Source organism: Cervus canadensis, chromosome 12 (assembly GCF_019320065.1).
Source record: "Cervus canadensis isolate Bull #8, Minnesota chromosome 12, ASM1932006v1, whole genome shotgun sequence".
In the NCBI taxonomy this organism is placed as follows: Eukaryota; Metazoa; Chordata; class Mammalia; order Artiodactyla; family Cervidae; genus Cervus; species Cervus canadensis.
Genome location: NC_057397.1, coordinates 76,213,171 through 76,278,294, shown reverse-complemented (window position 1 = coordinate 76,278,294; position 65,124 = coordinate 76,213,171). Strand labels below are relative to the sequence as shown.

Genomic DNA, 65,124 nt, shown 5'->3' with positions numbered 1-65,124 from the left:
GACAAACACACTGTAGATGATGGGGTACTACACATACTAATTACTGTTAGCTTGAAAATAATTTAAAAATTACAAAGACTTTTTTCAGTACATGCTTATTATAGAAAAGAGAGAGAATACAGATTCATGACAGGAAGGAAATAAGGTTCCTTCATAATTCCATCAAGTAGATAACCATGACTATGATTTTATTTTTTCTGTATACAAATGCATAAATATTGTACACCTTACTTCTAAAAGTCAGATAATACTATCTTGAATTCTGCTTCTTTTAATTATATCATGAATATCTTTAAGTCTTCTGTAACATTGCATTATTGGGTACAAAACAGTCCACTTTTTATCTATCATAAAATATTTGACAAAATCCCCTCAGTACTGGAAACTGGCTGACATGTTCAAGATAAATGTGATGTATATCCTTTAAGCAAAATTTTTAAACATCATATATATTTCTTTTGTATAAGTTCCTCAAAGTGTAATTGCTAGGTTGAAGGCTATGAACATTTTTAGTAGTTTGGCTGTATGTAGTCAAATCAACTCCAGAAACACTGTTCTTGAACCAGTTCATACTCCTACCAGCAATACACAGACTTCATTGCTCCAACTCTAGTGAAAATAGATAAAAAAAGCGCAACTATATCTGATTACTAGTGAGGTTGAAGTATTTAAATTTTACTGTATATTTGAATTTTTCTTAACCTTTACTTTAAATGCTAAATATTAAAATTAGCCAAAATAAGACAAAACTGTGGTATGGTGCTCTTATTGTGTCCCCTCTAAATGAAGAAGAAAAACACGGTTCTCTCTGAATACAAATTACTTTTGGAATGAAAAACAAATTAACTGGATGAGACACCTGGGCCCATTAAGCGTATTTCTATGATGCTTGTCACAGTAGTACACCTGGGGTCATGCATTTCTGGTGTTCGTTTTAGTACTGCTAACATACGGGGCCCTGATAGGTTTTAGATCAATGCAGAATAGGCAACGGATGTGAAGAACAGTTAATCCTATGAATCTGACTTGAGTTCTACAAGGCAGACCGCTCCTCTGAATTTTGGATGACTGTGTCCAAATGCCTGCTAGAGAGCTTCACTTGGATGACCTGTCGTATTCCAAATCCAGCGCGTCCCAGGCTGAGTCTGCCCCTAAACCTCCCTCTTCCTGCATTATTCTCTTCCTCAGTTGGCAGCACAGTGACCCACAGAAAGTATCAATTCCGAAGACTTAAATTTTCCTTTCAAATACCTCTATTTTCTCTACTATTTTCCTAACTTAGGTTATTCAATAAATATTGTGAGCATCTGCCATTTCTTTCTAAGCTTGGTAGTTGTGGGGCAGGCAGGGATTAGAGGAAAATAGGCAAAGCTTTGCCTTTTGGGGCAGCCTCTGGGGAGGCGGGCAAGTGGAACAGATAATAACAAAATAAGAAAACTGAAATCGAAGTGACTGTTTTGAGGACTATTTTAGGTTGCCTGAAGAGGTAACATTTAACCTAAGACTTGGAGGAGAAGAGCCAGTTAGGACCTGGGGTATGTCTGAGATTCAGACGAAGCGCTAGAGGTGTGGCTTATCAAGAGCGAGAAGCAGAAACTCTCAATCTAGTGAAACCATACCAAGTAAAAGTTTGAACCGCTGACAGAAAATTGGTAAATGAATATACAGTATGTGCCCTACATTGAAACGTTTACTGTGTGTATCACAGTATGTGTCTCCGATCTATTACATCAGGGAAGCAGACTTTTGCATTTTGTAGCTGTATCTAAGGCATGGGAAGAGGGAGGGGGAATTAGGGCTAATAATACTTGTGTCTTGAGTAGACTGGATGTCGGGAGCCGCCCGGATGCGCCCAGTCCATGACAAAGTCATGGGATGAGAGAGGAACCTGCAAGGCAGCTCTTCCTCACACGGGGCTGCCCCTGGTCCAATATGTCCCCTCGGGAGCCGCCGGGGGGAGAGAGAGGAATCTGCAAGGCAGCTCTTCCCCTCGAGGTTGTCCCGGGGCCCGGTATGTCCCTTTCTTCTTTCTGTCTTAACTGTTGTTGGGCTTTCTATTAATTTTTGGAAATATAATATATAGTAATAAGTCCTCCCTGGAAAAGTCCAAGGCTTTTTGGAAATGCTCATGATTGCTCTGGCTCAGGACACGACCATAAACATCAAGTCAAAAAAAAAAAAACCATAGGTATAGTTTGGCTGCTTGCTTAAAAGATTATAATGTTCTAGAATAGAAAAGAGTAGAGGCATTTAGGTTTAGAAGTAGATATACTGCTTCAGTTTACTTGCTTCTTGGTTGAGAGGGTTTTCATTATCGCTATTTCCTTGCTGCTATTTGTTCATTGTTTTCCTTTCTTTAAACAACATGGAAGATTATGGGTATTTTTGTAGAGTTAGGAAATGGGGTACATAGGATTTCAATAGAAGATTTATATTAACCAGCTTCACTGCCATTATCTTACTATTAATAGACGTGTTTTGCTGCTTTAGAGGTGTTTTTGCTGTTTAATAGTTAATCATTGTAAATTGAGATTTTGTGGTTTCAGGTAAAGAAAAATATCAAGGTTTTTCTCATGGTACTATTCTCAGAAATGTCAAACATGTTACCGTGACCCTTCCCATGTTTTATTGTCCAAAGAATTTACACTATACCTGAGATTTGTAGAACACTGTTTTTGTTAGAATGAAAATGTTAGGCCATTGAGGCAAGAAGACTATGTACGGGACATTTAAGAAAAAACCCTGTAATCGGAAACGTTCTAGATGAATGCAGAGGGGAAAAACATGGGAAAGAAAAATACTGACAGGAGCACGAAACCAATATCTAATGTAGCATGTGGTGACTTAAGGGGGAGGTAACGTTCATTCTATAAAAACTGAGCTTCCTAGAAATAAAAAAAGCTACCTCTTCTACGCAACCTTGTGTGTGTGTCTGTCTTCTTCCTTGCTGACGCCACTCATCCCTCGGGAATTCCTGGTCCTGTTGGGGCTGGACCCCGACAGCTGGAGCTGACTTTCTGCTTGCTGCGCCCTTGCGTTCTGCTTTAAAACAGCTAAAGCACTGGACTCCTGCTGCTTGTCACGATCTGCCCCTTTCCTGTCCTCTCATTTCCATAGCTCATCACGAATCTCTCTATTACCAGTCTACCTCATGCTGCTACAGATCATAGAAACATCCATTCACTCTGAACTCCTGGGAGGGATCACATACTTCTCAACGATTTTTATAACCCAGAGCAGATACACAGTAGATACTCAAGTGTTGTTGAATGAACAGATGAAAGAATAGGCTGGTGGTGGTTTTTTCTTTTTTAGTCTCTCTCCTTTTACCTTTTGAATGAAGAAAAATCTTTGTAGACATTTAATGATGTCACATTCATTCCATACTGTTAGGGACTGAATGTTCATGTTCTCCCCAGATTGATACATTGAAGTCCCACCTCCCGAGTGTTGGCTGTGTTTGTAAATGGAGCCTCTGGCTTCTGAAGTGGCTCAGTAGCAAAGAATCCACCTGCAATGCAGTAGCCGTGGGCTCGATCCCTGGATTTGGAAGATCCCCTGGAGCAGAGAGCGGCAATGCACGCCAGTATTCTCGCCTGGGAAATCCCATGGACAGAGGAGCCTGGTGGGTTATAGTCCAGGGGTTTGCAGAGTCAGACACGACCGAGCACACACATGCATGCATACTCACAGGGGAGTAATTAAGGTTAAACGAGGTCACAAGGGTAGGGCCCTGACCCAACAGGACTACTGTACTTCTGAGACACACCCTAAGAAAGGGCCACCTGAGGCCACAATGAGAAAGCCGCTGACTGCAACCCCAGGGACAATCTTCATCAGACACCAACCCTGCTAGCCCCTAGATCTTGGTGCCCAGCCTCCACTGTACATTCATTGTTTCAGCCATCCAGTCTGTGGTGCTGTTTTAGTTACCTGACCAGACTAATATCTATACATCGAATAATAGATCTTTTCATTCATATTTGTCAAAAGAAGCGTCAAATGTAAAGTGACCTTTGATATGTCTAATAGATTTCTTATCTTCCCTCTAGCTTTCAAAACTTTTTTCTCCTTTTTTCCTTTGGTGATATACAGTATCATCACAGGAAGGCCTCTTATTTTCTCCTGAAGCTTACAACCTACAATCCAAATTTAAGATAATTTTTATTTTGGCGTAATTAACAAAAAGTTACAACTCAGGGTGGATTGATAAGTAGCTGGAGTCTCTGTGATTCTCTTCCTCTTCCCCCACGCTTCTCACACACCTTGTTTGCAACGTGGTTTTTGTGATACCTCTGGATAGCACCTGAGGTCAAAACAGGAGGAAGCTGGAGAGGCGAGGTCGGTAACACATTTACCTTCTTACAAGAAAAGCGAGGCATCTCCCAGAAGCTACCAGCAAATGCCCATGTGTGTCACTGACTGTATGTGTCACAGGCTCAAACAGCTGCAAGGGGTGGTGAGACAAGTTTCTCCAATTCTTATTTTGGAGGTGGCGAAGAAGAGAAATGGAAATACCTGTTGGGTTAGTCATTACATGTTTGTTATATAGGGAACTGGAAAACTAGACTGGCGGATCAGGTCATTCTTGACTTCTCCGCTCATGAGCTTAATCACCCCAAGATGGGTTTTGTATTTCATACTGCAGCAAAGGATTTCAGGTACTAACATTAGTAACTCTGAGTACAATTAGCTGATTTGCAAACATTACACTAGGACATGTGAAGTCTATACCTAATCTTCCCTGTATCTAAAATGCTACCTTTCATCTACTGAGTATACATTGGCTGTATTTTTAATTATTTGTTTTATCTGGAGATAACAGAACACTGTTCTATTGGGTTGGCCAAAAATTTCGTTCAGGTTTTTCTGTAACATCTTATGGAAAAGATCACTTTTGTCACTTTCTGATATTTATCACTTTTCTGTCAGTGATAAATATCAAAACGGTAAGTAGCATCTGCTCTGAGGCAACGGTTAAAATCATAACTTGAGTTTACTAATATTGTGCTCTGGCCAAGAAGCTACCAATAGCTATCAATAGATAGCATTTCTAAATTTGCCCTCGTGTTTACTGATTTTGCTTAACGGCACCTTTTAAAGTAATCTGTGTAGTTACTGGCATCACTTAAGGGTGCAGTAATTGTTTCAGTGCAGGCTATGGCAAGTTCTTATCTAACGTAGTCTAAAATATTCAGATCTGAGACTTTACTGGAACAAAAATACATCTGCTCTAATTGAGTAAGTTAAATAGTGAAGAAAACTGGAGTTAAGAGAAAATGAGAGGAAAACAACATATTTACTACACAAAAGCGTAACTCATAAGGTTCTATACAGTAGCTATAGGTGAACCACAATTTGGCTTAGAGCTGCCCAGAAAACAAGACAAGACAGTAATACAATCTTTAAGATAAAAACAAATCACTTGTTCAGGAGAAGCACAGGTTTACTGGAACTGAGACCTAGGAGAATTTTCTCCCATGAGTTCTCATAAAGGGTACACAATGTGACAGAGAAGACATCAGTTTTAAACACACATGTATTGAAATTACAAGTTTTGATGACCATTTTTGCCAGTACAAGCCAACAGCATAGAAACAAACAGCAACGGAACAAAGCTACTTCTATGAAGAATCAAAATGTGGACCAAATACGTAGCTCTTTGAAAATCTCCCAGAAAATTTAGATTCCTTTCTTTACTAGTTGGGAATACAAACTTGTTTTAATATCACTGGAAGTAATAAAAACCCATTTCAAAACCAGACTAATTGTTCTTAGACCTGAGGCCACTGTTCCCTTCTAATCTCACAGGCATGTGCAGTAAACTACATGATTTATCTCAGGACCATGTTTTCTTCCTTTAAATAAACATTTGTGGATCAACCATGGTTTTCTAAATACATGTGCTTTAAATGGCTAATCTAAGTTTAGTAGATAGAACACATTCTAAATGCTGAATTTTATGGTTGTATTTCTTATACATAGACTTAATTTTCAAAAGGTTAAAAAACTATTCACAGAATGTTTTCTCTTTCAGTTATGTTCAAATTTTTTACTAATATTGGTTACATTTGAAGTGCACTGCACCTATTCAGAGACTTAAAATGATCAGTAATATAAACTTAAAAAGAAAATCATAGACTCAGTCCCCATCTGTGAAATGCAGCAGATGCAGCTAACCAGAAAATGTCCATTTGTGTCACTGACTATATATGTCACAGGCTCAAACCTGGCTGCAAGGGGAGCTGAGAAAACAAGCTTCCCCAATTCTTACTTTGGAGGTGGCGAAGAAGAGGACTGCAAATACCAGTTGGGTTAGTCACTACAGTCCATTACAATTCAGTTTACAATAATTGTAAGGGACAACAAGAACACAGAAACTGGAGGGGAAAATGGCATTCATGATCTGACAAGACAGCTACTATTTACTGAAAAAATAATTTATTAAATGAATATAATACTGGGAAAAAATGCATCATAAAAGTAAAAAAAATTAAATTCTAAATATATATAAATAATAGTGATTTCTCTAATTAACAAGAGTTTTTCTTCACCCATTTAAGTTTTAAATACAATCTTCTGAAAGGCCAGATTTTGAAAGTGTATGGTTCACTTTAAAACAGACATATATGTAGCACTATAATACCTGGAATTTATTATCATGTTTTATTAGACTAAAAATGATATTAATTTAAATGATTGTTCTCTTTAAGCCTTTTTAAACATTTTGAAATGAACAGTAGATCATTTTATTATACTCTTTGTTTCCCAGGATAGCAAACATATTTCTAATAAAATTTGTTGAAAATATTCTGAGATAAAGCATACCTGTCCATTTTGATGAAAACTTTAAAAAAGTTTTGGTACTTTGGTAAAAAGCAGTCTCCTTTTTAGGTCAAAGACTAACAACAGCCATTGTATCTGTTTATCTATGTCAGATGAATTTTAAACAATCACATCTTAATATGCTGTATATCAAGACACTGATAAATTTTAGAGGAGGGAAAAAATGGAGATTGTTATTCTAATTCCCCAGTAAGTTTCCTTCAGTTTTTAGAAAGCATATGCAGTTCAATAAACCAACTGGAATTTCAAAATGCTAGAATGATTACCATGCTTATTAACAACAATATGCAAAACAGTAGAAACAAAAAATAAAATGAGTAACTTCATACTATAAAATGAAACAAGGCACTTTCAACAACTATATGCAAAGCTGAAATAAACATCTTTTTCATAAAGCAGACTCACAGGACTCTAGGAGACTTTGTAAAAGGTGAAATAGTGAAGGCACTATACAATTCTTTTTCCTAACTCCAGTTACTAAAGAAATTCACCAATTAAACTTGGCACAAAGGAGTTTAATTATCATAAAGTGCATCACTTAGCTAAATATATTAAGAAAATCAGCATCAATACATTATAGCAACATATTTACATATACAGAAATAAAAACGCAAAGCCAGGAGTTGATATAGGAACTCTGCAGGATATATGGCTTTTTCTCTTTTATTTTTCTGTATAACTGCCTATTTGCTTAGAATCTGTGTTTTCAAAAGAGTATGCCCTGATTAGCTAAAAGAGGTAGTGTTCTGAAAAAGGCAAACCCATTAATTCTATAGGTAGAGGTTTAAGATAAAGATTACATGGAAAATAAATAAGTGCAACATATAATACACTGGTACACTTATTATAGTATTTGGATATTAATGAATTTGCTTTTCAAATCAAAGCTATTTTATCACTTTAGCTATGTTATTACAGCTCTTTCAGAGTTTTGCTTTGGTATTAGAAAGTTTTCTTCTTCTTGTAAATAGTAACATTCCAAATAAGCAACTTTCATTTAGAGATGATAAACATGTCAATATTTAAAACTCATCTTTACCACTCATTTAAATAAACCATTAATAAAAATATATCAGGTCAGAGACACAAGGAAGTATATATTCAACAGATAGCAACATGCAATTTATGTCCACTTAACTAATACAACTGGTGATTTAAACACATACACACAAAGCGTGCTCACCCATGTTAGTCTGGATCAATATATTGGCAAAGTACCAAAATAATTTATGTACAGTATTTAAGGATGTGGGCCTTGATGACAGAAGTCTTAACTAGATTTTTTTTAGTGTATTAAATACAAAGTTTGTCTAAAAGACAATTTAAAGCAACAGTGAATATATTTCCTACACCAATAACTTAAATTTTCCTTTATGTAAACTTTATACACGTGCAATCTGGCAGTTTAATGTCGATGCTTCAGTCTCTTTTTCTTCTTTTTAAATATTTGTCACTCTATTCTAAATTCACAGGAACGTAAAAATGGAAGGAACCGCTGGAGTTGCATTAGTCTTCTGCATTATATGCCACTTCTGCTACTTCTATGTCTGATATGGAATTTTTAGGTTCACTAAAACTTGAGTATTGCTTATTATCAGCTCTGCAAAAAAAGAGAAACACAATGAAGAGACAAGATGCACACTACTTCACCTATTACCTTATAATTTTTTTTTAGCTCATGTAAAGAATATTTAATGGAAAAATACTCAATAAAAAAGAATATCTAAATATTCAATCAGAAATTTATTAAAGTTATCATTGCCAGGTAACACCTTTGGGGATGATTTTTAACTCTTTTAGCTTTCTGAACTACTGTTTTTCAATAAAAATCTAGTTTGTAATGACCTTTACCAACATAAAATTTGTTCTCATAATTATAGCTTAATGACCATCTCTGAAGTATTAATGATGACCTTGGACTTATATGCAATAAAAATTCTGTGTGTGTTCAAATATACTATCTATCCATCACTCCTATTATGTAGACAGGGTAGATGCTGTTACAGTGTCCCACTTTTTGCATGGAGAAGACTGACGCTGAGAGAGATTAAAGTGATTTGTCAAGGTTACAAAATTAGTGAATTAACTGAGTCACACCCCTGTTAACTCAGACATATCTTCAAAATGAGTAATAAAATGTACAGCCTGGATGCCAAAGACTCACTTTTAGGGACAGTCTAGAATATGTAGAGTTTCCCTGTGTTTGCTCATCAGATTCATGATACAATGATACTGAATTCATAAAAACATACTCCATAGAGCATGACTATTTCCCGCCAATTACTCAGATGATTAGGCCACAGTAAACCAAACATTACATACCTAGATTCTTCATCCAGGACACCTTGATCAACCTCAAGCGCAGAGGGCTCCACCTTTAGGATCTGTCTAGCTTCTGTTCCTGATGTGAGCAGGGATTCTTCAGGTTTCAAAGATAGTGTCCTAGCAGTAAAGTACAGTAATAAGTTGTTTTCTATGAATAAAATAGGTATGTATTTATTGTTGTCGATGCATGTAGCTTTAGCAGCTTTTAGCTGCTCTAAGTGGAGTCATATACTTAATAAATTGCTGACTCTAAGTGTCAACAGTGATATCAGTACTTATGATTAATTTAAAATGATTTTAACATCAATTTGATATATGCTGACAAGAAGGCAAACTAGAAGTATCAATATGTGAAAAGTTGGTATAAATGACTAGAAACAAACATATCATTTAAATAGGTTAAAATAAATAATGTTTGCCTTGGTGAACAGCTACAGCTTTATTTTCCTGGTATTTCCTACCCTTCAAATCTTCAGTCTTCTAAATAATCAGACAACAATTCTCCCCATCTATGAGGATGTACACCATGAGTCTAAGACTTCTGGAGTCAGAAATTTCCTAAGTTATATTAATGGACAGAAGGTATTTAGTACAGAGTACTGAGCTAAACTTGGACTGAAAGCACAGCCCACAGCACATACCTGACTCTGTTTTCTAGAGCGTCTATAAGAAGCTGCTTCTCACTGAGCAGCTTCTTCAGTGATTCCAACTCTTTTTGTTTTTCAAGTAGTTCTTTTTGAAAACGGTAGTTTGTCTCTTCTAAAGTTTCACAGAAAGCCTTAAAAACAAACAGCAAATAAAAACCACATGCAGAAAGAGAATAACATTAACTACTTATGCAGTACACTCTCTAGAGTGTAACTGAAGAGTTCACGAACACAGATAATCAAAACAATATGGATACAACCCAGGTGATTTGTTCTCCACTCTCATCTTTTTAGGTCTCTGCTACCTTAGATCTCACTTACTGAGGAAATCTTAAATAAATACAAGTCCCTTTTCCTGAAAATTATTAAATAGTAAGTCAGAGTGCCAGAAATTCATACGTGATATGTCTCCAGTGTACAACTGGGAAAAAATTACTAATAACCACTGTTTTAGTTTCTATTCTCCTCCGTCTGCTTTTGCCCAGTCTGAGATGATTATACTGAAAAAACAAAACAGAAACCAACTGTGGTTATTGACTCCATTTGTGTTAGCTCATAAGACATATCTGATAATCAGAATTTCCTTCATAGTACCCTCAATATTATTTCCCCTTGCTTCTCCTTTAACTATATTCATGCAAGGACATTTTACCCTTTATACCAGGAAGTTAAACTACTGAAATAAAATAAAAAAAGATTTCCACAGAAAAACTTTTTATCATTCAAATTTATCCCCTCCCTCCCATCCCTATCCATGGCTAAGTTCACTAATAGTTTTACTCTTTTTTCTATATTAACTATACCCAGGCAAATGCTAATAATGACTTCTAACTGTCAAATCCAAAATGCTGCTTTTCTCAACTACACAGCATGTCACTACACTTAAAAAGTAAGTAAAAAAAAAAAAAAAAAAAATTATTGGCATCTGTGAAACCCTGCAGTTCCCCTAACTTTACAGTGAGATTTTTACTTGTTCTTTACACATGGGCATTCACAGTTTTGTCCTTGATTATATATTCTCTTGCTCTATATGATGTCCTTGGGCATTACTGTTACCACTTCAACTATAACCTATGCTATTTGCTATCAACTTCCATTTTTTTTTTTCCGCTAATCTCCAGCCCAGACCTTTCCTGAGTACATAGTTGTCATTCATATGCCTATTGGTCCTCTTCAATTGGATGGAGCAACAGTAGGTTAGAATGCACTCCCAAGGGAACATCTGCTCTATCTCCTAATCCGTAATCACCAAATCCACCAGGCAGGCCTCTTAGATCACCGCATTTTGCTGCTTTCTGTGACCCAGGCAGCCAAGTCTTTTCCACTTCCCTCTTCTCCTCCTCCCTAACATCTCGTATGTGTCTGTCATTTACTCATTTCTACTGTGCAGTACTGGCAGCGTAAGGATAACTAATGAGATCAATGAAAGAAGAGGGTCCAGAAGTGAACCCCCGTTCTTACATTCACTTGACTTTTGATAAAGGTGCCAATATAACTCAACACAGGGCACTGACAATTAAATATTTATAGAAACTCAAGATCATTACTTCAAACCTTATACAAAATTAGCTCAGGATGGATGTAAGAGTTAAAACTATAAAGCTTCTAGAAAAAAAATTAGGAGAAAATACTTGTGGTCATATGTTAGGCAGAGTTCTTGTGATACAATACCAAAAGCATAAGCCAAAATAGAAAAGTGATAAAATGAATTTAATAATTAAAAACATTAGGACTTCAAAATATACCATTAAGAAGATAAAAAGAGACATACAGACTATGAGAAAATATACGCAAAACACGTATTTGATAAAGGACTTGTATTTAAAGAATTCTCACTACTCAGTAAGACAAACAATCCAACTAAAAAAATAAGCAAAAAGCTTTGATTCATCAAGGAAAACATACAAATGGCATAAAAAGCACATGAAAAAGCGATTAACATGAAAATCATTATGGAAATAAAATTAAAAGTTTAATGAAATACCATGACATATCTACAAGAAAGGCTATAATCCAAAAGACAGATAAATATCTAATGCCTGTGAGAATCTGGAGAAACTGGAACTCTAATACACGACAAGTGGGAACATAAAATGATATAGTCACTTGAGAAAATTCTGCTTTTTAAAAAAAGCTAACATAAATGTTTGGTTATATGGCAAACATAATTTGCCATATAACCAGATATTGTACTCTCAGGAACCAACCTAAGAGAAAAGAAAACATATGTCCACATATGTTTTGAAATTGTTCAATTTTGAAATTGTTCAAAGCTGCATTATTCATAACAGTACAAAGCTGGAAATAATCCAAATATCTCTCAGCTGGTGACTGGATAAACAAAAGGTGGTATATGTATACAATGGAAAACCATTCAGTAACAAAAAGTAACGAAACACTGAGACTGTTACATGGATGGGCTTCCCAGGTGGTACTAGTGGTAAAGAACTTGCCTGCCAATGCAGGAGATGCAAGAGACCTGGGTTCAATCCCTGGGTTGGGAAGATCCCTGGAGTAGAAAATGGCTACCTGCTCCAGTATTTCTGCCTGAAAAATCCCATGGACAGAGGAGCCTGGTGGGCTACACAGTCCATGGGGTCGCAAAGAGTCGGACATGACTGAGAGACTGAGCACATCATTAGCACACATAACATGGGTGATGCTCAAAAAGATTATGGTAGATTTAATGATCTGTTTTTTAATAGGCTATGCATACTGTACATATGTATTTATGTACTATGTATTTATATATGTATTTATGTACTTATATAGACACATATACATTTTACACGCACATGAGTTGGTGATGGACAGGGAAGCCTGGCGTGCTGCAGTCCAGGGGGTTGCAGAGTCAGACACGACTGAGCGACTGAACTGAACTGACACATATTTATATACACACGTGTGTGCTAAGTTGCTTCAGTAGTGTCCAATTCTTTGTAACCCTGTGGACTGTGGCTGCCAGGCTCCTCTGTCCATGGGATTCTCCAAGCAAGAATACTGGAATGGGTTGCTATGCCCTCCTCCAGAGGATCTTCCCCATTTAGGGATCAAACCTGTGTCTCTTGCATTGCAAGCAGATTCTTTACCAGTGAGCCACTGGGGAAGTACTGTATACACACGATACAATTCTACCTATATGAAATAGCCAGAAAAGAAATTCGCAGAGACTGAGAGCAGAACAGGAGTCATCTGAGGCTGGCACTGGGGAATGACTGCAAAATGGCTTGTAGAATTTTTTTTGAGGTCGTGGAAATTTCTAAAATTGGAGTATGTTAATGAAGGCACAGCTCTACAAATTTACTAAAAGTTATTAAATTGTACATTTAAATGAAATAGCAAATAACAAATTTTATGGATGAAAATTTTACTTCAATAAAGTTGTTTTTAAAAAAAAGCTATGGCATTCTTCTAACACAAAGAACTGACTCAGTTTAACTGAAAACATTAACAATTAAATCTGTTCCACTTAAAAGTCATTAAACATTTGGGGAAAAACTTGCATAAAATCCTAGCTAACCTATTATTACCAAATCTGTGAATCTAGCCAATTTCTTCAAGAAACAGGCCACTTTAGACGTCAATTAGCGTAATCTGAGTAGCATCAAGCTTGAGCTGAACTGGTAACAAGACAGTAACTTCGACTTCTGAGATTAGTTTTTTAAATTTGATTTTAAAAAATTTAGTTTCCTTACTCTGATACTTGGATGGAAGAAAATTCAACATACACATATTACTTTTGAATGTAAAATAAATTTCCAAGTAATTTTTTTTTTGCTTTCAGAAATGGTAAAAACACAGAGAATAAACGTAGGATTTAATTTTAGAGCTTCACTGACTATATGATATGTACGAAATTTTACTTTTTTCACTGAATTAGGTCCATGTATTTCAATGAAAGAAAGCTTTGACTCAAACATTAAAAGCTTTCTGTGCAAAACTACCAGTCTGAAATTATAATTTTGCTGTTTGCTATTCCATTCAAGAAACAATGTAGTTACTGTATGGTATTATTTGTTCCTCTTTTCATGTGATATATAATACAGCACTTACCCTGCTTTCTTCTAAGCTATCAAATGGACCTGGTGGATCATCCAGACAAAGAAAGTCTCTCACTGCAAGGCTTTCAAAGGAAAAAAAAAAAAAATAGCTGGGGTACAAATAAGTTTACAAAAGACAGCAGAGAACAAAAGTTATTCCGAAGCTATGGTGTTTTAAGCAAGTTGGTTCTTCTGATAAGCAAGAAAATGAGTAAGATGGCTTATGTGTTTTCACACAAGTAACAAAATACAAATATAAAATGGATAGAAGAGACAAAGATTTTAGGTTATTTCTAAGATCCTATGAATAGAGATTCTGAATTTGTTACATAGTCTATATGACACAAAACATAAATCTGAATAATGGTACAAGAGATCAACTTAAATGGTGAACAGGCATAGTATTACTTTCACTATCTTGTTATGAAGAAATACAATTTTTAATTTATATATCATTGTTTCCTCTTCAGGAGATGATTCTAAAGTAATTACAAATTAAAAGATTTTTCTTACAATTATGTTTATTATAATAATTTACTTAAATATTTTCTCTAGAGAGTTCAAGAGAAAGAATTCTGACCATTCCATTTATGAATTACCAAAAATTTCAAAATAATGAAATAATATGATATTATTAAAAAACTGAACTTCCTTGTTATACAACATTCCTGTTTCTAAAAAGTAATTTGGGACTGAGACAGCTAGCTCTGTGTGTGTGTTAAAGCTGTGAATCCTTAAAGTATGACTGGGCTTTCCCAGTGGCTCAGCAATAAAGAACTCGTCTGCAATACAGGAGACAGTAAGAAAGATCCCCTGGAGAAGGAAATGACAATCCATTCCAATATTCTTGCCTAGGAAATCCCCTGGACAGAGGAGCCTGGGGCCACAGTCCATGGGGTTGCAAACAGTTGGACACGACTTAGCGATTAAACAACAGGACACGACTTAGCGATTAAACAACAAGAGTTCTACTCAAATGAAGTCCAAAGGATTCTCCAATTCTTTTTTCCACTATAATTCTAAGGTTATATTCTATATCCCACTTTGTTCAATCTATGGCATAAGAATGAAATTTAAGACTGGCATCACAATTGTAATTTACAAAACACTTTTTTAAGGGGTTCAATACATTTCTTCTGTTTCAATAGGACTCAGTTGATGGAGCAAGAAAGTTAATACTCTCAAGCTTTTTTTCTTATCCAAGAAAAGGGGCAGACAAGAATGTCAGAGTAGTGTTTGAGAAAACAATTGCTTTATCAAAAATTCTGATCCTTTTTTCTTGTCTAGAAAGTCAAGCTCTTACCCCTTCCTGATATTCACTGACTAGAGAACTTTACTTAGATTTGATAAACACTTGATTGCCTATATGTGCCATGGCCTGCTTAGCGATTTCTTATATATTATCAATGTATGATTTATAAACAAATCAACTAAATTCAAATAAAGCATAAGTACCAAAGAGTCTATACTATTAAATGACCTATGGATTAAATAAAAGTCAATTCTTTTAAAAAAGTTTTATTTACTTGTTCACTGATAAGTTCAATATAACCCCTAATCTCTCTTCTGTATTCAACGCTTAATACTTTTCATTTGACCATGATAATAAAGGTAAGAAAAATATCAGGACAGGAGACAAAACTATCTAAGAGAAAATCCAATAATCTGGAATTGAAAGAAAAGACTACTTTTCTGCTCTCTTTGGTATGTAGAGTTAACTTTTTAGAGTGGTTGGGAAATCCCTATTTTAAAATTGTGATCAATTATTGACTTAACATGCCCAACGTAAGGAAACCGGAGATGGTATTCTTCAGCATTGCTTTTATCAGAGCAAACCTGCTCTGCAACTTAGACTCTTCCTTTGAGTCTCCTGAAAAAGCTTCCTTCAAAAGAGTTTCACTGTAATTTTCAAACTTCTTAAAAAACTATTACACTCAGTGAATCTTCACCTTGTATTTCATAATATATCTTTTTTCTTTCATGGGTATGTATTTGTTTACATGCCAGTTTTCTAACAGACCAGTCAGTAGTCAAGTATGGATGTGAGAGTTGGACTATAAAGAGAGCTGAGCACAGAAGAATTGATGCTTTTGAACTGTGGTGCTGGAGAAGACTCTTGAGAGTCCCTTGGACTGCAAGGAGATCCAACCAGTCCATCCTATAGGAGATCAGTCCTGGGTGTTCATTGGAAGGACTGATGTTGATGCTGAAATTCCAATACTTTGGCCACCTGATGTGAAGAGCTGACTCATTTGAAAAGACCCTGATGCTGGGAAAGATTGAAGGCAGGAGAAGAAGGGGACGACAGAGGATGAGATGGTTGGATGGCATCACCGACTCGATGGACATGAGTTTGAGTAAACTCCAGGAGTTGGTGATGGACAGGGAGGCCTGGCGTGCTGCAGTCCATGGGGTTGCAGAGTCAGACACGACTGAGCAACTGAACTGAACAACTGTGCTCTTTATCTCAAAATTTATGTTAAAAAAAAAGCTAAAACTAATGCCTACAGTTCATTAAAAAGTCAATAAAGAGCTAAGTAAAAAATGTACTAAAATTCTAGATACTAATTCTGTCAAAACCAAATTAAGCACGAAAAGTCACTGCATGAAAAAATTAATGAGGGATTTCAGATAGAAATGTTTTATTAATTACTACTTCTCTTCAGTATTCTCAACTAGTAAAATGAAAATAACAAAATTTGACATTAACTATAGCCTTGAGGATAGGGACTCTCAAGGCTGGTGGCAGCGAGGGTCGAGGTGCAGGAACTGGGCTGGTGGGTGTGAAGCTGAAGGGCTCCGCTTCCGTAACTGTGGCGGATGTGTGGGCCTGGTTTTGGGGCCTGGTTTACACCTTGATTATGTCTCACTTGGTTACTTTTAGCTCATTTGTGTCCCGACCTTCAGTTTTATTCCTTCTAACATGAAATGCTTCCAGAACAAATGCTTTATGTCAAACCACCTGAGCCTCCTCTCACAAGAGGGAACAAAGCTGAGGTCTTGGTGTTCGCATAAAGTGCCTGTGTACATTCAAACTTTAACTGCCTTCCTTATTTGACACTTCAGAAATAGTACATCCTCATGTTTATCGTGTTGTTTCATGCTTGCCGCTATTATCCTTGCCCACCCTCCCCCCCTTCACTTAGCCAACTCATACTTAATCTTCGTGTCTCAGTTCATCTAATGTCTCCTCAAACAATCTTCTCCACCTAAGTCCCTTCCTCCACACTCTACTAGGTTCAGTGCTCTTATGTGCATTACCACACCACCCTGAGGAGATGCCTGTCACAGGACTTTTACACGGTCTTATCAGTATTACCTGTTTAACCAAGCAGTCTTCTGTTTCACCAAAAAGTAGACAAGTTCCAGAACTGTACAGAATCTGAACCAATTAGCACAGCACAGAGTAAGTATTCAAAAATAATGAATTTATTTGTAAGAGCTATGCAATTAGAAGAAAAAAAGCAATGAAACTGTTAAGAGCATTAGAACAAACTTCTATCCACTGTTGTAGATAAATAATACAACAGAACTCTCAAATTTGAGGTGGATTTTAGTTTTCAACAGATATTCTTACTTTCATGAGAAAGTAAGCTTAGACAGCAAAATGTAAGACCAAGTCTTAAGAGTTAAAAGAAGGTTAGAATCTGGTGGCTTCTGATGGTATGACTTCAAGATTTATGAAGAAGCACAACAAAAAGAATAAGAAACTTAGAGCTAAAAATGAATATTTTTAGAGAATATTTAGTCTAATTACTTCATTTTCTAATTGGAGACATTGATTAAAATCAGTTAAGTAATTGCTTAAAATTATTTCACTACGAAACTCAGAAAACTGAATTTTGCATAAGATCTTTGAGACCCAATTAGGTAAGAGTTTACATGTATCTGAATACAACATATTTAGCTTTACTGCATTAAAAAGAAAACTGTCCATAATTAAATGTCTACTAAACTAATATTTTGTGTAAAAATCATCCAACCAACCTTAGCAATAATGTGTTCATTCTCATGAGCTGGCATTACATAAGCTATTGCTTATATAACTGAATTTTTTCATTTTATAAAAATACTAAGGTTAACTCAACCTCTCCTGACAGTCTCTTTACATATAAAAACAACTTAGAAACACAAGAAGATATGAAAATGTATAAAAAACTTTAGATATTCTTGCTCAAAAATTAGATTTATTGACTTTTACAACTAGAAGAGACCCCTAAGTCCTCTTTAATACCACTGATAGTTTCCTAGCCTAGTCTCTTCTAATACTTAAGGTAAACTCACTTACTCAAAAGGCAGAACAGATTTCTATACCAGACAGCTTGAAATGACATGTAACTTTTTTATCTGAGTTTAGGGGGGCTTCCTCTAACTTCTCATTTATTCTTAGTTCTACATGTTAGTCTTGCTATTCAAAATGAGGTCCTAGGCCGGCGGCATCGGCATCACCGAGAAACTGGTTAGAAACGCTGCATCTCCACTCCCAATCTTGCTAATTCAGAACCTGCATTTGAACATGATGTGCATGGCAGTGGAGAAGCATGGCTTTAAAGCTAACTATCATTTAATTGATTCTTTTCTGAATGTTTGTTTATTTACTTGTTTTTGTCCATGCTTGGTCTTCACTGCTGCGTGGTAGTTAGCTGTGGAGAGTAGGGGCTACTCTAGGTGCAGGGGCCTCTCTCGTGGAGCACTGGCTCTGGAACACGTGGGCTTCAACGGTTGCAGCTCCCAGGCTCCAGGGCACAGGCTCCACAGCTGCAGTGCACGGACTTAGTCCCCTGAGGCGTGTGGGATCTTCCCGGATCAGGGATTGAACCCGTGTCTCCTGCATTGGCAGGAGGATTCTTTACTATTGAGCCACCAGGGAAGTCCTCATTTGATTAATTCTTTTCCCCATCACAAGCTTTCAAACACCTGACTATGGTTATCATGTCTCTCCAAGTAAGTTTTCTTTTCAAAGGGTAAAGATTCTCATTTCTTTCAATTGATTCCTCAAGTAAAATGTTTGAATAGTATTTTTTTTTTTAAATCATGAGCTTCCGTTAATCCAGATACACCTGGACTTTTTTTCTTTTAAAACAGATGTAGAATTTAAAACACTGAATTCTGGCACTGAACCCCATATAGATGAATGGTAATATAAGGAAAATATATATAATTTTAACCCTTGCATTTTAAAGCATTAAGAAGAAAAATCTGGTAAATCAGGATATACGTGTAGTAATTCTGAAAGCATGGAGTAGTAAGATATTTGCTGTGCTGATTAAATGATGTAATTATTTCAAAATAGCAGAAGCCAGAATAAAATAGTAGCTATATTTTAACTATATAGCTACGAGAGACGTTCCCCCTCCATCCGTCTTTATGCATTTGACAAGCTAAGCTAGATGCTGTTTCAGGTACAGGATTGTGCCTGCTTGCTTCTGTATTTTGATGTATTTCTCATTTGGGAAGTCCTTCTTTACTTTCTCTCTGTCAATTCAAATATCAGTAATTCTTTAAAACCCAGCTTAAATATCACTGTCTAGGAAGCTTCCTCTAACTCCTCCAGTTAAAAGTTCTCTCTTTCCTTCCCCTTCTGAAAAAGACAGATATCCAACTTTTATTTTTTGTGTGTCTTCTTCCTATTTAGTTTTCTTAAATAAAGGATTAGCATCTAATGCACCTTTGTGTAGCTGCAATACCTTATATATCGTAAAAGACCTAAATAAACATTTATTGAACAAACAAAACCATTAAGAAATTCTATCTTGAAAATATTAACGTTTTTGTTTTATTTTGTATTTTCTAAATGTATCTGAAAATAATATTCTCTTAAAACACTTAAACCAACAATTCCTAATATCCCCTGGATCTCAACTGTGCTGTGAGGTGCTAAGGAATCAAAAACCAAAGTGAAAGAACTGCATAAAGAAGGTAGTATCAAACAATTATTTGGCCATATAAAGACAGTAACTTTCTGTGCTGCCATTCGAACTGGAACAGGACGCTAACAGGCATACCAATAGGTAATGTAAACTAACTGACACTTTAAATAGTGATTCTTAAATATGCAACTTCATGTTTTTATAAAGAAGAATAGGGATTCTGTCTTTTCCCCTTTCCTCCCTTAGAAGAAATTCATAGATGGACCTGTACTCATTAATCTATCATTCATGGTTCTCAAACCCCACTCCCTACTTCCAGTATTGTTTGGTTCACTGCAAACAGGACTGATCATCCCCTTCTCTGAATTCCTTTAACTTTTACCATCTGTATCATGTCAAGTAGAATTTTATAATCTCCCTTATTTTGTTAGAAGAGAAGCCTAATGTCTTCAAACGAATTAAGATTAGTAAATAGATCCTCAATTTCTGTTATACCCTTCTTAGTATGAAAAGGGACAAATGCTTAAGATACAGATTAATAATTCTTCCTTCTGCCAAGTCATGTTTTAAATACTAATTTATTAAGAAACTGCTTAAAATGTGAAATAAAAAACGCTACTCATCACTCACGAAAAAGACGGTACCCGAGAACAAACATAAGGTTTCTACGCTTATCTTACTTCCATGGGGTTGCAAAGAGTTGGGACATGAATTAGCGACTGAACAACAATAACAACACATACATTATTTAGAGTTCTATTTATCTTACTGAATTCCTTCGGTATCTGAGATATATGACAAAAATACATAGGCAAGTCTAAGTGTGAGGCACACTACAGGTTTTTGTATAAGACTTTAGAACCTTTAATATTCTAGGAAATTCAAATGAAACCTTTCCCCAACTTACTTGACCAAGAAATCTTTCTTTTCCTGAAAACATCTGTGAATTGAACAAGACCGCTATCACTGTTCTAAGGACAATTTTAGAAACTGTTTTAGAAATAGGATCTTGAACATTTACAGAGATCTAGTACCAAAAATTAAAAAAAAAGATACAGCTCAACTAAGATACACTTTTAATGTTTAAAAAAAAAAATCAATAAATCATGAGTTTATCAATGTGGTTCATACTATATAATATTTCATTAAATAAAGAGGATGTAGTCATTTATAGAATAAATTCAATTTTAATTTGCTATATTTTCAATACAAATATATAAAGGTTTAATGAATAAGGATTAAGAGAAAAGGGATAGGATTTGTTGATTTCTTAGAGATAAAAGTCTTTTACGGTATGGTATAAAACATATTTTCTTCAAGGTTTTCTCTATGATTTTAGAGCTTGTTGGCTTTTATTCCTGCTTTGTATATCTGAATTAACACTATTTTTTTTCCCTTTGGAGAGATTAAAAAAAAATACAGAAAAATAGGGAGCATCCATCTTCCCACCACCTAGACAAGAACACACAATTGCTAAGTTTAATCATATTTACTTCAGCCTCTTTTTCTTATAAACAGTATAATAACAACTATCAACAGTCCTGCCACTCATTCAGCAAGGACTTTTTGACATGGACTGCTGCATTATGCTAATAGGCCCTGCACATATGTACCTTTCAGCCTGGTGGGAGAACACAATCAAGTAATCACAGAAACAGTTACAAACTGAAGGCTACTAAAGTAAAGTTCCAACCAGCCTTGTTCAGCTGCGATTCCACATGAGGATTAAATCCTATTGCCAATGATATGAGTGACTATTTTCTCAATTCTCTTAAGACTGGTGGTATATGGCTAGTATCATCCTAGAGAGAAGTTAGTCTGTTACATGCAACAAGTGTCTTAAGACATTAGGAACTGACTTTCAGAACCAGTAGAGAAGACACTATGAGAAAGACTTGACCTGATTTTTAGTGGTGGTGATGGATGAGGGGCTGGTCAGGAGACCAACCTAAGGAAGTGAAGTCTGCTTGAAACCTGAAGGAGTTATCTAGGCTGGGGCTGGGCAAGGAGCAAGGGGCAAGGGCAGTACTGTGAAATGTATTTCTAGGAACAGCATATTAAAAAAGGAACAGGGGACTCTGAAAAAGCACAAGACCAACTATGTCTGATGCAGAGAACAGGTGCAGGGAGGAATAATGAAACATAAAGTTGGAAGGACAGACATGTAGTCAGGGACCAGAAAGGATGATTTAAATTGCATCACAAAAGGCCACTGTGGCTCCAGTGGGCTACAGAAACAGGAGTGGATGAGGAAGACAGTGGTGGGAAAGGAGTAATTTAAGTGAGAAGCAACCACTTAGACTAGAGTGGCAATGGCAGGGATGGAGAAATGCAGACAGATTTGAGTAGTATTTAAAGTATAACGGCAGGGATGTGTCCAAATGACTGGGTTTTGGGTAGACAATGATGCTGAATATTGGGGGAAAAGTGAGGGAGTGAGCTGTGAAGTCTGTTCTAGGTTTGAGGTCACATTGAGATGTCTGAAGGAGATGGCAAGGAGGCAACCGCAGCAGTGAATCTGGAAATGGGAGGAGAGGTCTGGCTTGTAGTTACTTTATTAGAGGAAAGTGAGGAGGGATGGCAGAGATCTCAGGCAGTCACTGAGCTTAGCACACATTAAGAAGCAAGATATATATGTACAGGACATGTGTCGTGTGTAATATCAGTTCAGTCGCTCAGTCACGTCCGACTCTTTGCGACCCCATGAATCGCAGCACGCCAGGCCTCCCTGTCCATCTAAGGTGATACAAATAAAAGAAAGACTAAGAAGAAAGGGTGAAAAAAGTGAGAGCGGTTTTATTTGTTTTCCATTCTTATGTGAAAAATTGCTGAAGATCGTTACAAAAGTAGGTCTCTACACAACATGCTATTGCTGCACTGTAAATGCCCTCTGCTGTTGGTTAGTCATGAAGTCGTGTCTGACTCTCTGTGACCCCAAAGACTGTAGCCCACCAGGCTCCTCTGTCCATGGGATTTTCCAGGCAAGAACACTGGAGTGGGTTGCCATTTCCTACTCCAGGGGATCTTCCTGACCCAGGGATCCAACCCCTGTCTCATATACTGGCAGGCGGATTCTTTACCATCGAGGCACCTGGGAAGTTATAAATATGCTAATTTTTTCAAAATGGTTCTAATTTATCTGATAATGTAAGTTCCAAGATTAGATACCCAGATGCAATCAGATCATATAGCAATTTTCTTGTAAATATATTCAGATACAAAAAATAAAGAAAGGATATAGATCCATTCTTTCCCTTTTTAATAGTTTCTGGTATTTTTACTTCACTCTCTGTATAAATTAACCTGATTTCATGATTTTTGTATTACTTTGGATAATTATAAATATTGTCAAAATTATATAGTGTCATATTTACCAAAAATCTACCAAAATGCTAGCTACTATTGTAAGTTATTACTAAAACACTAAAATCAAGTTTACAGCTCGGTAGGTGGTTTAACTATACGGCACAGTGAATTTTTAACTTCGCTGGACTTTTCGTAAGTGTGAGTATAAACCAAAACCAAGTAAGCCCACACTGAAAAAAGCCAAGAAAACCACAGCTATGCTTTCAGACAAGATAAGTAATTATACTCCTACCTTGTATTTTTTGTGCTTGAATAAATATGGTCCTAGATTTACTCTCTAGTTTAAACCAGTTATTGGAATGCATTCGTAACTCTTATTCAATTTGTTACATACCAGTTAGCAATGTCCTTGTGAGCTACTAAATTCTGAAGAAACGCTTGTAATCCTAATTGCCTATCTTCTAAAAAGTCGGCATTGTAATTATCTCTAAACCAGCGTTTTGGTGGAAGGGCTAATCGAAAGCCTGGAAACATCTCTTTTAACTGAAAAAGAAGAAAACAGAAAATACAATGTTCAACTAAATTACCTGAATTCTAAAAAATCTAACCTGTTGACTCTATGAAACTATTCATAAAACAAGCTTACAATAAAATTTAAATTCAGATATATGCTTTTTACAGCTTGACTGTTTAACTTTGATTTCCACCAGCTGTGTATGCACAGGAGTTGCAGTTGCTCCTCGTCCCTGCTAACACTTGGTATTGTCCATCTTTTCAATGTTAGCCATCCTACTAGGCGTGTAGTAGTATTTCACTGTGGCTTTAATTTGCTTATCTCTGTTGACAAATGGTGTTAAGTATCTTTTCATGTGCTTGGATCTATTCAAATCTTCTGAACCCTCTGCTTTTCAAAAAACGGGGTACTTGTCTTTGGATTAGGTTGTCAAGAGTTCTTTATATAGTCTAGATACAAGTTCTTTATATAGTCTATATATAGTTCTAGTATAGAACTAGTCTATACTAGTTCTTTATATAGTCTTTATATAGTCTAGATACTAGTCAGGTATATGTACGATGAATATATTCTCCCAAACTGTGTTTTGACTTTTCATGTTATTCTTAATGGAGTACATTTAAAAATCTTTACTGTTTCCTAACTCATCCTTTTTTTTTTTTTTTCCTTTTCTGGTTTATGCTGTCTTAGATACTATCTAAGAAACCTTTGCTCACTCCAGGGCTGTAAAAATTTTCTTCTATGTTTTTTCCTAGATGTTCATAGTTTTAACTTTTACATTTTGGCTTCTAATCCATTTTGCATATTTGGCTTAAATTTTACTTTCTTAGGGAAGGCTTTCCTACCTTCTAAGCTGGGTGAGATTTCCCTTTATACACTCTGATTAACTGACTATATTAATATAACTGGATAACAAGGTACCTCAAAATCCAGTGGAACAGAACAATCATTTATTAGGCCATGGACTCTGTGGGCTGGCAATTCCTACAGGGCAGGGTGAGGATGGATTATTTGTTTCACAATGAATTAGAACTTCAGCTGGACACTTGAGGTTGAGAAGCATCTGAAGTTCACTCCCACATATTTATACAGGAATAGGCTGTTTCCTGGCTGAGACCTTGGCTGGGGCTGTCAATCACAAGCCTGACAGAGCCTCTCCACGTATAGTCGACTTTCTCAACGCATAGAGACTGGGTTTCAAAGAGGGAGCATCCCAAGACAGAAAGCCAGGATGACGCTGTATACTTCTTATGGTCTAGCCTCATTCACAAAGCGTCAGTTCCACTGTTCTCTATTACATCAGTCACAAGCCCACCCATTTTCGAGGCAGAGAGGAAACAAAATTCTACCCCTTGACGGTAAGTGGCAAGATTCCGGGAGAGCATATGGGACTGAGAATGCTGCTGCAGACATTTTTGGAAAAGACAATATGCCACACATTATCAAATCTTTCACTTATTTTTTAAATGACATTTATCATGAGGCAAATTAAGTAATGTTTATTTAACTGGACTCTCCTACCAGACCAGTCATTCTAAATGTTGGCTGCACACTGGAATCACCCAAGGAACTTTTGAGTAGGAACTCACAGATATTCTGAGAGGGCTCCACTGTAAACAGCTCCCTTTTGTCTGAAGATGATTAATTGATATTAATGACTGTGTCCTACCTCTGACATATTTGGATTTTAACTGGTTGGGATATGGCCTGGGCATTGTAATTTTAAAAAGGTCTCCAGGGAAGTGCAAAGTACAGCTAAGATTGAGAACCATTTTACACACAGTTGCACCCCCAATGCCTAACACAATGCCTGCTACATTACAAGTAGTCAACAATCTACATTCAATAAATGGATGAAATGAAATGGAACCACATACATTCACATTTCTCTACTTAAATACAAGACAAAATATTACAATGTAAGAAAAAAGACTAGCAAAGGAGAAAAATTCACAGGGTAAAAAGCTAAAGAAAAATATAAAACATTCTGTCAACATTTCTATACTGAAAATTCTGATTTGATTTCAAGATGTAGATAGATATTTTTGGCCTTGGAGTCTGATTGTTTACTGTTTGAAAGTAATAAAAAACTGTAAGGATGAAATAAAAATAGTCTTTTTAAAAATTAATTTTAAGCTTTAAAATTTAAACGTAACATATGTCCACATGCATGGTTAGATTTTTTTTCCCCCTTAAAAAATAATCCTCTGAAAAGAGTGAGTTGTTCCATAATTAGGCCTTCACAAAGTGTTTATAAGTGCTTATTCAATAACTTTATTTTGAACAAAGTACAATTTGGGAACTATACATTAGCTTGAAATAACTAATAAATGCTAGCTTTTATATTTCATTAAACATTAATAGATTTCCTGTGAAATGACATCAAAATAGGCATTTGATATTTCTATAAAAAAGCCTTGAAAAAAATGACACACATGCTGTGGGATTAAGATGGAGAACTGAGCACATTCATCTAATTCTGTCTTTCTGAGTTCTGCTAAAATTATGGTAAAGAGAAAGAAACTTAAAACAACATACTGGAAACTAAAAAGCACTGAGGAGAGCAGCAATTGGCTCAAGAGAGCCAAGAAACCTGAGGTGCAGAAAAACTTACTCCAAGTTCATACTTATAGACCTCAAACTGCTCGCAAACTGGCAGCACAAGGCAGGAGCCTGGAAAACACCTCTGGAGAGTCTGATCAACTCAATAGCAATGACTTTAAGATCCTGCAATCAGAAGTTCTCCAGGAAAAGCACACCTTTCCCATTACACAGTGAACCTTGAAGCCAACACAAGACTCTCCCATGAAGTAAGAGATTCCAATCAGCTATTAGTACCCAACTGTTAATCATGAGCAGACAACCAAGAATTACTACACACTAGTACTTAACATGGAAGACAAAGACAAATATCACAAGGAGGAAAAAGTATGAATAAAAATACAATCACTAATGCAGTCAATGGACTAAGATACTACATTAAGAAATAAGAATAAGATGACCAAAAGAGAGGAAATTCAGAGAAAAGATGGTCTTAGAAAGAGAAAAGGAAAACTGCCTTCAAAATAGCCAAAAAAAAAAAAAAAAGTAAACAGGGAGAGGAAAAGATCCAGAATCATATAGAGCCAGCCCGAAGATCTGTTTTATAAGAGAGGTGACACAGAACATAGAAGGGAGGAATTCATTAATAAAGCAATTCAAAAACACTTCTCTGAACTGAAAGACATGGGCTTCTCAGAGTGTCCAAGTTAACACAAGAAAAGAACCTACAGAAAGTCACTGTGTGTCCCCTTCCTCTTGAACCGCCCCCCGCCCCACCGTCCTCCCCACCCCACCCTACAGGCTGTTAGAGAGGCCTAGTTTGAGTTCCCTGAGCCATACTGCAAATTCCCATTGGCTACTCATGGTGATGTTTGGCAGAAACCAACACAGTTCTGTAAAGCAATTATCCTTCAATTAAAAAATAAATTTAGAAGGTGGCCAAAAAAAAAAAAAGTCACTGGAAATTTCAGATTAATTACACAGAGAAGATTCTAAAGACTTCTAAAGAAGAAAAAAACAGGTGACACCCAAGTGATAAGGAGCAAGAACAGCTCTGGACTTCTCGAGGGCAATAGGCAACACTAAGAACAAGATAAAACAGCTTAATGTCTTCAACATTCTGAAAGGACATTTTCCAACCTAGAATTCTATACCCAGCGCACATTTCAACCAAGCATGAAAATGGAGTGAGCATTTTAGACGTGTGGGGTCTGAAGGACACCGCTTCCCATGCGGCCTTCCTCAAGAAGCCACTGAAGGGTGAGTTCTGCCAAGAGGAGCCTGTGATCCAAGAAAGAAGATACAACACAAAGGAAAGGAACCCTGACAACGGAAAAAGTGAAAAAACCCAGAAGGATAGTGAAAGGCAGCTTTACAACTGCCTCATGTCAGTCAGTTTGGGACAGTTAAGGACAGTGTGACCCAAGAGACAGACATGTTGAAGACTACCATGAGTTTCTTTTTAATGGAAGGACTGAATGCTTGGTTGAGCTTAGCCCAGATTTTCTTATGAGCTCTGCTTGTCTTGACAGTGGGCTGATAATGGTTCTGCTTCCTCTCTATGCTCTGCTGGGTGGAACCAATTGAGAATAATCATTTTACATCAGAGAATTACTCAACTTTAAACTACTTCTGCAAACTGGAAGTAGAAAACAGTGAGTTTTCTAGAAGAAAATAAAGAAAACCTCACTCTCATGGCCACATTTCTGCAAACTATTCATCACCAGTCTGCTCTACAACTCTGCCAGATGTCTCAACTCTGAGAGACTGTGTGTTCCAGACCTTGCTCATGACTTTGCCCTCTAACTTTCTCAGAAGAGGTTCTGAAAAACTCCTAGAGAAGTTGAAGCCAGATTATAACCCATGTAATTTAAAAAGAGGAAGAAAAAATTTCTCTTTCTAAACAGTGTTATTTTAACTAAAATGATTTTCACATTGACAACTGGCTATTTTTTTCCTCACTACTACAGAAAAATGGAAAATGTAAACTCCTCAACGTTAGAATTACATCTGTATAGTTTCTATATGATACCAAATTCCTAGCGCAGCGATGAACTCAAAAACTTCATGACTGGTTTTACAAAATGAAAGATGCTAAGATTTTACTTTAACAATTATAAAAATAATAACTACCATTTAAACTGTGTGGCTGCTGGTGTCTGACACACATTTTTGATTCTTGCCAGTAAAATCAGGTGATGAATGGAGCTCTTTCTGGTACCTAGAAGACTGACATATACACTTATTAATTTTAAGTGCCCAAATTAGAGGATCAAGGATATATTTTAGAAGACTTAAATTAAACTTCTATTAACATCTTTTTTCAAAAGCTTAAGAGCAATCTAAATCCCAGCTTGCCTAAGGCAAGAAATATTTTGGCAGTAAAGATGAATCTAAAGAGAGAAAAGGAAGCAAACACTAAATAATAGTTGAGTCCTGAGGAGAACAAAAGTCATAAAGGATGAAATAGCTCTGAACTAAAACTGTTAGAAATGAGTTTGTATGAACAAAAATTATAACAATTTCCTAAGAAAGTTAAGAATTCCACTTAAGTATGTGGTAACTTAATGAATCACTTTGGTCTTGTGTATTTTAACCATTTAAAAAGATGAACGGAAGTAAAGAATTACAGGTTTTTAAATCAACAATGTAAAATAAGAACTCAGGAACAGAAAATAAGATTTATATATGATATAAATATCTTAGAAATAATATTAAGTATTTTGACATGTTGCAACAAGTCATCTTAACAATACCTTAATTAAGGATAAAATAGTTTAGCATTTTATATTTTACCTTTTCATTAAAACTGAGGTTTAAGAACGGTGGAAGCTTTTTGGCATCCCGGCAGTTGCAAAGTCTCATAAATGGAACTTCCCATCACCAAACGTTTTAAGAACACACCAACTTGAGAAGTTCAGAGAGTCCAAGAAGGCGAGAGGGAAGATGGCAGGTGGGAAAGTAGGACCAATAAAGTTTCCTCTACTCAACATCTATCAAAATCAGGGAGTAACCCGTGGTCCGAGGTCATCGTACTTGGCCTCTCTGAAGCATCATAAACCGCTTGCTTCTTTTGGAAAAATGCTTTTTCTCTTGGTTTCTTAGATACCAGTTACCCCTACCTGTCCTACCTGGTTTTCCTCCAGCTCTTTGAACACTTCAGCTGCTGTTTCTCTACTGAATTATTAGTGCAATTTACTCAATTAATTCCCTAGTGTTAGAAATTTAGGTTGGTTCTAATTTTTACTATTTAAAACAAAATAAAAAATGAAAAAAGAGAACAATACACAAAACATTATGAGAAATATCCATAGGGCTACATCCTGCCCATATCAATAATTTATTATATAGGATAAATCCCAGAAATGTAATTATTGTGTCAAATTATGCATAGCTTTAGGATGTCCTCTAGGAAGACTTATGTTTCTAACAACAGATATACCACTTAAAGGCTGTCAACTTGACAGGTGAAAATTAAAATGGTTTTTCTTTCTTTTCTTTAACTGTAATTTTATTTGTTTATTGGTGGTGCTGGATCTTCATGGTTGTGCAGACTTTCCTCTAGTTGCAGAGAGCGGGGGCCTCTCTCCAGCTGCAGTGTGTGAGCCTCTTGCTGGGGCAACCTCTCCTGTTGTGGGGGACAGGCTCCAGGGCACAGTGCCTTCAGCAGCTGCAGCACGTGGCCTCAGCAGCAGTGGCTCCCGGGCCACGGAGCACAGCCTCAGCAGCGGTGGCTCCTGGGCCACGGAGCACAGCCTCAGCAGCGGTGGCTCCCGGGCCATGGAGCACAGCCTCAGCAGCAGTGGTGCATGGGTTCAGCTGCTCCATGGCATATGGGATCCTCCCAGACCAGGGCCTGAACCCACGTGTGCTGCAATGGCAGGCAGATTCTTTACCACTGAGCTACCAGGAAAGCCCAAAAGGTAAAAAATAGTGTCTTAATTTTCTTTTCTTGGAGTACTTGTGATAGTAAATGGTTTCCAAATTTATTGGTTATTTTTATTTCTTCTGTGGATTACACAGTTCATATCACTTGCTGAATTTTCTATTTTGGGGTGTTTCTTGTTACTTATTTTTAAGGGTACTTAATGTACTGAGGTTTATTATTATCTTCTTTGTTTCACATGCGCAGTGGGCACATGTGAATTCTAGACGGCTCCAAGACCTTTGCTCCTGGTGTAGCCTCTGTGTTTCCTTGTTACACAGCAAAAATGATTTTGTACATGCAATTAGGGTTACTATTGAGTTGACCTTAAGACACAAAAACTATTTACGTGAGCCTAATATTATCACTTTAGCGCTATAAAGGTAAAGCTTCTTCCTGGCTGGTGACAAAAGAGAAAGCCAGAGATATTCCAGCACAAGAAAAACTTGACCAGCTCTTGCTGACTTTAAAGATGGAAGGGTCATGTGCAAGAGCTGAAGAATAGTATCTATGGGCCAAGAACAACCTTTGGCTAACAACCAGCAAGGAAACAGGGACCTTGTCTCACAATCACAAGAAACCAAACTCTGCCAACAACAATGATACTGAAAGCTGATTCTTTCCCAGAGCCTCCAGATAAGAGGCCAGTCAAGTCAACATTTTGATTTTGACCCTGTTTGACCCTAAGCAGCAAACCCAGCTGAGCATTCCAAATCTCTAAATAATGAAGAGGTGTGTTTTAAGCCACAAAGTTTGTGATAATTTGTAATATAGCAAAGAAAACTAATCATAATATGCTAAATTTTTCTTCTTCATTCTTCTGTAATCCTGTGATTTTGGGGGTCTTATACATCTTTTCAAAGTTATAAGATTATGTAAATAATTATATTTCTATTGCCAATTTTAAGGTTTTCACATTTTTAATATTAAAAATAATTTTTTGTTTCCAACAAAAGGAAGTTATATGTAGAGATGGGAGTTCAGACTCTATATATTAAATGAAACAGTTGTTAGGAAATAGCAAAGATTCAACTTCACTCAAATAATTAACAAAGGAGAAAAAACAAGTAACAACAGTAGAACTCCAGGAACAGATAATAATTCCAAACTGAAAAGTCAGTTTTAGATTTATTAAAGTACTTACTTTATCATTAAGCCTAGAGAAGTCAGTGTATCTTCTAAAAACTACCCAGCTTTCTTCTGGGGTCTTCTTTACTAATATTTTATATACCTATGGAGAGAGAGACAGAGTTTTAAAATATATTTCTGTAAATACTTTAAAATTTAAGCCAAATAATTTTAAAACTTTTACTTGACAAGCCAGATGGTAACGATTATTATGTTAAAAGTTCAGAAATTATTTAGGCCATCAAATCTTCAAATAATCAAATGCAGGAACCAAAAGCAAAGATTTTTTTTCTCAGGACTGACAAATTTGAGGCAAAATGCTTTTCTGAAGCACACTAATAATAAATAAACTCATCAGCCTCTAAAATGTATTTTATGCTGCTGCTAAGTCGCATCAGTTGTGTCTGACTCTGTGCGACCCCATAGACGGCAGCCCACCAGGCTCCCCAATCCCTGGGATTCTCCAGGCAAGAGTACTGGAGTGGGTTGCCACTGCCTTCTCTGATATTTTATGCTAATATATTCTAAAATTAATATGAAAAATAGCCACTATTATCTTACACAGTCAATTTAATAATCAAAATAACTATAGTTAAATTAATAATCAATAACTGCCAAGCAAAGTTTTCAAATAAATCAGATGTTTTAATCTTCAAGGATGAAATACAAGGTAGAAAATATCTGTATTAGATGAAAGTTTACATTTCTATAATTATGTAAAATTTTCTAGGCTACTGAATAGAAAAATTTGGTTGAAGCAAGTCAATATTTTAAAAGGTACTTAAGAAAAAGCTAGATTCTATGTTTCCTAAGGATAATTTTAGAATTTATTGCAAGGAAATACTATTTACAACAGAATCTCAGAGAAACATCTGGTAGTTTTTGGTACAGTGTTTTGAGCTAAGCTAAATACATGACACACAAAAAGTACTCAATAACTATCTATTGAATGAGTGAAACTCTCTTAAAAAGAGTAACTTTTTTCCTTCAAGTTAAAGTGTGGAATAGCTTTCAATTGTAGCTCTAGAGCTGCACTCTAGCTGCAAACGGCTATAAAATACTTGAAATGTGACTTTGACATATGCTGTGAGTGTAATATAGACCAGATTTCAAAGACTTAGTATGAAAAAAGATGTAAAAATACTTCATTAAAAAGATTATATAATGGTTACATGTTGAAATAATCATACTTTAAATATATTAAACAAAATACATTACTAAATATAATTTCATCAGTTTCTTTTTACTTTTTTTAACACTAAAAATTAGGAAATTTTAAATTACAAGTATGACTCATATTATAATCTTAGTGGATGATCTAGAGACAATTTATTAGTTAGGGATTGTTGATCATCCTTACAATTTGATTCTTCTCCCTTACAGACTTCTCAGCTTTGAAGGGAGAGAATCAGGAAGGTTTAGGTTGGATTCTTTAGTTTTCAAGTAAAAAGTAAATAATTTATCTTTGTAACATATAAAGGTGAGGATGAAGATTATTTAGATACCCTGTAAAGTCTCCAGAAAGTCCTGATGTAAAATAGTCATGCAGGGGATAAAAAGTAAATATTCTTTCTAGAAGTTACTAATTCAAAAAGGGATAAATTGACTTTAATACTTTTGACTATGAATAACTGATGCATGATAAAAGTCAACTTCATATGATAATTACTTCAACTATACATAATACATATTAACTTTATTTTTTCTGTTTTAAAAAATGAGCCCTTTTCTAACTGCTACCCTTCACAGTGGTCCTTTTTTTCTCTAGGAAAAACACAGGATAGATTTTTGCTTTATTTTTTCTAGAAAGCTCTCCTATCTACTTGTTTAAGTAGTACTTTCAACGAAAACTATATACAGTACTGATCATTGCTTCCTCCAAGTTCTAATAGCAGCTATTGTCTCTACTCTTTATTTGAAACTTAGTGTATACTACTTTGTACTCTTGTTTTATGTAGTCTGTTTTAACTAAACAAATGTAGACACATACACTGATCATAAAATACATACAGAAAAGCACAAAAACTTCAGTATACAACGTAATAGATTTTCGCAAACACACCATGTAACAAGAGTAACAAGAGGAAGAAACAGAAACAAAACATTACCAAAGAAGTCCACCCCATGACTCTTTCCGGAACCTGCTCACCACCCCTCCCAGTTACTTTTTGTTTTTAAACACTTTTCAACGACATTACACTGTCTATATAAGACCTTGCCAGTTTTTCCTAAACTTTCTTCAGTTAAGAGATCAACTCAAAGAAATATACCAAGGTGAAATTATTTGACAAACCTAAGACCCTCAAGCTTGTAACTCTAGCTTAGACCTCTCCCCTAAACTGAACACTGAATATATATCTATGTGCATATATATGTAGAGATAAAATACATATACATGTGTATACTCTCATATGTACATATACATAACTGACATCTCCACTTGATGTCTAACAAACGTCTTAAACCTAGCATATGCAAAAACAAATTCTGGTTTTTCCCTCAAAATCTGCCATTTAATTAAATGGCAACTCTACTTTTCACGTTGTTTAGATGAAAAGTGTTGGGATCATCTTTGCTTTCTCCACCTCCCACATCCAAAGGCTCTCTTTTCAAAATATATCCAGAATTGATAATTTCTTAGGCCCTCTTCCCCCACCTGGTGCACACCACCACTTCTCCCATGGATTACTACAAGAACCTAACTGCCTCGTGCCTTCCTTTTCCTCCCACGAAATCTAGTCTCAATTCAGCAGCCAGAATGAGCCTTTAAAAAGCTTAAGTCATATATTTCCCTGTGCTATGCAGTATATCCTTGTTGCTTATCTATTTTATACACAGTAGTTTGTACCTCTTAACCCCATACCCCTAACTTGCCAAAAAAAAACACAAAAGCTTAAGTCAGATCATCTGATTTTCCCTTTTAAAATCTTTTTGAGATTCCCAGCTCAAAATGGGGAAACTCTAAAGGCCTCATAAAGGCGTCTGTGCTCTACTTGATCTGAGGGTCACACTCCCTTGCTGTTACCTCAGTTCCTACATCTCTCCCCAATGATTATTCTGCTGTCAGCCATGAGGGTCTTGGCAGTTAAACCACCTGTCTGGGAAGCCTCCTCCCTACCCCCCCATTGTCCTGGGTATTGTCATGGTTCACTTTCTCTTCAGTTCAGTGGCTCAGTCTCGTCTGACTCTTTGTGACCCTGTGGATTGCAGCATGCCAGGCCTCCCTGTCCATGCCTGTCATTTTCTCTTAGTGCTACATCTTTTCTGTGAGGCCATGACTGGCAGTGCCACTTAAATTGCAGCTCTGGTTTCAGGAAACTATTTCTTTCCCCCTTTTTATTCTTCTCTACAGCACTTATCACCATGTGACAAACTAACATTAAAAATAAAATTGCTTATCTATCTTTCATACGTTCAGGTGAGCTCCTGTACCACTATTACCTGGAAGAGGGCTTGGCACATAACAGGTACTCCAAAAACGTTAAATAAATAAATAAGTGAATATGACTGATTTTATATATGTCATTTATTTCTTCCTCTGTATTGTCTTGAAAGACTTTACATACAAACTTTTCACACACATTATCTCAGTGAATGCTCATTCTTTCATAGAGAAGATAGGTCACTGTACAGAAATGAGCCACCAATTTATTATAATTTCCAAAAATCACTCACAAAAAAGTCAGATTCATGCAGATTTGCCACCCATATCATGTCTTACAATATTTTAACTCTAAAAATTGCCTCTTCATAATTTCAATATTCTTTTTCCTAGAAGATCCTTCCATACTGTCATTAACTATACAACATGAAATGTTGAAGTAAATATGAAATTACTTCCAGAAAATCCAACAGAAAGAACAGTTTCAAAGAACAAGCTTCTAAGTGGATTTAACAAGGTCATTGGATATAGAAATATGTAACATATAATGAGGACAAAATATATTAAACTAGCAATGAACAAACAGAAAACATTAAAAGATGTCGAGAATATCAAACAATATCCATACCCAGTAATAAATCTTGGCAAAAGAGGTTAAGACTTCTGCCTTGAAAACAATTATTTAAAATATTATTTAATAATTTATTAAAATAGCATTTAAATTATTTAAAATATTATGTAAAATTAATCAAAATATTATTTAAATAAATTAAAGACTTAAGGACATGGTTTAGGTTCGTAGGTTCAAAGACTCAGTACTGCAAATATGTCAGTTCTCCCTAGATAGATTCAATACAATCTCAATGCAAAGGGCCAAGACAACCCTGAAGAGGAACAGCAAAGCTATAGTACTTAGCTACCAGATGTCAATACTACCATCAGGCCTTAGTAATGAAGACAGGGTGGAACCAGTGAAGAAGGGAGAAATGGAACACAGAATCAGACCTGTACACTTATGGTCACCTGACTGTGACATAGACAACAAAGCAAATGCAAAGGAGATAAGGGTTGTCTTTTCAATAAAAACCTGATTTTAGGGAGAAAAAAATGTGTCTTGACTCTTTCTTCATACCACGGACAAAAATCAATTCCAGACAGTCTATAGCTCTAACTTTGAAAGGTCCAACAATAAAGCTTTTAGAAGAAAACATAGGACAACATACTTGTAACCTGGGAGGAGGCAGATTTGAAAAAGAGCTAACTGTAAAAAAAAATTTAATGTGCTGGACTATATTAAAACTAAGAACTCTTGATTATCGAATGAACCATTAAGGCAGGCACATCACAGAGTGAGAGATGATAGTCCCAACACATGTTCTGAAAAAGGACTTATGTCCAAAATGCACAGGAAACTATAAATCAAAGTGGAAAAGACCTCCCAAAAGGAAAATGAACAAAAGTCTTGAACAGACATTTCAGAAAAGAGAATACTCAAATGGCCAAAAAAAAAAAAAAAGTCTTAAAGGCAAATTAAAACCACAGTGTATCATTTTGCTCACTAGAAAAGCTAAAATGAAAAAAAAAAAACACACTACATGTTGGGAAGGTATGGAATAACTAGAATTCTCAAGGTGGGATGAGAAGGGGAAGACAGAGGATGAGATGGTTGGATGGCATCACCGACTCAACGGACATCAGTTTGAGTAAGCTCCAGGAGTTGGTGATGGAGGGAAGCTTGGCGTGCTGCGGTCCATGGGGTCTCGGAGTTGGACATAACTGAGTGACTGAACTGAACTGGGAAGGTGTGGAATAACTAGAATTCTCATACACTGCTTAAAAGAGTATAACTTAGTATGGCCGCTCTGGTACATTGTTCATCAGTATCTTCTAAAGCTGGGCAGATGATCCAGAAACTTTATTCTTAGGACTTTATATCAAACAGAAGTGAGTACATGTGTTTAATCAGGGACAAGTACTAACAGGTTTGCAGCAGTAGTATCTGTAAAAGTCCCAAACTGGAAATGATCAAAATGCCCTTCAGCAGTAGAACGGATAAGCTGTAGTATATTTACATAAAGGAGTAACATCAGTAATAAAAGTGAGCTGCCTACAATTACATGCAAGATCAAGGATGAATCTTACAAACGTATGCTGAAGAGACCATACCCAAGAGTAAATACTTCATAATTCCACTAACATGAAGTACAGAAACAGGGCAAAATTAATCTAGGCCATCAGGAGAGTGGGTATTGACTGACAGCACGAGCGGAAGCTTTTAGGATGTTGTAATGGTCTATTCTTGATTTGTGTGCTAGTTTCCCAGCTGTGTCTGGTTTGCAAAAATTAATTCAAGTAAAGCAAAAGTACACCAACAGCATGACAACTTAAGGGGTATAAACCAATTGACTTTTACATTCAAGAAATTACAAGTATAGGCTAACATCATTCAACACAAGTTTAGAACACAGGTTAATAAATCTTTCATCTAATGATGGATAGCAGAAGTCAATACTTACAGTAAATTTAGCTCTTTCTTCCATCACCTCATAACCCAGGATAATAGGTGTAGAAGGTCTATCTTCCAAATTCACTGTTTCAGGACTTTGTTCTTCACTTTCTCTTGGTCTAGCAGAATACTCAATGGAAGAATCTGCACCTGTAAATTTAGTCCTAATGAGGGGACTGCTACAGACAGATGAAGTGCTTTCCATTTGGTCAGATACACTGGTCTGTTTAAAATTACCCATATTTGAATCTTCTAACTGGCTTTTGGAAGAGTTTGAGCTTGTTGAGATACTCCCAAAAGAAGAACTTCTTTGGTTTCTGTTGGTTGCAAAACTGGAAGCAGAGTTCCCTAGGGGCATAGGAACTGGAACGTAAGGAGTTGCCATCTTCTTTTGGCGTTTGTAACAAACTTGCACACTTCTGAGTCCGAACAATTAGAGAACAAGTAATAAGCAATACATTATTTTCTTCTTAGGAATTCACTCTAAAAATGAGAGGAACACATGAAAGATTAGTCTTTGATCAGGAGCATTAGCCAAAAGAAAATAAAATGCTCATATCCATTTCTTTTAATTTTGTGACACTGTATTATTTTATTTAGAAAGAAAATACACCCCAAACTTCTTTCTTTAATCCAAAAATATCACCTCTAAGAGCTCCTGTTTGCAAGATGAGGAGAGCAGAAGTATTCTACACCCTTTTTCTTGATCCTAATATTACATGGTATGCTTTCCCCCCCACTTCGTGATGGATTGCTGTAAGGGTCATTGTAACCTGACGTCACGGACATAAAGGAGTTGAAAAGAGGAAAAGTGATAAAGATTGTTCTGAAACTTTATTCTCTTTATTATGATGCTGACACTACTACATATCGTACAGGCAGTGGAGGGTAAAGGGAAGGAAAGAAAGGGAGAAAAATTATTTATATTTCCTTCCGATTTAATTAGGGAAACTAAAAAATTACCCAGAGTAATGACAGTCACCAGAAGCTTAGACAGCTTGTAAGGTAAAGAATAAACAGTTCTTAAAGCAACAGGTTATTAAAACCAGGGTCAAACCAGGTTTTTTTTTGGGGGGGGGGGGAAACAAACTTGGTCAAATTAAATTAATCAAATAAACCGCAATGAATGGTAAACGTATATCGAACAAGATTAAATGATTAAAAGTTTAAACGTTCTTCGTAGTTTCCAGACCATCCCTAATTCCTACACCATAAACTGCAGGTACTGAACAAATGTTCAAAACCCATACTCCATAAGCTCTGTTCTCAAAAGGAGTTTATCTTGTCTCATAATTTCATAATAATACAGGAAAAAAGGTTTCCCACTAGGCTATTAATAAACTACGAAATAGCAGTAAAGTACAGATCCGGGAAATGGCACACAACAACGGGTCTGCCTATCCAACTACGTCTACGCAGCTCTACCGGCGAGAAAGGTAAGAGACAAGCCGCTCAGACAACATTTCTAACCCAGCACGTGGCTCTGAGCACCCTTCCCCATCATCAGGGACTCGGGAAACCCGAGCTGCTGATTCACCGCTCCTCGGTTCCGCCCGACGGCTTCCTCCCAAAGAAGTAAATAAAAGCCTGAACTCTCAACCTCCTGACGGCCGGCGGGGTCGCCCCGCCCTTGGCCACGCGACCACCTGAGGCCTCAGGGCCGGGAGCGCCCGGACCCGGACAGCATCCGAGCTCGCGAAGGCCTGAGCGCTGCCCGGCGGTGAGACACTAAGCGGGGCTCGCGCCGCGGCCTCGACCTGCTCTGAGAACCTCTCCGTCCTCTGGAGGACCGCGGGCAGGTGAGGTGGCCCGAGCCCGAGCAGCACGGCGAGCCAGAGAGGTCGCGGCGTGCGGGCAGCGCAGAGCCGGGACTACCCAGGACGGTCTGCTCGGGTCTGCGCAAGCCAGGGCTCCTCGGCTCGGGGGACGGCCAGCCTCCGCCTCCGCCCCGGTCGGCGGCCGCCCGGGCTCTGTAGCACTCCCGGCCCTCCGGGGGAGCCCCCCCGCCTGCCACTGGGCGCAGGTGTCAGCCGCCGCGCGCTCCCCACCTCAGCGCGCTCCCTACCTACCTCAGCGCGCTCCCCACCTCAGCTCGCCCCCTACCTACCTCAGCGCGCCCCCTACTTACCTCAGCTCGCCCCCTACCTTCCTCAGCGCCTTCCTCACCTCAGCGCGCTCCCCTCCTCAGCCCGCTCCCCACCTCAGCGCGCTCCCCTCCTCAGCGCGCTCCCCACCTCAGCGCGCTCCCCACCTCACCTGCTCCGGGCGCGCTGCCCTGGGAGGGTTAACTCCGACCCTGCCTCAAGGCAGCTTTCGGTCTCCAGCCACAACTCCCAGAGAACTCACGTGACTCGCTTCCCGAAAACAGCTGCTCCCCACCCGCCTCCGTGCGGGCCGCGGGCCCAGGGTCCCCGCCAGGCGGAGGGAGGGACTGGGCCGCCGCCGCTCCCGGAAGTGACGTCCACCGAGGTCGCCCGCCTCAGGGGCATGAGTTGTGGGCTCAGGGGTCTTTAGCGCCTGAGTCTAACCTAGTTTTGTGGTCAGAATTTTATCTTCTTTCCCATAGCTTTATTTTTATCAATTAACTTTTGAGAAATGGAGGCTACGGTCCCTAGTTTGACCGACAGATGATGAGAAGACTACAATTCCCGGGAGGAACTGCGGCCAATGTGGGCCTGGGCTCGCTTTGCATCATGGGACTCGTAGTCATCCCCTGCGGGGCTGGTTCTACCGGGTTACGGGCTGGTTTCCAGAAGGAGCCGAGTTTCAGGGGAGGACCGCTGATTCTAAAAGGGGGACGGACGCAGGATGCTTCATTACAGCCTGTTCCTCCTACTGTTCCTCACTATTACTCCAATGAGAACTCCTGAAATTGCTCAGTGTGGCGGTGTTTTTTTTTTTCCCCAAAATTTTATATATTTTTTATTATCTCGAGAGAAATTTTGTTTCAGATAATATAGTATTAGGCTTGTTATGGACTTCCTTAGTGTCTTAGATGGTAAAGAATCTGCCTGCAGTGGGGAGACCCTGGTTCCATCCCTGGGTCCCGTGGAGGAGAGCATGACAACCCACTCCAGTGTTTGCCTGGAGAATCCATGGACAGAGGAGCCTGATGTGCTACAGTCCACGGGGTCTCAAAAAGTCGGCAGGAATGAAACAACTTAGCACACAGGCTTGTTACATGTGCTCGTTTAAAGACCTGAAGATAACAGAAAAATCGTTCTTTGATAGGCAAATACTAAAATTCAGACTCGTCTGCAGGCCTGTTTATCATTAGAATTGAGCAATTTGATACAAAAATCATTGCATGAGTTCTAAGGCGTTGGAATAGTCCCAAGACTGGGAAAAACTGATACTTGTAATTTCAAAGTGAACATAGGAAGATAATCTGGCTTGTGGTGTATCGATGGTTTTCGGTTGATAATATTGAGCTTTCAGTGTGAATAAGACGTAAAAAGAGAATTCTAGGGACTTCGCTGTCAGTAGTAGTTAAGACTCTGTGCTTCCCATGGAGAAGACAAAGTTTCCATCCTTGGTGGAGAAACTAAGATCCCTCATGCTGCCTCCTACAGCGAAAAAAATAAATAAAATTAAAAAGTAAAAAAGAATTCTGTAGAGATGGTAGACTAAAACATGAGATAGTTTTCAGGATAGACTTGGCAGCCTTGGCTGAGAGGTGGCAGATAAATCCTTGAGTTCTGTAAGTTAATAAAGGTGTAGAAAAAAAAGAAAAAGGAGCTTTGGAATATTTCCCTCACTTGTTGTCAGGACTGCAGAAAAAGATAAGTTTGAAAATGGAAGATCTGATAATCTAATATCCAGGAAGCTAAGGAATATTAAACTTTCAAGAAGTATACATATACCTCAGTTAGGGATAGAAAAAAGATCTAGAAAAGATCTTTGGAATTGTCCAAGAAGAACTTCCTTCACAAAGTATTTAGAGGAGTGTACAGGACATACATACTATATCCTTTGTTTTCCAGAATATCTGGCATAGATGAATGTCTAGATTTTTGCTTTTAGAAAATGAACTGAACATTTCTTAAAAATATTTTTAATGAGATTCCAATTAGCAGTATAAATTATACTAGTTTCAAGTATGCAGCATAATGACTTAATATTTGTACTCATTGTGAAGCGATCACCATAGTAAGTCTAGTTAACATCTGTCACCATACAGTTATAATTTTATGTTGAAGATTTTTAAGGTTTACTATGTTAGCAACTATTAAATATGCAATATACTTTTATTAACTATGGTTACCATGCTGTACATTATATCATCATGACATTAATTTTTTTGTAACTGTAAGTTTGTTCCTTGTGACCCCCTTCACTCATTTCATCCACACTTCCCTGCTCTGGCAACCCTAATCTGTTCTCTGATTGGTGAGCTTTGTGTTCTTTTTTAATTCTACATATAAGTGAGATTACATAGTATTTGTTTTTCCCTGTCTGACTTATTTCACTTAACATAATGCCTTCAAGGTTCATTCATATTGTTCCAGAGGGAGGATTTCATTTTTTATGGCTGCATAGTGTTTCCGTCTGTGTGTGTGTGTGTGTGTGTGTGTGTGTATCACATCTTTATCCTTTCATCCATAGTGGGCACTTAGATTGTTTCCATATGTTAGCTTCTGTAAATAATACCACAGTGAACTTGGGGGTGCCTGTATCTTTCTGAATTAGTGTTTTGTTTTCTCTGGATAAGTACTCAGAAATGGAATTGTTAGATCATATGATAGGCCTATTTTTAAGTTTTTAAAGAACATCCATACTGTTTTCTACAGTGGCTGCACCAACTTACATTCCCACCAATAGTGCATGTGTTCCCTTTTCTTCATGTCCTTAAACTTGTTATTTCTTATCTTTTTGGTAATAGTCATTCTAACAGGTATGAGGTGATGGCTCATGGAGTTTTGATTTGCATTTTCCTCATGTGCTTGTTGGCCATCTGTATGTGTTTTTTGGAAAAATACCTGTTTAGATACTCTACCCCTTTTTAATTGGGTTGTTTGCTTTTGGGCTATTGAGTTGTATGAATTTTTTAAAATACATTTTGGATATTAATGCCTTATTATTTACAAGTATTTTCTTCTTCTTTTTTTTTTTTTTTTTGATGGTTTCTTTTGCTGTGTTCAAGCTTTTTAGTTTGATAGCTCCCCTGGTTTATTGTTGCTTCTGTTGCATTTGGAGTCAGATTCAAAAAAATCACTGCCAAGATTCACATTGAAGAGCTTACTGTCCATGTGTTCTTCTAGAATTTTTAGGGTTTCAGGCCTTACAGTCAAGTATTTAATTCATTCTGAGTTAATTTTGTGGATGGTATAAGATAGTAGTCTAGTTTTATTCTTTTGCATGTGGCTATACAGTTTTCCTAGCATCATTTATTGAAGAGACTGTCTTTTCCCTATTGTATATTCTTGGCTTATGAACAAAGCTAGTGGAGGTGATGGCGTTCTAGCTGAGCTATTTAAAGTCATAAAGATAATGCTGTTGAACTGCTGCACTCAATAGGGTAGCAAATTTGGAAAACTCAGCAGTGGCCACAGGCCTGGAAAAGGTCAGTTTTCAATCTAATCCCAAAGAAGGGCAGTGTCAAAGAATGTTAAAACTACTGTACAATTGTGCTCATTTCACATGCTAGCAAGGTTATCCTCAAAATCCTTCAAGCTGGGCTTCAGCAGTACATGAGCTGAGAACTCTCAGATGTACAAGTTGGGTTTAGAAAAGGCAGAGGAACCACAGATCAAATTGCCACCTTTTGTTGGATTATGGAGAAAGCTAGAGAATTTCAGCAAAATATCTACTTTTGCTTAATTGACTATGTTAAACACTTTGACTGTGTGGATCACTACAAACTGGAAAATTCTTAAAGAGATGGGAGTACCAGACCACCTTGCTTGTCTTCTGAGAAACCTGTATGTGGGTCAAGAAGCAACAGTTAGGACTGGACATGGAATAACTGACTGGTTCCAAATTGGGAAAGGAGTATGTCAAGGTTGTATATTGTCACCCTATTGATTTAACTTCTATGCAGAGTACATCATGTGAAATTCTGGGCTGGATGAATCACAAGCTGGAATCAATGTTGCCAGGAGAAATATCAACCTCACATATGCAGATGATACTACTCTTAAGGCAGAAAGTGAAGAGGAGCTAAAGAGCTTCTTGATGAAAGTGAAAGAGGAGAGTTAAAAAGCTAGCTTAAAACTCAACATGAAAAAAGCTTAGATCATGGCATTCAATCCCATCAATTCATGGCAAATAGAAAAAGAAAAAGTGGAAGCAGTGACAGATTTTGTCTTAGGCTCCAAAATCACTGTGGACAGTGACTGCAGCCATGAAATTAAACGATGCTTGGCCCTTGAAAGGAAGGCTATGACAATAGACAGCATATTAAAAAGCCGAAGCATCACTTTGCTGATAAAGGTCCATATCGTCAAAGCTATGATTTTTTCCAGTAGTCATGTATATGTGTAAGAGTTGGGCCATAAAAGGCTGAGCACTGAAGAACTGATGTTTTTGAATTGTGCTGGGGAAGACTCTTGAGAGTCCCCTGGACTGCAAGGAGGTCAAACCAGTCAACTCTAAAGGAAATCAACCCTGAATATTCATTGGAAGACTGATGCTGAAGCTGAAGCTTTAATTCTCTGGCCACCTGGTGTGAAGAGCAGACTCACTGGAAGAGACCCTGATGCTGGAAAAGACTGAAGGCAAATGAGGAAGGGGTGACTGAGAAGTCCATGGTTAGATAGCATCACCAACTCAATGGACATGCGTTTGAGCAAACTCTGGGAGATCGTGGAGACAGAGGAGCCTGATGTACTGCAGTCCGTGGGGTCGCAAAGAATTGGACATGATTTAGTGACTGAAAAACAACAATAACAATATTCTTGTCTCCTTTGTTGTAAATTAATTGGCCATATTTCTGAGCTCCAGGACATCCTTAACAATCAAGAAAGAATATCTGCGATTGTCAAAATAAAAGTTATATTAACACACATAGCATCTAATGGCTAGTCTTTGTGTATGGAATATTTTATTTGAGCTATGATGCCTTTATACAGTGCACACAATCAAATTGAATTGCATTCATTAAAATTTTTAAAGTAACAGAAGACCATTTTTCTGCCCTTTCATCATTTTAATTTTGTATAAAACATATACACATAGCAGGACATATGGAGCCCGCTCAAGGTCTGATTTTATACAGTGATATATAGATATTGGTACGTAGGGGTGGAGGGTTTAAGGGGGAGGGAGGATGAAGGTAGGAAGAAACACAGCAGAATAAAGTATGTGAAATAGGCAGACATCTCTTGAGGTAGCTTCTCAGATCCCAACATTTCCCCCTTGTCTGAAGTTTGTCCCTCTTCTACATGGATGGGTCCTCGTGGCCATGTTCATAATATGTTACTCTTATTACAAAAGTTTTTTTTTGTCATAGTTGATTGTATCTGAACAGGATTTTTGATCCAGTTATGTCCAAATGATGCTCTTTTCTACTCTCTTGTGGGAACGTGAGCATACAGACTGGAAGTCACAGGAGCTAAAGTCAGCTAAAGGAAATTTTGTGTGACGGTCCATCAAGTCCCACAGCTGAGGTCCTTGGAATTGGTCTGGTTCTTCCCCATTACCCACTTTTTTTGGAGTTCATGAGTACCTTAATGTTCTTCCAGTATTTGCTTTTTACTTAAATCTAGCCAGAGTTGGTTATTTTGCTTATAACTGAGAGTACAACTAATAGGCACATTGAAATGAGACAAACTGAATGCACAAAGTGAAAGTTGATAAAATACAAACAATCCCTTATCGATGGTTTGAAATAACTGAAATAACATAAAATGACTCTTCTCCAGTTATTGTTGTTCAGTCACCCAGTTGTGTCTGACTGCTTGCGACTTCTTGGACCGCAGCACGCCAGGCCTCCCTGTCCCTCACCATCTCCTGGAGTTTGCCCAAGTTCATGTTCATTGTGTCAGTGATGCCGTCCAGCCATCTCATCCTCTGACGCCCTTTCCTTCTGCCCTCAAGCTTTCCCAGAATCAGGGACTTTTCCAGTGAGTCGTCTGTTCACATCAGATGACCAAAATCCTGGAGCTTCAGCTTCAGTATCAGTCCTTCAGTATCAGTCCAGTGAATATTCAGGGTTGACCTCCCTTAAGATTGACTGGCTTGATCTCTTTGCTGTTCAGGAGACTTTGAGGAGTCTTCTCCAGCATCACAGTTCAAAGGCATCAATTCTTTGGTTTTCTGCCTTCTTTATGTTCCAGCTGTCAACCGTACGTGACCACTGGGGAGACCATATCCTTGACTATACGGACCTTTGTTGGCAGAGTAATGTCTCTTCTTTTCCACACACTGTCTGGGTTTGTCATCACTTTCCTGCCAAGAAGCAATTGTCTTCTGGTTTCATGGCTGCAGTCATTACTTTGGTAGAATTTCATGGATTCCTTGTTTTCCATAGGCTGCTGCTGCTGCTACTGCTAAGTCACTTCAGTCGTGTCCGACCCTGTGCGACCCCACAGATGGCAGCCCACCAGACTCCGCCGTCCCTGGGATTCTCCAGGCAAGAACACTGGAGTGGGTTGCCATTGCCTTCTCCATTTCCATAGGCAGTGTTTCTATAATCTTAATAGTCAGGATCTGAGCTCCACCTGCCCTCTGTTTTCTCCCTGTCATGAAATTTTAAGAGTTCATAAAAAGAACTGTAGACAGTCTGTTCTTAGAGTGACAGGAGGTGGCCAAAGCAGCAATGGAGCAGCATGATAGCCAACTTTCTTACAACAGATTTGTGACCCGTGGAGTGTCCTAACCCCGGGTAGGAATTACACAACTTTCTTACAGTGGGTTTGTGACCCTGGAGTGTCCTAACCTGGGTAGGAATTACACAACTTTCTTACAATGGATTTGTGACCCGTGGAGTGTCCTAACCCCGGGTAGGAATTACACAACTTTCTTACAGTGGGTTTGTGACCCTGGAGTGTCCTAACCCCGGGTAGGAATCACACAACTTTCTTACAACGGATTTGTGACCCGTGGAGTGTCTTAACCCCGGGTAGGAATTACACGGCATTTATAATGGCACAGAGAAGAGCCTTTCATACTACTAGCATGAATTTGTGATTTTCTACTCCTATTACTTAAGGAAGACTTTGAAAGCATGTGTGGAAATCCTACTGGAAATATAACAAAGAGACCAAATTGCTTCACAAAATCGCAGTTAGTCTTTGAACTGAAAGGGACCATAATGATCTTGAAGATAAGTCTCCATTTTAGAACTGAGACTCTAAAATGACTCTAAAATGACCCTTTCATTTCCTCAAAAGCTGAGGAAAACAGAAGCTAAAAGATCTGCTTGTAATCAGTTCCACTGCCCATTAACTCTTGGTTCTCAAGCTGGTAAGCTTCTTACCGGGGATAGTAAGATACCCTTTTCTGAGCACTTTGCACTTGTGTCCTAAATGTCTGTCATCCTTCCAATAGTGTCTTGCCTCTGGTACATTCTCAGTTAACAGGTGATGCCTGGGAAGCCTTCATGGATTTTGGTGCATGAGGAGGACCTACATTGGGCTTAAAGGGTTGCTAGGAATTGAATAAGTGAAGGATTCAGGCAGGGCAAAAAACAAAAATGAAAGTGAAGTTGCTCAGTTGTGTCCGACTCTGTGACCCCCATGGACTGTAACCTGCCAGGCTCCTCCGTCCATGGGATTCTCCAGGCAAGAATACTGGAGTGGGCTGCCATTTGCTTCTGCAGGGGGTCGTCCTGATCCAGGGATGGAACCTGGATCTCCTGCATTATGGGCAGACTCTTTATGGTCTGAGCCACCAGGCAGAGCACACTGGGCAAAGTCAGAAACTCGAGAAAGGGCGTACCTGTGTGGAGTGTGGTGAGACATCGAGGAGACCAGCCTGATTGAACTGAAGGGCCTTTGAATGTGGCTGGAAATAGAGCTATGAGCTCCTCCTCATCCCTCAAGCCATCTCAAACATAACTTTGTTAGTAATACCTTCCTGCTTTCTTCAGATGGAGTTAAAGCAAGCATTATACAAGCCTCTATGAGCCCCTTGTATTTGGTACACAAGTGGAGGCGGTCGTTGCTTGATTTGTGAGGGCTTTCCTGGTGGCTCAGACAGTAAAGAGTCCTCCTGCAATGCAGGAGACCCGGGTTTGATCCCTGGGTTGAGAAGATCCCCTGGAGAAGGGAACGGCAACCCACTCCAGTGTTCTTGCCTGGAGAATCCCATGGACAGAGAAGTCTGGCGGGCTTCAGTCCATGGGGCTGCAAAGAGCTGGACACAACTGAGCCACTAACACTTTCACTTTCATTAAATGTACAGCATAAGGGCCAGGATTGTGTATTGGACATCCATGTACTGACCTTGTATGGTACCCGAATAAGGCAGGTGGGTATCGTCTCCATAATAAGTACTTTATAAAATACCTGGCTCATCTTTCTTGTGCACATTTCCTATAATATTCTTCTAGACTTATGCATTTTCCACTCCTGGTTTAGAGAATAAAATCTAAATTTTTGAGTAGGTCCATGAGCCCCTTCATGTAATGACTTCTATCTCTTTTACGGTCTATTTCCTCTAGATGAATTAATTGGTTAATTAATTCACCAGCTATTTATTGAGTACCTATCATATGCAATGAGTCTCAAAGTCCAGCTATATCTATAATTATTTTCCCTTCTAAGCTTTCCATTTTTCTGTTTGCTAGCTTTTCTTACAGCTTTTGCCTGGAATTCTACTCCTCTCGTCCCATTTCTGAGACTCAGCTTTAGATGCCATGCTCTCCAAAGGCTGGTCTGATTCCCTCTCCACCATGTTCTCACAGTCCCCTCTTCAAGCTTCTGTTATGGCCTTGCCCCTGTTGAATGTGGTTATCGCTCTATGACTGCCTTTCTGACTAGGACATGTGCTCTTTGAGGCAGAGACCATATCTTTTTCTTCACTGGCTCACAGAACCTCCAGCATATGTTGTGGCTAAATAGAGCTTATGAATGAAAATGGGCGACTACAGTTTTCTTACTGGATCAGCTTGGTAGTTTAATAGAAACAAGCAAACACACATACACACATTCTCAGTGGAACTTGGTTTCAAAGAAACATTAAAAGGAAATTTAGCCCGTGAAACAGAGTGAAACAACTCTGCTTAAAGAGAAAGGACCCCTTCATTTGCACAGAGTAACTTGTAAATCACTGCGTTAGATAGATGATGTCTAAGTCCACTTTAGATCTAATGTTTTATGAGTTTATGAGTATCATTTGAAACCTTAAGGAGATGCTGAAACAAACATCACAGCCTGGTTCAGATCTATAAAGTGCATTAGGCAGAGCAAAAAATCAAATGAAATGTGAAAAAGCTGAACTATTGAAATTAAACAGACCGATGAATCAGGTGTTATTGTTCTTTTAAGTCTTTGTCTTAATTAAGTTTGGGATATGCTGCAATTCCTGGGATAAACATAGAGAAAGAATTCTGAGGTCCTAGTGCCAGGTTTCAACATTCCACTATGCAAGAGATCCTTCCAAAAAAGAAAACAAAATGTATTCAAGGAAAAACTATAGCCTTGGAAGAAGTAGCAAGTCTCTGGTCCATTGACACCAAGATTTCTGCTCATCTTTCAGGTGAGGTATTAACCTCTTCAGTGAGGGCTTAAATTATCTGGGTTACCCATGGTATTTTGTTTGGATTACTTCCAGCTTTTTTTTTTTTTTAATCTGTAATATGTGACAATAATAGTCCTTCCTCATAGGGCTGTTTTGAAAAAAAAAAAAAATCGATCTTGCTTGGTAAGTGCTTAGTACAGTACCTGGCAAAATGAACAATAGATATTATTATCTGGGGTCAACTTGGTAGCTCAACTACCTTAAGAAGGTAGACAGTATTGATAGTAATGTATATAGATATTTGTTGAATGAATGACTGAATAGTAGTTAATTATGAGCAGAGATCTGCGCTATTTATTTTATGTACATTAACTTATTTAACCCTCAAAATAATCCCATGAGTCAGATAGTGTTGTTATGATTGATTCTTTCCAGACTGAGTTTATAAGAGGCCAAATAGCAGCTCTTTATATATGAAAAGTTATTCTCTGAGAAGTTATCTTTGTATATATAAATACATATATATACTTGAGAAGTTCTCTTGTTTGGAGGAGAAGGAAATGGCAACCCACTCCAGTGTTCTTGCCTGGAGAATCCCATGGACAGAGGAGCCTGGCGGGCTGCAGTCTGTGAGGTCGCAGTCAGACACGACTCGGCGATTAAGCCACAACAGCAGCCTTGATTGGAGAGAATGAAGGACGCAAGCCCGGCTCTGTCTGCCTCGGAAGCCCACGCTCAGACTGCTCCTCCACCATCCTCTCTCTGTCATCTCACGGGCTGAAGCCTCGCCCCTCAGAAGCCATCCTTGGCAAGACAGAGATTGAAAGAGAAGTCTTTAGACTTAGTTCCAGAAATGCTTGGGGTCTCACTTCATTTAGCGCTATGGTAGCAGACCCGAGTGATTTCGTTTCTTTTATCTTTCTCTTTGACTCTTACCCAGTTGTAGTAGAATTCATGCGTCCTGGGTGTGGCTCCTAAAGTAATTTGTCTTGGTGGCTGATGTTTTCCCGTGCCTGTCCTGTCCTCGCATGCTCTCCTGTTGCTCTCATTTGCTGTTTATATTGGTTCTGAGCCCTAGCTTCTCTCATCTTCCTTGTTGAAAGATTGGATGGACCAGAAGGATTGGGAAGGAATTAAACAGGTAGAGATTGAGTTTGGATAGGAAGTGAGGGAGTATAGCTGGGAAGAGGAGTATCCTAGGCAGAAAAGGTGTAGAGGATTTTATATAGAGATTTTTTTAATAGTGAGAGACAAAGTTGTTTGAATTGAAATAAAGACAGACCTGCAGTTTTAAGTTTTATGTGATGCTAAATAGCCTTAACTCTGAGGAGCCAGCTCTTCCTCTTCATTTGACAGATCTTTGTTGCCTGCCTACCATATGTTCCAGTTATTGTTCTAAGCCTCTAGGAATTTATCAGTAACAGCATATGCAAAACCACTCTTCTCATGGAGTTCACATTTGGTAAATGTTCACGTGGGGACAGACAATAAACGTAACAAGAAATAAGTGTTAAGAATTTATCTAGGTTTATATTCTTTGAAGACAATAAAGTAAGAGTCACATGATTGGAGTCTCTGGGGCTGGGGAAGGTGAAGCAGTTATCCACTGGGGCATCGAAGCAGACCTCTCTGAATGCGTCTTGATTGCTAGATTTGGATGTCTAGAAGAAAACAGCTTTGCAAACCTGAGGATGTAGGAAGAGCATTCTAGGAAGGCTGACTCACGTGTTCTGTAGGAGGAAAAAGGAAACCACTTAGCCAGAGCACTCTTCTTCCTTTTCCTAGGAACTCTCTGGTTCCAGGAAGTAAGATGCCAGATGTTTCTCCAGTTGCATATGTGATCCATGTGTTTCTGACATTTGAATTTTAACATTAATATCCCAATCTTGCTAGTTTCAAGCTCCCGCTTCATTTTAAGGAATTCTAGTCTCGTGTCAGTTTTCCCTTGTCTGCTCACCCTTAAACTCCCCGAGAGGCGTCTTCTGTGCTTCAGGGACTCTGTTTTGGTCATTGCTCCCTTTGTGGCTGGGTGAGCTGCTGTCCCTGCTTTTGCCACCGGCAGAATCACGCTCGTGTTGACAGCTCCACAGTAGCCTTTCCACGAACAGGGGTGAGATGCTCAGTGTCAATGGAGTCACGCTCTTACACAGACGCCAGTGGAGAACTTCCAGTAGGGCCCCTGGGAGACCCACCGGGCAGCAGCCTGTGCCAGCTGAAATGGAGAACTTTCACGTTTGCTTGAATCCCCAAGTGTTACAGAGTGTGTCGGGCACCCCCTTTGAGTTTTGTTCACTGAGTCCCCTTCTCCCCAGGGAGCACCATCCATGTGGGTGGCTGAGTTTGCCGAAGCTCCTGTAACAGTTCTGCAGTGGGCTTCATCGGATGCCAACTCTCTGAGTGTCTTTCTGTGTCTAGGGAATTCCTGCCATCTGATTCTTGGTGAGAGGTCAGAGCCCACTTCCCAATCTCAAATTCTAGATTACCGTATCCTTGCTTTCTCAGCCTCATTCCAGTTAGCGTACAGAACATGCCCTCAGCATTCCCAGTCAGAGGAGTCTTTTCCCACGCCTGCTGCGTTGATTGAAGTACAGGTCTAATGCTCAGAGGTAGCGGCCTGCTCACAGGACTCATTATGTGGTTTGGCTTTGGGCTTTCCAGGTGGCTCAGTGGCAAAGAATCGTCCTGCCGGGGCAGGAGACACAGGAGATGTGAGTTTGATCCCCGGGTCAGGAACCTTGCCTGCAGTGGGAAATGGCAACCCGCTACAGTATTCTCGCCTGGAGAATCCCATGGACACAGGAGCCTGGCGGGCTACAGTCCAGGAGTCGGGTATGACTGAGCGCCCAAGCACGATTTGTTCCTGCAACCCGCTCCGGTGTTCTTGCCTGGAGAATCCCATGGACAGAGAGCCTGGCAGGCTACGGTCCATAGGGTCACAAAGAGTTGGATACAACTGAGCAACTTAGCATATATGCACGCAATGTCCCCAAGGATTTCAGAGTTCTGTAAGCTAGTCAATATCCTTAAAGTTTTTCTTTTTTTCTTACCAACTTATTGACCATAGACATATATCTTTTGTTACCCAAACATTATTGACTGGAATGTTTCAATATCTGCCTGCATAACAAATCTCCAGCCACAGGTTTTAGTTTCTTCAAAAATCCCCCAGTCAATAATGTGTTAAATTTGACAGAGTCACTTTTGAGCTGCTTGCTACATAAGCAAGTGAAGAGAACGGCAAAGAGAAAGGCCAAGAAAAAAGAATGATTTAAATTGAGGGGAATTGATGCCTTTGAACTGTGGTGCTAGAGAAGACTCTTGAGAGTCCCTTGGACAGCAAGGAGATCAAACCAGTCAGTCCTAAAAGAAATCAGCCCTGAATATTTCTTTTAAAATTAATTAATTTTTTTTAATTGGAGGCTAATTGCTTTACAATATTGTAGTGGTTTTTGCCATACATTGACATAAATCAGCCACGGGTGTACATCCTGAACCCCCCTCCCACCTTCCTCCCCTTCCCATCCCTCAGGGTCATCCCAGTGCACCAGCCCTGAGCACCCTGTCTCATGCATGGAACCTGGACTGTCGATCTATTTCACATGTGGTAATATACATGTTTCAATGCTATTCTCTCAAATCATCCCACCCTCGCCTTCTCCTACAGAGTCCAAAAGTCTGTTCTTTACATCTGTGTCTCTTTTGCTGTCTCACATATAGGGTCATCGTTACCATCTTTCTAAATTCCACATACATGCATTAATATACTGTATTGGTGTTTTTCTTTCTGGCTTACTTCACTCTGTATAATAGGCTCCAGTTTCATCCACCTCATTAGAACTGATTCAAATGCATTCTTTTTAATAGCTGAGTAATATTCCATGGTGTATATGTACCACAGCTTTCTTATCCATTCATCTGCCAATGGACATCTAGGTTGCTACATGTCCTAGCTCTTGTAAACAGTGCTGCGATGAACATTGGGGTACACGTGTCTCTTTCAATTCTGAAGAACTGATGTTTTTCAATTGTGCTGGGGAGGACTCTTAAGAGTCCCTTGGACTGCAAGGAGATCCAACCAGTCCATCCTAAAGGAAATCAGTCCTGAGTATTCATTGGAAGGACTGATGCTGAAGCTGAAGCTCCAATACTTCGGCCACCTGATGGGAAGAGCTGACTCATTTGAAAAGACCCTGATGCTGGGAAGGATTGATGGCAGGAGGCGAAGGGGATGACTGAGGATGAGATGGTTGGATGTCATCACTGGCTCAATGGACATGAGTTTGAGCAAGCTCCAGGAAACAGTGGAGGACAGGGAAGCCTGGCGTGCTGCGGTCCATGGGGCCACAGAGTCGGACACGACTGAGCACCTGAACAACGGCAACAACAGCTTGAGGGGAAATACTCTCTTCTTCTCTGCAGTTGTCCATGAACAAGGGAGTGCAGAGTCCTGACCACCATTACCCGTCATCTTGCAGCCGCGAGGGAGTCACCTTGGGATGGAGCCGGTGTGGGGATGGCAGGGTGGTGAAGCAGGGTGAGCATCCTGATGACGTCACAGCACCTTTGCATTTGCTGTTCCTGGAGTCCGCACTGTTTCTGGTTTTGAAGTGGTCTGAGATAATAAATTTCCTTATTGATTAAGCAAGATTAATTGGGTTTAATTAAGCAAGATTCATCGTGTTTGCTGAGTGATGAGAAGTGTTTGTCTGTTGTTAACAGCCCAGTTGGAAAAAATGGTAAAGCTGACCCTCACCCCCAGGTTTTTCTTTTCTAGAAGTGAACAAAAAAGGGGGGAACATTCCACTTGGGCTGAGTCCTTGAAGCTGGTTGAATTTCTACTTGAATGTTCCATCAACACTTTAAGACCAGTATCTCCCTCTTCTCTACTTTCTTTGGTGACAGTAGTTTTGCCAGCCAGATAACTTGAAGCAAAAACTTAAAAATTGTCCCAAATTTTCATTTCTCCGTTCCTTCCACCCTGTCAGAAATAGTCTGTTAGTTGTTTTTAAAAATATCTTTCAAAACTGTTTTCTCTTCACTTATCACTACAAATACCTTCCTCTGGGCATCCATATATATTTCCCTGGACTGAGACAATTGACTTCACACTGGTATTTTTGACACCAGACTTTCATTCTCTTCTTTTGCTACTAGAGTTAGAATTTCGGAACATAGATCTAGATGCATCCTATTTCACCTGTTCAGATTCTTTTATTATCACTCATTGTTTAAGAGATAAAATGCAAAATTCTTTTGCTTGACAGCTGGCACCTAAGACTTTGTGATCTGGCTGCTGCCTGCCTCTCTAATCTCCTTATTCCTGATTTTCTTTTTCTCTCTTTTTAGCCCAAATATTGGATGAAGCACTTGTTATAAATGTGACATGTCTCCCCTGCTTGGTCTGTGCTGTTTCTTCTCTCTCTTTGAAAGAGCCTGTTCATAAAGCTCACATTTTAAGTCCTTTGTGTGTGTTTTCATAAGTTTTCCATGCTTGGTTGGCATTTCTTCCATATGTCCCTTGTGTAGATTTCAGCCTTGACCACACTGTACTGAGATTGTCTTCATATTTGTCTCCCCTTCATTCAGTCAGCCCAGATTTCCAAAGTACTTTGTGTGTGAGAAGCACAATGCTGAGTGCTAGCCATTTAAAAATAAACACTTAATATTTACCAACTTGGTTTAGCAGTTAAACAGAGATAGGCACTTGAATAAATAAATATGAACGTGTTCAGATGGTAGGATGGATCTCTCAACAGGGTACCTGGTCAGCATAAGGAAGAAAGAGGCACTGTTACTAGGAGTTGGGGCTTACGTGTTAGGTCATGGATAGTGATAGTCAAGTTACATGTGCTGTCCCGTTTATTCTTCTTCACCAATAGATATTTAACGAACACTTATGGTTACCATGCTCTGGACCAAGAGATACAGTGGTAATTAGAATTAGTAATTGCCCTCATGGCATCTACAGTATAGTTCAAAGGCGGCAGACCAAACAGGCTATCACAATACAGCGTCCCAAGCGCCATAACTGGGTAGAGGGTTCATACAGAGGAGGTGGGCCAACCCAGGCTGCAGGGCGGGCCATCAGTGAGGACTTCCTGGAGGAAATAGCACCTGTTAGTAAGGTCAGACCTGAATGATTATTAAAAGTTAGGCAGGAGAAGGGGATGGGGATTGGAAGTGAGGGAAGAAGACATTCTAGGTAGGATAGTACGTTCTAAGGTCTGATAGTGAAAAACAGCATGGTAGAGTTGTGTCTTAGGGGCAAAAGTGTATGAATGTGTACAATTTTCTGTGCACCCTAGACCTTAGAGGAGTCAACCTTGCTTCTTAGGTCTTAGGTCTAATAGCCTGATTTTTCAAAAATAATTAAAGCAACCAAGAGGGTAGTTGTGCCTGCCTTTCCCAGGAAGTTTCACATGTGCGTCCTTTCTGAGGATCTGAGAGAATTCTAGGGGTCTGAACTGCTGGGTTGTCTGGCTGTCCTCGGCCATCCTAGGGTGGATTACCTTAGCTAGTGGGCTTGAGTGGAAGAATGGGGACCAAGAGTGCTGCCTGGTGGGGGTGGGATGGGATGGAGGGGGAGCCCCCTGACTGTAAGAGAGCCACGAGGGGAAAAAGATCTTTGCCAGCTTCAGAGGTCATGGAAAACCTCCAGGGGAAGGAAAGGTGCATAAAGGTAATGCCTAGGTAGCATTCTGAAATTCTGTGTGAAAGTCCTGGGTCACCTCTTTAAGAACGTCACAGTTAAGATCTATGCTCTCCTTCAGGCTTCTGGACTTAAGGCTCATGTTTCTGTGGCTGGGACACCACACAGAGATTGGACTGGCAATTCTTTGGATTTCAGAAGGAAATGCAGGAAGAGAAAGTTCAGAGAACAAAAATCTCAAAGCATAGAGTCAGGGAAGGTTCATGATGAGGCCAAGAAGGTGGAGGACCAGGTCACAGAGGGCCCTGAAAGCAAGGCTGAGAAAGGCCCCAGGGTCACATTTGCATTTCAGACAGATTCCTCTGTCTCTGGCATCTGGAAGAAGCAGAGAGGTGAGACCCAGGCAGGGAGGTGACCTGCTCGGGTACAGAGCAGTCCTTTGAAGGCAAGGGTTATTATTTACCTTGATTTTCCAGGAGAAGAAGCAGAGCTCAGGGAGGTGTTGGGCAGTAAACAGGATTGAGACTCTGGACTATTGGACTCCAAAGTCCACACCTCTTCTTGGTAGATCACTCTGCCCCCGTGTACTCGGCTGTACTCCTCTTTGAAGGAAGAAGCTGCGTCTTTTATTTATGGGTTCAGTGCCTGACCTGGTTATCTATCAGTGAGTGACTAAACATGGCAAAACTTAGTGGCTTAAAGCGATAGCATTCATTTTGCTCATGCCTCTGCAAAGGGAGCAGGCATGGCTTGGGAAAGACCAGTTGGCTCTGCTCTCCTGAGCGACGCCTAGGGCGGCTTGAAGGTGGGACTGGGTGACCCGTGGGCTCCTTCACACACGTCTGCCAGCTGATGCTCACCGTTGCCTGGAACCTTAGTTGGGACTCTTGCCACGGACACCCCCACCTGGACTTTCCTTGTGTCTTATTCCTTGTTGTCTTACAATATGGCATCTGGGTTCCCAGGGTAAGCATCCTAAGAAAGAGTGGACCATGCTGAGGTTGTATAGCTTTTTTAAACCAACCTTGCATTTCTGCTTGTTGGGAACACCTTATTAAGGCTTGCTCATACCTAAAGGAAAGTAAATCAGAATTTTGATGGGAGATGTGTCAAGGAATTTGCTGATGTGATTTAAATTAACTACAGTGCCTAATTTTGTAGCTAATACTTAAGTACTTAGACTTAGAAAGTGCTCTTTTATGCTTTTTACTTGGGTTGAGTATTTGATTCTCATGATAACCTTGTATTGGTGAGTGGTGGTTTAGTAGCTAAGTCGTGTCTGACTCTTGCAACTCGATAGGTCGTAGCCTGCCAGGCTCCTCTGTCCATAGAATTCCTGTCCAGGCAGGAATACTGAAGTGGTTTGCCATTTCCTTCTCCAGAGGATCTATGCAACTTAGGGATCAAATCCGGGTCTCCTGCAGTGCTTGCATATTCTTTACTGACTGAGCTACAAGGGAACTTACGTAGCTTGTATTACCGGACCCGTTTCATATGTGAGTAAACACAGCTACAATAAGTTAAGTGTTTCTAAGACACAGATAGTAAGGTGGGGGAGACTACTAGTGGAACCCAGACAGTTTGGCTCCAGGGTCTATGTTCTGAACCATTCTGTTATGTTGACTATTTCAGAGTCTGGAATGTAGTTAGAACCAATATATAATAGTTGTATGGATTAGTGTTTTGTATTGATAATTTGGGCTTCTCTCAAATGCTAGTTAAGACGTTCCTTAAGTAAAGTATTTCATATCTGACATTTCATATCCTATACCCAACATTGAATTAAAAATATACTCTTGGAAATATACAAGTGAAAAAGGTTAAATCATGGATTTTCAAGTCAGTTGCCCTCTCTCCCCCACCATGAATACACCAAAATCATTGAAAAAGTATGTAGTTGTATATATTATATTTCTCTCCTTTCCCAGACAGGTTTTATTTCAATAGTATTCATTTTAAAAGAACATATAACAGATAATATATTCTCTATGGAAGTTGTTTTTTCAGTGCTGCTTACATGATACAGTTAATTTAGAATATAAGAAGAGCCACCTTGTGGTAATATTTAGCATTTCACAGTTTTATATATATATATATATATATATACTGAGCAAAAAATTATAAGCAGTTTAAAAGGAATCACTGGATAGCAAAACAAAAGGTATTTGAATATATATTAATGTACATGTTATATGCAAGTCATATGATATGGTTTCTGATATGTACAGTTTGCTTTTTTTTCCATTTATTTTTATTAGTTGGAGGCTAATTACTTTACAATATTGTAGTGGTTTTTGTCATACATTGACATGAATCAGCCATGGATTTAAATCTATTCCCCATCCCGATCCCCCCGCCCACCTCCCTCTCCATCCCATCCCTCTGGGTCTTCCCAGTGCACCAGGCCCGAGCACTTGTCTCATGCATCCAACCTGGGCTGGTGGTCTGTTTCACACTTGATAATAAACATGTTTCGATGCTGTTCTCTCGAAACATCCCACCCTCGCCTTCTCCCACAGAGTCCAAAAGTCTGTTCTGTACATCTGTGTCTCTTTCTCTGTTTTGCATATAGGGTTATCGTTACCATCTTTCTAAATTCCGTATATATGTGTTAGTATACTGTATTGGTGTTTATCTTTCTGGCTTACTTCACTCTGTACAATGGGCTCCAGTTTCATCCATCTCATTAGAACTGATTCAAATGAATTCTTTTTAATGCTGAGTAATATTCCATGGTGTATATGTACCACAGCTTCCTTATCCATTCGTCTGCTGATGGGCATCTAGGTTGCTTCCATGTCCTGGCTATTATAAACAGTGCTTGATGAACATTGGGGTGCACGTGTCTCTTTCAGATCTGGTTTCCTCAGTGTGTATGCCCAGGAGTGGGATTGCTGGGTCCATATGGCGTTCTATTTCCAGTTTTTTAAGAAAATCTCCACACTGTTCTACATTAGCGGCTGCTACTAGTTAGGGTTGGGTTAGATGGCTGCTATTCCAAAGTTCTACAAGCAATAAATGCTGGAGAGGGGATGTGAGAAAAGGGAACCCTCTTACACTGTTGGTGGGAATGCAAACTAGTACAGCCACTATGGAAAACAGTGTGGAGATTCCTTGAAAAACTGGAAATAGAACTGCCATATGACCCAGCAATCCCAGTTCTGGGCATACACACTGAGGAAATCAGATCTGAAAGAGACACATGCACCCCAATGTTCATCGCAGCACTGTTTATAATAGCCAGGACATGGAAGCAACCTAGATGCCCATCAGCAGACGAATGGATAAGGAAGCTGTGGTACATATACACCATGGAATATTACTCAGCCATTAAAAGGAATTCATTTGAATCAGTTCTAATGAGATGGATGAAACTGGAGCCCATTATACAGAGTGAAGTAAGCCAGAAAGATAAACACCAATACAGTATACTAACACATATATACGGAATTTAGAAAGATGGTAACGATAACCCTATATGCGAAACAGAAAAAGAAACACAGATGTATAGAACAGACTTTTGAACTCTGTGGGAGAAGGCGAGGGTGGGATGTTTCGAGAGAACAGCATCGAAACATGTTTATTATCAAGTGTGAAACAGACCACCAGCCCAGGTTGGATGCATGAGACAAGTGCTCGGGCCTGGTGCACCGGGAAGACCCAGAGGAATCGGGTGGAGAGGGAGGTGGGCGGGGGGATCGGGATGGGGAATAGATGTAAATCCATGGCTGATTCATGTCAATGTATGACAAAAACCACTACAATATTGTAAAGTAATTAGCCTCCAACTAATAAAAATAAATGAAAAAAAAAATAAAAACTTGATAAAGGAAAGGAAAAAAAAATTAACTATAATATATAAGCCCTATTTTGGCCCTTCCACATCTTATTGTAAAGTCCTGCTTGATTACTAAATTTTCAGGAGAGTAGCATTTCTTCTGAACTTATAGCTTAAACACACATACACACACATGCATACACATATGAAGAATACATTTTTATTTTCCTGACTTTAAAAATCCATATACCTGGGACTGTTTTTTCTTTTTTAAACTTCCTTTTTAATTTCTCTCTTTGATCATATACCAATCATTATTTCTTGACAGCATTTGGGTCTTAGAAAGCATATTCTGATGGTGCTATCTCATGCTAATCCTGGAGAAAAGTTATAGTTTTCCTGAACATCGCTTTTCAGTGCAAATGTAATACCCTAGGGAAATATTTTTAAAAGCTGGAGTTTCTACCTGATAATGTAAAATGTTCCCGAGAAATAGATAAACTACAAAATTAAAAATTCGTGTTTATACTGTAACCCTTGGTTGTGTTTTCAGAAATTGCCTGGTCTGAATGAAATTATTTAGTTTATAATGAGTTTTAGAAGAAATGAAGAAAATGGAGGTATTGGAAAATGAAATGTCTCTTAATTGAAAAGCAACTGTGATTGTTTCTTTCCGATCTAAATCGAATTATTATGACAGTGGTTTCAAGCAATTGGACAGAAGAATTATTCTCTGGAAATAATGACTTCATTATATAACCTAAAAATATAAATAAAAAACTTTAGTTGTGTTTTTACTGAAATAAATGATTTAAAATGAACATATTTTTGTTCTTGTTCCTCTGAAGAATCCATTTTTTAAAGTAATATTTATATTACTTTGAGTATATTATCAGTTCAGTTCAGTTCAGTCAGTCAGTCATGTCCAACTCTTTGCGACCCCATGAATCGCAGCACGCCAGGCCTCCCTGTCTATCACAAACTCCCGGAGTTTACCCAAACTCATGTCCATCGAGTCAGTAATGCCATCCAACCATCTCATCCTCTGTCGTCCCCTTCTCCTCCTGCCCCCAATCCGTCCCAGCATCAGGGTCTTTTCCAATGAGTCAGCTCTTCGCATGAGGTGGTCAAAGTATTGGAGTTTCAGCTTCAGCATCAGTCCCTCCAATGAACACCCAGGACTGATCTCCTTTAGGATGGACTGGTTGGATCTCCTTGCAGTCCAAGGGACTCTCAAGAGTGTTCTCCAACACCACAGTTCAAAAGCATCAATTCTTCGGCGCTCAGCTTTCTTCACAGTCCAACTCTCACATCCATACATGACCACTGGAGAAACCATAGCTTGACCAGACGGACCTTTGTTGGCAAGTAATGTCTCTGCTTTTTAATGTGCTGTAGAGGTTGGTCATAACTTTCCTTCCAAGGAGTAAGCATCTTTTAATTTCATGGCTGCAGTCACCATCTGCAGTGATTTTGGAGCTCAGAAAAATAAAGTCAGCCACTGTTTCCACTGCTTCCCCATCTATTTGCCATGAAGTGATGGGACCAGATGCCATGATCTTAGTTTTCTGAATGTTGAGCTTTAAGCCAACTTTTTCACTCTCCTCTTTCACATTCACCAAGAGGCTCTTTAGTTCCTCTTCACTTTCGGCCATAAGGGTGGTGTCATCTGCATATCTGAGGTTATTGATATTTCTCCCGGCAATCTTGATTCCAGCTTGTGCTTCTTCCAGCCCGGCGTTTCTCATGATGTACTCTGCATATAAGTTAAATAAGCAGGGTGACAATATACAGCCTTGACATACTCCTTTTCCTATTTGGAACCAGTCTGTTGTTCCATGTCCGGTTCTAACTGTTGCCTCCTGACCTGCATATAGGTTTCTCAAGAGGCAGAGTATATTATATATAATATATATTGTATTATTTATATTACCATTAGAAGACAAGTGTCTGGTCCTGTACTGGAATTTTCATTTTGGCTACTAGGAGATATGAGCTACCTAGGCAAAGGAAGTGAAGCTATACATATATATATACTATATATATTCACATATGTATTAGGGTAAATGAAATATATATGATTTTAATTGAGTTGCTTTCATAGAAGTTTTAACAATTTTTAAATTTACTATTTGAGATGAAAATAGTTTAAATTTTCAGAAATATAATTTTCATTTTATATTTTACATACACACACATACACAATCCCAGTACACCCTACTACACTGGATATAGTAGGATGCCCCAAATGTTGATGCTTATAAAAGAACCATGATGAATTCATTTTTCTCACATGATGAAAGAAAGAATACTTTTAATTGTTTTTTTACCTTTTGGGGAAAATGATCTCCCCAAACTCCAATACTCACTAGATTTTTAATACTGTGAAATACTACCCAATTTTCACCTCAATAACAAATGCTAATTGTCCAAATCCAGATGTTAGAAATAATTACTAAAGCCTTCAGTCATTTTCCTTTTCCCATTTACTGGTACATGGACCATGCAAATCATTATTCAGGCATAGCCCTTAGACTCTTGGAGTTTTGATTGGGTTCTCACATTTTGGAAATTGGGAAATTTGATAAAAAATGTAATAATACTTATCTGCCTATTTGCATGGATGTTCATTTATCTAGTTAATATCTACCTATCCTATGAAGGGCTTCCCAGGTGCCGCTAGTGGTAAAGAACCCATCTGCCAATGCAGGAGATATAAGAGATATGGATTTGATCCCTGGGTGGGGAAGATCCCCTGAAGTAGGGCATGGCAACCCAGTCCAGTATTCTTGCCTGGAGAGCCCACATGGACAGAGGATTCTGGTGGGCTACAGCCTAGGGTTGCAAAGAGATGGACATGACTAGAACGACTGAGCATGCTTGTATCCTATGAATCTCCGTCCATCTCTCACCAGCTTACCTATAGTGTGTGTATTATGTATGTTACTCTTTCTTTTACTAAACATTTACTATCTTCTGTGTGTATGTGTGTATGTATGTATATGCTCTGTCAGTTACATTTTTCTTTTCTTTCCCATTTTTGTGTGACATTCAGTAGAGTAACTTTTAGAATATAGGAATTTGGGGACAAATGCTGATAGAATCACACTTGGGGAGTTGTAATTCTGTGAAAATTCGTTCTTGTTTTGAACTGAAATTTCTGTCTGTTGAGTTCACTTTACTAGCAAGCAGTAAGCCCAATCTTTTCTGAAACAGTGATCTCATTGCATAATCCTACTGTTCCTTTCTCCTTTCATCTTTAACTTAATCCACTCCTACAGGGTTTCACACTCGGCTTTGGGGCTTTGTCTTAGATACATATCTCTAAACAAGAAATCTTTATATGTTCAAATATCTGTGTGTGTCTCCCTCCCTGGCAGCCTTCTTTTTCTATATGCTGATTGTTAATCTTATTCTCCATAAATCTTAGTTGCAGGCAATTCTTAAAAATGTCACCTATGTTTATATCAACGTGTAGAGTAAAGGTAACAAACATAATGAATTAGAGATTATGAATTAGTATGATTAAAACAAACTTTAAGTCTAATTCTTATTCCTTCTGTATGCTTCTCTCAAAGATAAATCTTTTGAAAATAAGACTTGCTCAAATCAGTATCTCAAAACTCCTCACTAAGTCTGTACCGTGTAGCAAATGAAGTATGAATGCTGTATTAGGTATTGCAGGCCCTTTGATCCATTTGCCAACTTTATCTACAGCTGTTTTCTCATCAAAAACTTGACCAAAATAAATCTGCTCATTACTCACTGATAGGCAGTGTATTTAGAGAGACCAGGTTGTCTGTATTTGATTCCTGCTCTGCTACTTCCTCACTGTATAGCTTGGGTAAATTAATTAAACTATCTGTGTCTCACTAAAAGAGAACTACTAACAGTGTCTGCTATGTAGGGTTATTATGGGGAGTAAAACGTTCTTACATAAAAATCACAGAAAACCGTACGTGACACATGGAAAGAATTCAATACATTATATCAGCAGATTTGACTTTATTTTCACATGCCACTTCTTTTTCCAAAAATCATTACATTTTTTATTTCAGCTCTCTGTTGCTTCAAGACACATTGCAGATCCAATCTCCATTCTTCAGTGATGTCTACTCTTCTGAAGTGGTGTGTTTCTTTTCTTTGTCATTGATGCGGTGCTCAGTTAGAGCAGTTGCATTATTTATTATTCAAGCTGGGACTCTTTTGATAGTGAAAGTGAGGACCACTGATAATTACGCTGGGACTGACCTGGGCTAAGAGACAGACGGTTACCTCCTGAGTAGTGCAGCCCTAAGTTATCAGATCTGTTATTATCAAGTCACAGCAAACTATCTTTACATGCAAATGGGTATGGCAAATCTCCCATAAATTTATGTGACAGACAATGAGATTCATTAAAGTGAACCTTTAGAGTCAGACACGACTGAGAGGCTAAGCATACACGCACACACAATGAGCCTCAGTCGTCTCTGGCCATTCCAAGAGCAGTGTTTCTCGACTGTTCAGACCCAAACACCCCAGTTTTTTCTGCTCAGGCTTCTTCCTGAACAGAACTTGATCCTCAGGTGTCTTCTGCCTTCCTGACGACTGATAACTTATGAGATAGCTGCTCCACGCGGTGCTCCTACATTGCCCAGCCCCTTGACTCCCTGCCTCACCCCTCCTGATCCTCATACTCACAGCAGTTTCCAGGATGGGGAAGAACGACCCTCATTCCTGTCATTCTTTCCCACAGTGCTTGTACTAGGTCTTTTTAAATGAACCTCAACCCAACTGAGACCCTGATAATTCTTGCTTAGGTTTTATTGATGCACCATGGTAAAAGAAAAAAGAGTAGAGAGGTTTAAGTTAGAGAATTCCTAACAACCATTGCCTAAACCTGTGCTCACACCTCTGATCACTTATGGCCTCATTCTTTGCCTAGCTCTCAGCCTGTGTCCTCTGACCAGGGATAACTCACGCCTCACCTTTAGAATGACTCCAGAATTCTCAGTCATCTTTGTGCATGAGATGCCCCTTCCCAGAAGAGACTAGTATACCCCTCACACCCAAGTTCCCTACACCTCTTTCCCATCCCAGCTTTCTGATTTAACGTCTTTTTTGTATGATCAACAACAGGAAAACTCTTTTCTGGAAAAACCATCCCAGTACTCAAGGAAGTTGGTTTGGTTCTATTCCCTTATTAAAATAATTCTACTAGCCTGGTATTGGTATCTTTCCCTAAAACTGGGATATTTGGCTTACTTCATTATTGTTTATTATATACTTTTGAACTGTGGTGTTGGAGAAGACTCTTGAGAGTCCCTTGGACTGCAAGGAGATCCAACCAGTCCATCCTAAAGGAAATCAGTCCTAAATTTTCATTGGAAGGACTGATGCTGAAGCTGAAGCTCCAATACTTTGGCCATGTGATTCGAAGAGTTGACTCATTGGAAAAGACCCTGATGCTGGGAAAGATTGAAGGCAGGAGAAGAAGGGGACGACAGAGGATGAGATGGCTGGATGGCATCACCGACTTGATGGACATGAGTTTGAGCAAGTTCTGGGAGTTGGTGATGGACGGGGAGGCCTGGCATGCTGCAGTCCATGGGGTCGCAAAGAGTCAGACATGACTGAATAACTGAACTGACTGATTGACCTGTTATGTATGTTGTTTGCCACTTCATAAATATGTTCTGTATCCTCAGCTTGACTGTTCCTTGAGAGCAGGTATTTCCGTTGCCTGGCAAAGTTCCTGACACTGAGCTGATGTTGGATAAAAGTTTATGGTTGATGAGTGTGGGCTGATACAGTAATACGGAACACTCCTCATTTGTGAAATACCCCTTCCTTCCTCAAACACTGTTTTTTCCTTGTCGTCGTCTTTCGGTCTCTAAGTTTTGTGTGACTCTTTGAGCCCCATGGACTGCAGCACGCAGGCTCCCCTGTCCGTCGCCATCGCCCAGTTTGCGCACATTCACGTCCATTGAGTTGGTGACACAGTCTCACCTCGTCCTCTGCCGCCCCGATCTCCTTTTGCCTTCAGTCTTTCCCAGCATCAGG

General features: G+C 38.8%; 1 protein-coding gene and 1 long non-coding RNA gene across 2 annotated transcripts; both read right to left on the bottom strand.

Annotated features, from left to right (window-relative positions):
* Positions 1–5,425: 5,425 nt before the first annotated feature.
* SNX16 (sorting nexin 16) lies at positions 5,426–39,484 on the bottom strand. Its single transcript, XM_043483554.1, has 8 exons — positions 39,287–39,484; positions 37,041–37,515; positions 31,159–31,245; positions 23,429–23,577; positions 13,872–13,941; positions 9,813–9,949; positions 9,169–9,288; positions 5,426–8,446 (listed from the first exon to the last, which is right to left on the bottom strand). Exons 2-8 carry the CDS (start codon positions 37,413–37,415, stop codon positions 8,353–8,355), a joined length of 1,032 nt encoding a protein of 343 aa, XP_043339489.1. The 5' UTR covers positions 37,416–37,515; positions 39,287–39,484; the 3' UTR covers positions 5,426–8,352.
* Positions 39,485–50,156: 10,672 nt separating this feature from the next.
* On the bottom strand, positions 50,157–56,019 carry LOC122451055. Its single transcript, XR_006272295.1, has 3 exons — positions 55,765–56,019; positions 50,610–51,334; positions 50,157–50,382 (listed from the first exon to the last, which is right to left on the bottom strand). It is a non-coding gene; the product is annotated as an uncharacterized LOC122451055 (long non-coding RNA).
* Positions 56,020–65,124: the final 9,105 nt, after the last annotated feature.

Bases quoted from the DNA above. Each gene is read 5' to 3' on its own strand.
- SNX16 (XM_043483554.1), bottom strand. From the start codon at position 37,415: ATGGCAACTCCTTACGTTCCAGTTCCTATGCCCCTAGGGAACTCTGCT. The intron at 23,578-31,158 runs GTAAGTACTTTA...CTTCTTTTTCAG, and splicing joins TCTCTAGGCTTAATGATAAA to TTAAAAGAGATGTTTCCAGG. The intron at 13,942-23,428 runs GTATGTAACAAA...TTCCTTTGAAAG, and splicing joins CACAAGGACATTGCTAACTG to CCTTGCAGTGAGAGACTTTC.